Source organism: Nicotiana tabacum, chromosome 18 (genome assembly GCF_000715075.1).
Source record: "Nicotiana tabacum cultivar K326 chromosome 18, ASM71507v2, whole genome shotgun sequence".
Lineage (NCBI taxonomy): Eukaryota > Viridiplantae > Streptophyta > Magnoliopsida > Solanales > Solanaceae > Nicotiana > Nicotiana tabacum.
Genome location: NC_134097.1, coordinates 74,858,128 through 74,930,216, shown reverse-complemented (window position 1 = coordinate 74,930,216; position 72,089 = coordinate 74,858,128). Strand labels below are relative to the sequence as shown.

Here is a 72,089-nt window from a genome sequence, read left to right as displayed (position 1 = left end):
AGAAGTTCACATCTTATGAGGTTAAGTATACTCACCTTGAAAAGACATGTTGCGCCCTAACTTGGGTAGCACAGAAGTTGAAGCATTACTTGTCATCCTACACCACTTATCTCATCTCTTGCCTGGATCCTTTGAAGTATATCTTTCAGAAGCCCATGACCACAGGAAGGCTCTCCAAGTGGAAGATCTTGCTCACAGAGTTTGACATCGTATATGTGACTTGGACGACGATGAAGACCCAAGAATTAGCTGATCATTTGGCTGAGAACCCGATCGATGAAGAGTATGAACCATTGAGAACTTATTTCCCGATGAAGAAGTGATGCACATCGATGAATTGGAACAGGTTGAAAAGCCAGGTTGGAAACTTTTCTTTGATGGAGATGCTAACATGAAAGGCGTTGTGATAGGAGCTGTCTTATTTCTGAAACAGGGCATCACTACCCTGTTACGGTTCAGCTTCGTTTCTACTGTACCAATAGCATGGCTGAGTACGAGGCATGCATTTTAGGTTTGAGGTTAGCTATAGATATGGGTGTCCAGGAAGTCTTGGTCTTGGGAGACTCGGACCTTCTGGTGTACCAGATTCAAGGAGAATAGGAAACACGGGATTTAAATCTCATACTGTACCGACAATGTTTGTATGATCTTTGTCAACGTTTTCGACCAGAAGAATTCAGGAATATTCCAAGGATCCATAATGAGGCTGTCGATGCTTTGGCTACTCTGGCGTCAATGTTACATCATCCGGACAAAGCTTATGTCGACCCTCTGTATATTCAAGTCCGCGATCAGCACGCTTACTGTAACATATTGGAAGAAGAACTTGATTGTGATCCGTGGTTCCACGATATCAGGGAGTATATCAGGATGGGGGTGTATCCAGTATAGGCCACAAGTGATCAAAAGAGAACAATTTGTTGTTTGGCAAGTGGATTTTTCTTCAGTTGAGGAGTTTTGTACAAAAGAACTCCAGATCTTTGATTGTTAAGATGTATAGATGCTAGACAGGCCACGGCTACCATGACCGAAGTACATTCTGCAGTCTGCGGACCGCATATGAGTGGGTATGTTCTGGCAAAGAAAATTCTTCGAGCGGGTTATTACTGGCTCACCATGGAGCGAGATTGTATCAGTTTTGTGCGCAAGTGTCATCAATGCCAAGTACACGGATATTTGATTCATTCTCTACCATCTGAATTGCACACAATGTCTGCACCATGGCCCTTCATTGCTTGGGGCATGGATGTCATTGGACCAATTGAGCAAGTAGCATCCAATGGGCACAGGTTCATTCTGGTAGCCATTGATTAATTCACCAAGTGGGTTGAGGCTAAAACTTTCAAGTCTGTGACCAAGAAAGCGGTGGTCGATTTTGTTCACTCAAATATCATTTGTTGGTTCAGGATCCCAAAGGTAATCATCACAGATAATGGTGCAAATCTCAACAGTCATTTGATGAAAGAGGTATGTCAACAGGTTAAGATTACGCATCGCAATTCCACCCCATATCTCCCCAAGGCGAATGGAGCAGTCGAAGCAGCCAACAAGAACATAAAGAAGATACTTCAGAAAATGGTGCAGGGATCCAAGCAATGCCATGAGATGTTGCCCTTTGCATTGTTGGGTTATCGCAGTACTGTTCGTACTTTAGTAGGCGCAACTCCTTATTGTTGGTATATGGCACAGAAGCAGTGACACCCACGAAAGTTGAAATTACATCCCTCCGGATTGTCGCTGAAGCCGAAATTGATGATGATGAGTGGGTCAAAACCTGTCTGTAGCAATTGAGTTTGATTGATGAAAAAAGGTTGGCAGCGGTATGTCATGGCCAGTTGTATCAAAAGAGAATGGCAAGAGCGTACAACAAGAAGGTGCGTCTCCAGAAATTTGAAGTGGATCAGCAAGAATTAAAACGCATTTTGCCACATCATGCCGAAGCAAAAGGCAATTTCGTCCCAAATTGGTAGGAGCCGTTCATTGTAACAAGAGTGTTGTCCAATGGTGCATTGTATTTAACAGATATAGAAGGCAAATGTGTAGACATGGCTATCAATTCTGATGCAGTCAAAAGATATTATGTATGATTTCTTTGGTTTAAATTGTATTTGTTTGTACTTGGCATATTTTGAAGATTGGAATGACGAAGGCATTTTGTTCTTCTATCTAAACACTGTATCCTTTATTACCCCTTTAAGCCTTATTTATTTCCTTTCATACCCCTCTTTTCGAATCAGTAGCAAAAGTTCAGAAACGCGAGCGCAAAAGGTGAGTTAAAAAAAAAGTAGAAGAGAAAATAGAAAGAAAAGAATGGAAAAGAGCAACAAAAAAAAAAGAAAGGAAAAAAAAGAGAAAAGAAAAGAAAAAAAAGAAGAAAAGAGAAAAATCACAACAACAGAGTAATTTCTATGACATGAACTACGTTCGATCTGATTCCTTTTAAGGATACATAATTTTTGTAAGAAATCTGATTCCAAAAGTTGTAATTTTTGAACCTAGTTGCGTTGTTTTGAGCCTTTTGGATATCGTTTTCCTTCTAACCCCATCCAAAGCCCACATTACGGTCCAAAGAAAAACCTTCCGATCAATCTTCGAGAGATGCCAAGTCAAGCAAATAGAGGTGATTCATATCAAAGGCAACACTCCGGTTTAAGCAGGAAAAATGAAAAATGAGAGAGTCTTATTGGCGAAAACCCTTGCGGGCACCGTAAGGCGACGAAAGATGAGAGAAATTAAAATGAGAGAGTCTTATTGGTGAAAATCCTCACGGGCACCGTAAGGCGACAGTGAGTTGAGAGATGAAGAAATGAGAGAGGCTTGCTAGTGAAAACCCTTCAGGGCACCGCAGGCCGAACATGGTCAATGATTTGTTGAAGAAACTGGGTTTTGAAGATCTCGGGGCATAAAGTATGACAACTGAAAGTCGATTGGTTGGACAGACTGGGCTGATTAATCCGAAATGTATGTCATGATCATTGGTACCAGCTTCTCCACTCAAATAAGTCTCTTTTCTTTTAAACCTTCAAACAATCATCCAGTTTTGGATTTTTCTTATTCGTAACTCTCAAAGTCATTGCATTTCATTTCTTTTGGGTTCATTTCTCTAAGATGTTTCCAATGTCAGTTTTTTTAAGCAAATAAGAAAGGATTTCAAAGCTCACTACCAACTTCCAATATTGCGCAAAGCACAGTGTGGCCATAGCATACCAGAGATAGCATGATGTAAAGTGGGAAATAAGGTGTCAGTTGAAAATTCCATTAGTCGAGGGGATTTAGTAATCTGGTGAAGGATACAGAGGTTCAGGTGGAAAGGTCAGAAATGTAAAATAATGGTTTGGGTGTAGAACATTCAGGTCCTACGGTTGAGGATCAGTTAGAACGTCAAATCCGGGCCAGTTCGGGTCAACCAGTCAAAGCAAAGCACGGCAGTGAAGAGGCCACTTTCAGCAAGAATGCCACAAACTAACCACCACATTTTAAACTGACAAGATTTTTCTTTGATTTGAAACAGGGGCAGAAAATTTCGTTTGCTTTAGGGAAACCCTTCGTAATTGAGAGCAAGTACTCTGCCATAGGGAAATATAATTTAGCCTTAAAGTTGTCACTCTTAAGATAAGACTTGATTTTGATTTTCAGGACCCTCCTGGATAATGGAATTTAGTTTTAAGACCTTCATAGATAACGAGATTTAGCGAAAGTCATACCTTTAGAAAACATAATTCAGCTTTAAAACTATCATTTAACTAGGAGTTTTCAGGACCCTCCTGGATAATGGGATTTAGTTTTCAAATTCTTATAAATATTTGGTAACATGATTCAATTAATAATCACAAATGCGGCCAGCTTCAAATTGGGGCAGAAAATTTTCTTTGTTTTGTCTATTTTGTTGAAATCAGGCACCCACCTGGAGAGCAAGGGAGAACAACATGAGTTTTAAGGATAGAAAGCAGTTTAAGGTCAAGAAGTTAGGCACCCATTTGGGAAACAAGGAAAGATAATTCAAAGGAAAGCAGTCCAAGTGTTAGTAATCAGGAGCCCACCTAAAGAACGAAGGGAAAGCAGCAAGGTTCAAAGGAGTTCAGCAATCAGGAGCCCACCTGAAGAACGAAGAGAAGCAGTTCAAGTTTCGAGGAAAAGCACTGCAAGTGTTGGTAATCAGAAGCCCACCTGAAGAACGAAGGGAAGTAGCCTAAGTATTGGTAATCAGGAGCCCACCTGAAGAATGAAGGGAAGCAGCAATTCAAGTATTGGTAGTCAGGAGCCCACCTGAAGAACGAAGAGAGAAGTAGTTAAGTATTGGTAATCAGGAGCCTACCTGGAGAACGAAGGGAAGCAGCAAGGCTCAAAGGAGTTCAGCAATCAGGAGCCCACCTGAAGAACGAAGGGAAGCAGTTCAAGTTTCGAGGAAAAGCAGCACAAGTGTTGGTAATCAGGAGCCCACCTGGAGAATGAAGGGAAGCGACAAGGTTTAAAGGAAGACAGCAATCAGGATCCCACCAGAAGAATGAAGGGAAGCAGCAATTCAAGCGTTGGTAATCAGGCACCCACTTGGAAGAACAAAAGAAAAGCAACAATGTTCGAAGGAAGACGGTTTAAGTTCAGCAATTAGGCGCCCACCTGGAGAAAAGGGAAGGCATCTCAGACTGTGATTCAAGTCAGCAACAAAGGAATGTCACCTGGAGAGTATGAATCAACAAAGCAACAGGAACTGCAAGATCAAGTCTGAAGATATAGCTAGGATTCTTGTAATGCATAGATCGTAGTTTAGTCTAGCTTCTTTCATTTTGGCTTGGTGTAATAAGGAGTTCAGTAAGCAGTAGCAGCAACAGTGAAATCACAGCCTCCTAGTAGTCCCAGCTACCGAAACTTCCCGAACTACACTGACCTGATTCCTTTATAGACAAGGATATGCAGGCAACCTCGAAGCAGAGTGCGGTCAAATCTTTCAAAAATGTTTCCCACAGAGTATTCAAGCGGAAAAAAATAGCTCGTATCCGCTCACTTTATATTTGCACGAAAACTCTCCGTATTTTCGAGCAAAGAGGATCAGCTATGAGCACGTGATTTTTGCCCTACATGAATTATTCCTATAAATTCAAACAAAATAAATTTTTCCCATTGTTTGCAATTTCGTGGATTTTTGTAGCATTTTTTGTTAATTATTTGCATTTGTCTGTACACGTTTATTTTATTTAATTCATGAAAAATACAAAAAAAGGCTGCGTTTGCATTTAGGATTTAATTTGACATTTTGGAATTAGTTAGTAATTTAGTTGTATTATAAAAAATAGAAAAATCACAAAAAATGACTCATTTTTGCATTTTTATTTAGCTTTGAATTTTGTAATCTTCTTTTAATTTGGGAATTAATTAGCTGTGGTAAATATTATTTTGAGTAATTAACTTGATTTGTTAAAGTATTTAGTTTAAGAGTAATTTAGGATTTAATTTAATTTGAAAAGGAAAAAGAAAAATTGATTAAAAGAAATGAAAATGGTCAAATAAAGAAAGAGCTGTAATTTGGGCTAATTTGGTAGGCCCAAACGAATTCCCCCCCACCCGTTCAGGCCAGCCCACGACCCGCCCCAAAACCCGGTCCAGTCCCCATGCCTAGCTGAATGACCCCATTTGAATTCTCCCATCTCAACCGTTGGATCAACAAGATCCAACGGACTGGAACTGAAGCCCTCTACGTATATAACTGTCTGAAAAGCCCCACCCTCTCAGAACCCCCCTTAATCTCCTTCGTCTCCCAAACCTCTAACCCCAGAGAACCCGTCGCCCTAAAAAACCGACCATTATATCCGGTGGCGGCGCAACCTTACACCGTTTTAACCCACCCAAAATTAACACCCCAAAGCCCTCTCACCTTCCTCTTTTCAAATCTCCGACCAGCTACCCTCGAATCCTTGTAGTTTGGCTCGAATTCTAGATCGCAAAACTCGATCAAAAAGCCTAATTTCCCTAAATCGCTCAAAATCAAATCCCGTCATCCTTAGCCCTCCCTCATTGTGATGTCATTGTCGATTTTCCAAAAACCTGCCATTAACCCTAAGTCCTGAATATACAATAAGTTAGAAGTCTTCAATTTGTTTTCAAGCTTCGAACTACCCGGAAATATAGGCTGGTTAGTTGTTCTTGGCAAGAACAACTAACTAGTCTCAATTTCCGGTCATTTCGAGATAGTTCTGGCCCATGGCATCAATCCATTGGGATTTGACCCCCTTGATTCTGTTCTCAGGTAAAGCTTTATCCTCTTACTGTTCTGAGAGTTTCATTCTTCTTCTCTTTCTTTAGGTTTTTTTCCCCCACATGCTTAGGTTACTCCCATATTCTTCCGAAACCTTGATGCGTATAGTTCTAGGTCATTTCTGTGCTTCTTTTTTCCCCTTAGTTAAGTTGTTTTGTCTTTTAGGTTTTATTCTTGTTAGTGTTAATTACTGGTTTCAGTCTTTATTAGTGTTAAATCTTTATTGTTAATCACTGGTTCAACGAGATATCAGTCAGTCATCTCGATTAATCTTGTGTGTTTAGAACAGGTAAATCATGATTGGTTTAAGTTGAAGATTGACTTGCCATTGATTCCATTGTTAATTTGCTTAGGCGTAGGCTTAATGAATTGCATTCATGCTGGAGGTTTGGTTCATGCGAATTAAGTTCATTTTTTGTTTAATCTGCTCAAATGGCCTTCTCTTTGATTCTTTTGTGTATTGTGATTTTGACCTTAGGATGTTAGTCTTAATTTGTCCATAACTAAGAACCCTAGGGACCTAAGTGCACAGGGAAAATTTAGGCAGGGGATGTAATAAACAGGCTTTGGAAGGGTAATTTGGGGATTGTTTAATTTGGGGGAATCTTTAGTAACTGATCGGGAAGCTTCCTAAATGGACAGCCGCCCAAAATTATTAGAGAAAATAGGCTGCAAATTAAAAATATCTGAAAGAAAAGGACAGTTGTACAAAAGTCAGTTTTAAAAGATACCTTGGGAGGGTATTTTGGAAAAATCACGTTACCTTGCCTTGGAAGGCACACAACAGACCCCTAGCCTTATAAATGAAGTCTTTCCTTCACTCAAGACACCGTTTTGACACCCAAAGAAAAGAGACTGAAAAGATAAGAAAAAAATACTGAATTTCAGAAGCAACTAATTTCTTTTTGAAAAATTCCGAGAAATGTTGAAAATTGTTTGAACTGGTTTTGGTTTCTTGGTTTTGGTTCTCTGAATCTTTTGTTAATTTAGAACTTCTGAAAAAATTCCAAAATTGTGCATCTGGGTGAAAAAATGGCTCGATTTTGGGTTTAGAAGTTCGATTTGAGTTGCTGGGAGTTGGTTTTTTTGGAAGTCTGGTTTGGTTTCGGTTATGTTAACATTGTTATGTTGTTGATGATACTGTTCTGCTGCTGCTGATCCTTTATTTTTCCTACTTTCTTTGCTTTTCTAAGTATCTTTTGGAACCATAGACAACATGTGAATGTGAATCTGCACTTTGAATGTGAAACACTTTTGGATACAAGTTGTACTTCAAGTTTATTTCTTCTTTTTCATACATTTCAGTATTATTATTTATGTAATCCTATATTATGCATGTTAGTCTAGCCCTTTCTCATGTTGCCAAATATTGTAAAGTGAATCTATGTTTATTTGTTGGTCTGATTCTAAGAGGGTATGAGCATGAGGTTTGGACTCAAATGAACTGAAGTTCTGATCACATAGGTTTAAAAGTATTGAAATAGTTATTTGGGCATATATGTGTCATGAGAGTCATGTAATAGAAGTTCAGGTTTAAGCATGTGATTCGTACTAGTTTGTTCATGTGTTAATAGTTAGCTACCGTTTATTGTGACTATTGGGGTTTTTTTTTTCAAAAGATTGTTGGAGGTGTACTCATGAGGAGCTACTGTTGAGCATGTTGATGGGTTTAGATATAGTTGAATATATTAGCAGTCTGCATCATCCTGTCCTTTTAAGGATTGTACAAATGGCAGTGTTGTTTCTTTTCTTCTGCATATTTGCTCTTTTATAACCAGTTTGAGATTGGTTATTGAACTAGTATAATTTGGGTTATTCTAGCTATGCATTCCCATAGTATCCTGTTGGTGTGAGGTTTTGGTACTTTTAATTGAGAATTCCAAATTCAGTTTAGTGTCTTGTTTAACAGCAGCAGGTTTTTTGAATCATGATAGTCTTAGACGTTTTTGGTTGATGCCATACATTCCATGTTGTCAATTTGGGGTTTAACAGGGGCATACAACAGACAGTACGTCGAAATGGGCCTCTTGGGCCTGTTCTGCTACGTTGCCGTCTCTTTTGGCACACTCCTAGGCCCCTAACGTATTGCTTATCTAATTGGCCCAGGCCTGTTTGAGGCTATGACGCCTGCTGCTGGCCTTAGTCTCACCAAACAATCAAGTGATCAGTATTAATTTAATATCAGCCCACTAAGTATTGAGTTCAGTGAACCTTAGCTTCGAAAATAAAAGATACGAATTCCCTTAAGTCTTCTAGTTAATTAATCAGCCATCTTTTCGAATTTAGACTTAAGGTGTGCCATACACAAAAATATATAACCCATGGCCCTCAGATAATTAATTTGAATCCTTCAGAAATCGAGGTGTGCCATTAGCGAACTTTCCATGACCCTCGCAAATTTGAAAGTACGTAGTTGCTTTAGGCGCGCTATTTAAAAAATTACTTTCCTAAACTCGGGTGTGCATTTCATGTCTTCGGGCAAAGAGGAGCAGCTGTAAGCACGTGATTTTTGCCCTATATGAGAATTACTCCCAAAAAAATTCAAAATAAAATGATTTTCCTTGGTGTGCAATTTTGAGAATTTTTGTGACATTTTGGATAATTATTTGTATTTGTCTGTGCATGTTTATTTGTTAAATTAATAAAAATACAAAAAAATGTCGCATTTTGCATGTAGGATTTAATTCTACAATTGTTAGTAATTAAGTTTGTTTTACAAAAAAATGAAAATTACAAAAATAGGCATCTTTTGCATTTTTAGCATTTAATGTCCAAATATACAATTTTATGCTTAATTATTACTTAATTGTGCGTTAATTGTTATTAGGAGTTAATTTGCACTTTTATAACTTACTTTAGTTCTTAATAATAATTTAAGTATTTTTATAATTTAGTTTTAGAAAAATAAAAGAAGAAAAGAGAGCAAAAATACAAAGAAAAATCGGAATTGGGCCTCTTCTTCAAATTCAAGCCACAGGCCCAAAAATTGCCCAACCTTCCCCATGACCCGGTCCATTTTAAACCGGATCGACCCAGTCCATAACCCAAAGACCCAACACCCCTATTATCTTACATTTTTACAAAACAAACAAAAAGAAAACCCTAAAAATGCTAAGCTATCCCCCCCTTCTTTCTCTTCATCTTCCCCAAAGCTCCAAACCTTCCAGCCATGGCTGCCCAACGTCGACCACCCTCCAATCCACCAGTCTCCGCCTCACGGCCAGCTCCTCCGCCGCTGCTTCGTCTTCTTCTCCGCCGGAAAACCCTCAAAAAAAGAAAAAAAAACAAACGACACCCTCCTGCTGCGTAGCTGCTGCTTCCCTTCCTCCTTCCAGCTGCCTCGTCGAGCTGTTGTTGCTGCTGCATCCTCCAGTTCCGCCATTGTTGCTGCTGCCTGCTTCTGCTTCTGCTTTTTCTGCTACGTCCAGCCATGGACGAGCTTCATCGAGCTCCCATGGCTGCCCGCGTCGCCACTACTGTTGCGTTTTTCTTCCAGCTGTCTGCTGCTTCACTTCATCGTCCTCGTTGCTGCTACTGCCTTTGCTGCTACTGTTCCGTCGCTGCTGCGTCTTCTTCATCTTTCACCTCGACTGATGCTTGTTGCTTCGTCGTCTTCAAGTCCGTTTATGTCCAAGTTCCGTTGGTTTCGTTTAGAGTTCATTCGATGTTCGTCGTTGGTCATTTACGGTTAGTTGTTCTAAGTTTTATTTCGTCCATAATTTGTTTGATATTTTCAGATTTTGAATTAGCATAAGTTTGCTTTATTTTTCTTATTTATTTTTAGATAAAAATTGTTAGTTTAATTATATTGTTGTTAGATTTAAGTTGAAGATTCAATTTAATTATTTTTCAGTTTGTTTTATTAATTTTAAGAGGATTTAGTTTTAATATAGAAAGGTGTTAGTTTAAATCGTTTAAATCCGTTGTTTGTTGTTAATATAGATTTAATTCGTATTCATTTTTTGAAGTTCGTTTTTAATTCAGTGATTTAATGTGAAGTTATGTTTTGGTTTTAATTTTTGGATCATGTATCTTTGTTATAATTTTTGTTGGATTTAATTAAGAAAGATTAATTGATTATTTGAAGATTAGTGATTTGAATATGTTTATTTGTTTTGTTTAAGTTTAATTCGAAGTTTGAATAAAGTTTGTTTGTTATTGTTGTTGAATCTTTTCATTTATGTTCATACTTTGTTTGGTTGATCTGGAATCCGAAATTTGTATAGTTTGATTTTCTTGTTTATTGTTTATCATTTATGATTATTTCTTGAGTTTGTCTCATAATCTTGTTTAAGTTTAATATAGGAATTGTTGGTTGTAATGTTGTTAGAGTTGATTTTAAGTTCAAATGATTATTGAATTTAGAAATCTGAATATACTTGTTTGTTGTTGTTGTTGTTGAATCTGAAAATAGGTTTGTTTGTTGCTAAAAATATTGTTCAATCAAAATTTTAGTTGTTCTTTGTTGTTCAATTTGTGTTCATGTGATTTGTTGTTGAAATGGTTCAGAAATCATGTTCATGTGATTTGTTGTTTGAATTTGTGTAGAAATTGGTCATATTGTCTATATTTTGGTTGAGTTTGATTAATTGATTGGTTATAGCTGATGGGGGTAGTTTGGTAATTTGCAGTACGTTCAGGGGTAAAATGGCAATTGCAATAAGGTTGGAGGGGTAGTTTGGTAATTGAACATTTTTGAATAATTCTTTATGTTAAGCATGGGGGACAAAGTGTAATGGGGTGTGGGTGATATAGTTATTTAATATAAATGGGGGACAAGACAAAATGTAGTGGAGGGGAATATGGTAATTGTTTATGGTAGGCATGGGGAACAAGATGTAATGGGGTGAGGTTGATATATTTGTTTAATTTAGTGGGATTAAAATGGGGATGAGTGGGAAGATAATGGGTTTGGTAGGAGAAAATGGTTGTTTTATTAATTAATTAAAGGGTTTGGGGATGTGATATATATAGGAGGCTTGATCAGATTTTAGGAGACAGACAGATAGACATATAGAGAAAAAAAAGAGCTGAATATTTAAGAGAGAAAGAAAATTTCGAAAAAATATTAAAACTTTCAAGAAAAAAAATACAAATAAAAAAGGAGCTGGAAATTAGAAGAGAGAGTAGTACACACCTGATAAATATTCTGATATACGGGTTTAGAAAAGAAGGGTTAAACATTATATAGCCTTTCAAAATCTGAAAATTCCCTTGGATTCTGCCCGTTGTTTGTTGTTGGTGTTTCTGGATTTTATTTTGATTTTCAAATCTGTCACTGGGATTTCTGTTGACTGGATTGCTGGTTATTGTTGTTGTTGCTGTGTTACGTACTACGTGGCTGACTTTCTTCTTCTTATATTGACAATACCAGGTACACAACTGTAATTTTGGCCTTTCTGTAAGCTGAAAATGAAGAATGGAAGTTTAAATTTTTTATTTAGTTTTTTTTATTAATTGCATTTAGGTTATTTCATGTATTATTATTCTGTAAATCGCCGTTGTTTTGCATAATTAGGCATATTGTAGCGATGTATTAAATAATGCTTTGCTTTAACCTGATTATTAGGTAGTATATATTTAAGCATGTTCATTACTGTTTAAACTGTCAAATAATTAAAATAAAAAAAAATAACGTAAAAATGGCTTTATTAAATCAGTTTGGCAAAATTGATTAAGTTCCTTATTCATAAGAGTTTTAGTATCGCCAACGTTAAGTTAATCGGAATCATGTAGCTAAATTCAGTTAAAACATGAATTAATTTTGCGAATCAAATATTAGGACAGGATTTGAATTAAAACAAGGTTAGTTAAGGTTAAATTATTTAATTTTTAGAAATACAGTTTAGTAATCAAGAATATTTCTAATTTTCAGTATTTGTAAATAATTGATTCAATAGCTCAAGTCATCTAACAATATGATTTTTAATCCGACTATGGGATAATTAGTTTTAAAAAATAAAAATATTTGACAATTCCATGTTGTATTTATAATTATAATTTTTATTACTTTCTGTTAATATTTGTTTTCTCTTCTATTTAATATGTTGTTTTAAGAATGTAGAGATTGATTTTATATTTATAGACAAACTTAGTAATAATAAAAATGTAGTCATTAAAAGATATTCTTAAAGTAAGGAAGGATTTTGCTAAAAATAAATAGATGTAAACAATACAAAATTTGCAGGATTCTCCAATCTCATTTATTTATTTAATTATTAAAAAAAATACTTAGAATTTGGGATGGACTGTTTAGTGAATTTCACTTCCTTCCCCAAAGATAATAACGCGCTAGACTCTTTAGGCGCGATTTAATTAATTTTACCTTCTTAAACTCGGATGTGCATTTCATGCGACCCAAATCTAAATCCTAAAACATTGAATAAAAATGTGTTCCGGATTGCGGGTGCATTTCATGTGACGTAATCCAAAGACATGTTTTAAACAATGTTCACGTTTTTAAAAAAAATATATATAATAATAAAAGCGGTAAAGAGTTAAATTTTGCACATAGGTTCAACATGTATTAAATTAGATAATCAAGCCAAATATGACAGTTCTGGCGACTCTGCTGGGGATCGAACCCAAAATCTCTGGTTCGGGGTACAGAATTCGAGCTTGGAATAATTGTTGTATTTGGCTTCGTTTGATTTTGTTACATGATCTGTGCTTAACGTGCTAATTGACTGCTTTTACCGCTTTGATCTTATGTGAACTGTATATAAGCTGTGCCGAAACCCATCTCCTCTCTGAGTCTTCTGAATCATGAAGAAGGGTGCACTTCGTGTGACTTCTTTTCTGTATAGTGTCTAAATTCCCAATTTAGAACGAGGTTGGATAAGTTGCAAAGCCGGTGAAGCTTCTGTATTCCCGGTACGCTGCCTCCCCCTCGGCTCGAGCTGTCCGCTCGTGTAAGCCAGGTCTAGAACAAACACCCAGGTTCTGAACCTAGAATAACTCAGCTTCATGTCGGATCCCTAATAGGAACGCTTATTTGCATCATGTGCATTTTGACTTAGGGGACTCAACACAGGGGTTGGGTCCGTCTAGGACTAGCAACCTGAAATAAAGACCATCCTGATGCATCTTATTTGTTTTATGTGCATTTATTTGCTCGGTCTTGCATGTTGACCGGCTTCTGAATCTCGGGAATGTAAAAAAAAGGAAAAAAAATTTAAAAAAAATAAAATAAAATAAAAATAGCAAGTGGAGAGTTAGATGATTAATTTAGAAAAAATCAGTGTCCAAGTACTGTCGGAACGCTGCCGAAATTTTGATATATTTTTACTTTTAGAACTGTTTGTTTGCCTAGAAAGCAGAAAGTGTTTAGGAATGAGTCTTTTATTTTAATTTGCTTTATTTTCAAAAAAAAAACGAAAAAGAATTTTTTTTTTTTGCTATAAAAGAAAAAGAAAAATTTTGTTTGTTTTCAAAAATTAGTTAGTTTATAGCCCGAACTACGCGGGTCTGATTCTCACCGGATGTGAGATCAGAGGCAAACCTCTCTGGTTTCGGCCCACCGTATTCAAAAAAAATCCAAAAATATTTAACATTACTCGCTTCTTTAGAAAGTCTTTCTTTTAGACCTCAATTTTTATTTTAAAAAAATAATAATAATATTTCCTTTTAATCTCAAATCCAAATTATTTGTTTAAAAATATTCAAAAGAAAATTCAAAAATATTTTTTTTGTAGTATTTCTTTCATAAATTCAGAATAATAGTTCAAAAATATTTCCTTTCTCTTTAAAAGTTTTTCAAAATTTCAAAAAAAAAAAAAATTAAAATCCAAAAAATATTTCTTTAGAATATAGATAGTTTTTAAGTCAAATAAAAGTTTTTCCTTCTTTAATCACTATAATAAATGTGCAGGATGAGCACAAGTCAAAGTGAACCGTTCTCAGTCTGTAGCGAGGTCCCTTTGCAACTCCACATGTGGTGGAATGATATGGAAAATGATAGTAAAAAGATAGTGGAAAGAGTTTTGGGAGGTTTTGTCGATCTATTGAATATCAAGCCAAGGACAGATATCATCGAGGCTCTAATACCGTTCTGGGACCCAACCCGCAACGTATTCCATTTTGCTGACTTTGAACTTTCACCTACACTAGAGGAAGTCGCCGGATATGTGGGATTGAATGGGAAACTAAGAGGGCAGTATTTACTTTCACCAAGACCAGTATCTCCGCACGCGTTCTTGGATTTGCTAAGCATTAGTCGGAAGGTGCAGAATGATGATTTGTCGAAGGGATGTTGTACTCTCCAATTCTTGTATCAACGGTACGGAATTCCTCAGGGTTTGGAATAACCAAACCTCGGATTAATTCACACTGGGAACAGAATCAAGTGGGAAGCAAGACGTACTTTGGCATTTATCACAGCATTTCTGGGAGTTGTGGTCTGTCCCCGCAAAGATAAAAAAAATAGAGATAGGCCTTGTAGGGATGGCCGATGTTGCAATCAAAAGAACCGACAGTACTGTGGTTCCTTTGATTTTGTTAGAAATCTACCAAGCTCTAACTATATGCCGAGAAGGAGGCAAGTTCTTTCAGAGATGCAATCTGTTACTCCAACTGTGGATGCAAGAACACCTCCATCACCGAGTGGGATACATGAACCACGGGTTGACTGAGAGAAACTGCATTAGCGGCTTTGAGAAACGAATGACAGGCGTCATATTTCCTGAAGGCGTCGAAGCATGGCTTACACAATTGAGGTCAACAACAGCCGACCAAGTTGAATGGGCATTTGGGTGGCTGAATGATACTGAGGTAATATACATGGCGGCCGAGGAATGTCATGTTCTTTTGATGGGACTTCGCAGCATCCAGCCATATGCTCCTCATCGGGTACTGCGCCAACTAGGAAGATTTCAGGTAATTCCCACTGATGAGGATCTAAGCAAACACGCCATTGAGTTGAGTCCAGGAGTCGTGTTCCCCGAAGGAAAAATTAGAAAGTTGTGGCACGAATGTAGATTCCTCGAGCCCAAGACTATGGTTCGAGAACTGGCTAAGGGTGAGGTAGACCCAAAGTACGATGTTTGGTTCGGGAAAAGGTTCCAGATTCGTCAGAGACCTGCTAAAAGAGCTCACGTCCAACAATTTACGGATGATTCGCAGGAACAGTGGGGCTGGTTAGTGAGAGAGGAAGGCTACCGGGCTGAAATCGGAAAGCTGAAGCGACAAATTGAAAGGCTTATGTTTGAAAACAACGTGCAAGTAGCCTCGGAGCAGGGTGAAAAGAACAAATTAGCCAAAGAAAACCAGGCACTGAAAGCCCGAATTCGCCAAGTCAGTAAGAGTGATAGCGACCGACAGAAACGTCGCTCTGATGAAAGGTTGATAGCGGAATTGAGAAATCAAGTCAGCAAAAGCCGAGAAAACTTGGAGAGATCCAAGGCTTGTATAACAAGAATGTGGGTCAGGTGGGCCAAAGTTACAGCATCACGGAGAGAGCACCTATGGCAAGTAAAAAGGGACTACGAAATGAGCGTTGCAACATTGAGAGAGATAAACTCCATTCTCAATAATCGGGTCCTCAAACAAGCCCGGGATGCTAGAACGGATAGAGAACGCTGCTATGAGTCGATAGCCCAGATGGAAGAACAAATGGAGAGGTTCCAAGATCAGCTCATTGACAATACTCGAATATTGGGACTAAAGAATCAACGGATAGAACAACTGTGCATAGAGAGGGATAGAATCAGGGGTAGGATCAATGAGATAGGGCGCTATATCACCACGAAGTGCCTAACATGTGAAGAGATGCCTCGTGATATCCTTTTTGCCTCAGTCATGGATTATGTCCACCGGATCATGGAGGAACTAAAAAGCTTGCAAAGAAGCCTGGCCCCCAAGCCCGCGGAAAGGCCGAACGATGCCTCGCGGGCACCAAAATTCAAAGCTTTAATGTATCCCTAGTTCAATCTTGCACTTGTTTGTTTTTCGAGTCTGTTGTCTACCCATATGTTCTTTTCAAACATTCTCAAAAAAAAAAATATGAAGTCTGTATTTTCGTTTGTTTTTTTTTGTGATGGCTTGTAATAGCATTATTTTGAGTGATGGCTTGTAATAGCATTATTTTGAGTAAAAAAAAAAATAAAAATTGGGTCTTTATTTTACTTATGGCACGAACTACGCTTGGTCTGATTCGTGCGGGGTCACGATACGTAGGCAATCTCCATAGGATTCGACCGTAATTATGAAAAAAGAAAAAAATAAATATATATATATATATATATATATATATATATATATATATATATATATATATCTGTCAGAACAAAAATAAGCCGGGATGATGCATGCGGTCAGAGTAAAAACATGTTAGAACTGGCTCACTGCCTAAGAGCATTGCATCCCCCCAACGTGCAATTACAATATCTGTTAAGACTTTAACACTGACAAGTTTGTTGTTTTTCCAATATACCAGTTAGTTTGTTAGAGCGTACTGGCACCATACCATTATCAAACAAGATCGAAAGGTCTTATACCAGAAAGCATGAATGGGTCAGACAACAGCGTTGAGTCGGAAAAGACAGCCAATCAGATGCTGAAGGAAGCCCTGGAAAAAATGGAAAAAATGAGGCTGGAAATGAATGAAATGCAGATAGCCTTAGCTAGAGCCCAAAAGGGGCAGGAACTACCCGTTACTCCTACCCTCCAACCAGTACACACGCCGGAATACCCCTCTCCCGGTCCTTCAACAAGTTTCCCAAGCCATCACTATTATCAGGGAAGAGAGGCTTATGATTCCCAAGCTCCACCACCCGCTCAAAACCCTCCTCCACCAAATGTTCCCGTCTTTGTGGAACCTTCCCCAGCCCCATTGCACAGATTATCCAGTGAGCCATTGTTTCAGGCTCACGACACACAATATCACCCCCCCTGAACTCACATTCAAAGCACCCGAGCCACATACCTATAATCCCCACTTTGAGGTCCCGGCGGAGATTGAAAAGCCGGCTAAGAGCCCAGAGCAGGACGAGGTGATGCGGAAATTTAAAAGCCTGGAGCAGTCCTTCAGGAACATACACGGGTTAGGCAACCAGGTCAGCGTGGCTTACAAGGATCTATGCCCTTTCCCTAACGTTCAATTACCAGCAGGGTTCAAGATGCCCAAGTTCGATTTATACGAAGGGCATGGCGATCCTATGGCACATCTACGGGGTTTTTGTAGCAAAATGAGGGGAGCAGGGGGCAAAGATGAGCTATTGATAGCTTACTTTGGCCAGAGTTTGAGCGGGTCGGCATTAGAGTGGTATACAAGACAAGATCCGAGCAGGTGGTACACCTGGGATGACTTGGCACAGGCTTTCGCAGGACATTTCCAATACAACCTTGAGATAGTCCCAGACCGTCTCACATTGCTAAAGCTTGAGAAGAAACCCGGAGAGAGCTTCCGGGAATTTGGGTTCCGATGGAGAGAACAGGCAGCCAGAGTTGATCCCCCAATGAGAGAGGGAGAAATGGTGGATTACTTTCTACAAACTCTCGAGCCAACTTACTTTGGTCACTTGGTGACGTCAGTTGGCAAATCATTCAATGAAGTGGTGAAAATGGGAGGTATGATAGAAGAGGGACTTAAGTCCAATAAGATCCTGAGTTACTCGGCAATTAAGGCAACAACTCAGGCCATTCAGAGCGGCACGGGAGGTGCGCTCGGAAAGAAAAGGAGAGAGGAGGTCACGACAATAGAGGCCGACAATTGGTCCAGATCTAGAGGCCCTTCCCCTCATTACCAACCCAAACCCCATCATCTAAACTACCCACACAATCCATACAACCCTCCACAACCCTACTACCCACCACAAGAACAACATTTCACCGTCCATCAAGCCCAGACATACACCCAACCTCTGGTTCGCCTACAATGGTGCGCGCCGGCTCCCCACAATACATACCCACCTCCACATAACACCTACCCACCACCACATAACACCTATCCACCGCCAAGAGCCTACAGGAACCCTCCAGGGATGGGTTTCAGGGGAAATCCGGCCTCCAGAAATGAAAGATTGCAGAGGCAAAGAACTTTTACTGAGTTGGGGGAAACCTATATTGCCTTGTTCCACAAATTGAGGCAGTTGGGTTTATTAAATCCTGTTGAGCCTAGATTGCCAAATCCCTTACCCCAAAATATGGATCACTCGGTAAGATGTGAATATTGTTCGGGAGCTCCTGGACATGATACCGAGAAATGTTAGAGGCTGAAACATGCGATACAAGATCTTATTGATACCAACAAGATCGAGGTACAGGCCCCGGAGGCACCCAACATTAACAAGAACTCATTGCCAAAGCACCCAGAAGCCCACATGATCGAGCTTGTGCACGAAGGAGAGGAGCCGAAGAAACCCTCACAGACAGTGATGATGATCCGTGCCACTCCGAAAGAAAAATCGATCGATGAGGAAGCAGGGGTACAGTTGAAGGGGGAAGATGTCAAGCCAGTGGTGATATTGGGGAAGAATCCATCTGCCGCTACAAGGAAACCAGAACCAGCCAAGTTGGTAATAACGGGAGCATCATCTGCACCCGTGGTTGTTGTAAAGGGGGTCTGTAGGCAACCGGTCATCATAAAGCCAGTAGTCCAAACACTAGTGATTGATAGCAAGGTCGTGCCTTGGAAGTACGAGAAGGCAGTGGTGATGTACAAGGGACAACAAGTGGAGGAGAATAGTTGTGAGGCGCAGGGACTGACTCGATCAGGACGGTGTTTTGCTCCGGCGGAGTTGAGAAGACCCAATCCAGCTGCAACAAAGAAACCTGTGTCAGAAGAAGAAGCTGAGGAATTCTTAAAGAAGATGAAAGTGCAGGATTACTCCGTGGTCGAACAGTTGAAGAAAACACCGGCCCAGATCTCGCTGCTATCATTACTAATCCATTCGGATGAACATCGTCGGGCCCTGATGAAGATACTGAATGAAGCTCATGTGCCCAACGAGATTTCTGTAAATCACCTGGAAACGATTGCCAACAAAATTTTCGAGGTGAACAGGGTAACATTTTCAGATGATGATCTACCAGTGGAGGGCATAGAGCATAATAAAGCTCTCTACCTAATTGTCAAATGTGAAGATTCGGCAGTTACTCGGGCACTGGTGGATAATGGCTCAAGCGCCAATATTTGTCCATTATCCACCCTGAACCAGTTGAAGATCGACCACAGAAGAATCCACAAGAATAGCATTTGCGTCCGAGGATTTGACGGAAATGGAACAGCCACCGTGGGGGATATTGTACTTGAGTTGACCATCGGTCCAGTCCAGTTTACCATGGAATTCCAGGTATTAGATGTCGCGGTATCTTATAACCTTCTGTTGGGACGACCGTGGATCCATGCAGCCAAAGCAGTGCCATCCACCTTGCATCAGATGGTCAAGTTCGAGTGGGATAGACAAGAGGTCGTGTTGCATGGCGAGGACACTGCGTGCACCATAGGAGGCACCACTGTACCCTTCATAGAGACCAATGATGACAAAGGTCCCTGGGTCTACCAGATTTTTGATGCAGTGTCGGCAAACAAGATCCCCGAGGGTGAAATCATTCAGCACCCTAGGGTAGCTTCCGCAACGGTCATGATGGTTTCAGAAATGCTGGGTAATGGGTTTGTGTCAGGAAAAGGCTTGGGAGCTGAGCTTCTGGGAATTGTTCAACCTATTTCCTTGCCCAAGAATTTGGAGACCTTTGGGTTGGGGTTCAAACCGACTGCGGCAGATGTAAAGCGAGCCCGGAAAATGAAGAAGAAAGTTTGGTTTCTTCCCAAACCTGTGCCACATCTCTCAAGATCTTTTGTTAGAGCAAACGCCAAGGGGTCACCGGTCCCGAAAATTCTCGGGCCTTTGATTGGGATTGACGGGGATCTGAATCAGAGCTTCGAAAGATTGTTCACTGATGTTAATATGGTAGAAGTCGGAGAGGGTTCCAGCGGAACAGACATACAGTTTATGGGGCCTGAGGCCAAAACCAACAATTGGACGGTTACTCCTCTTCCTACTCGGGGAGAGTCCTGGTAGTAGGCTTTGATTTTTGCTTTCTTGTTTTTTAGATTATTCAGGGTGTAATCCAAATCTCATTTTGTCTTGTAAAAGTGTGAACCCTGTTATCCCGCATTTTTAGTAAAATTCTTTTTCTTGTCTCATTTTAATTTCGTTTTATTCTTTTCTCTTTCTGAACAGTTCTCTTTTTACTGGTTCTAATGACATGGCATGCACGACGGATCTTCGACCTAGTCTAATAAATCAATCTGACTCTGATTTAATGATACAAGAGATCGATTATGACGATGAGTCTGAATATGATGAGGATAAAGCCCTCGAAGAAATAAACCGAGAACTATGCCAATTTAAAGAGAAACCCAAGCCTAATCTGAATGACACCGAGGCTGTAAATCTAGGGGATGAGGATAATGTCTGAGAAACCAAAATCAGCATCCACATTGAGCCTGGCATCAGGGAAGAATTAATCAAAGCACTCATTGAGTTTAAAGATGTTTTTGCATGGTCGTATGATGACATGCCGGGTTTAAGCACCAAGCTAGTGGTTCACAAATTGCCCACTGACCCGGCATGCCTTCCCGTCAAACAGAAACTGAGGAAGTTCAAGACAGATATGAGTGTGAAGATTAAAGAAGAAGTAACCAAGTAGTTGCAAGCAAAGGTTATTCGGGTCACTCGATATCCTGATTGGTTGGCTAATGTGGTGCCAGTACCAAAGAAAGATGGGAAGATCAGGGTATGCGTCGACTACCGTAATCTGAACAGGGCAAGCCCAAAAGATAACTTTCCATTGCCCAATATCCATATCTTGATCGACAATTGCGCCGGACGAGAAATCGGCTCCTTTGTAGATTGCTACATCGGGTATCATCAGATTCTAATGGATGAAGAAGATGCAGAGAAAACAGATTTCATTACGCCATGGGGGACTTATTGCTATCGGGTAATGCCATTCGGTTTGAAGAACGCTGGGGCAACGTACATGAGAGCAATGACTATTGTGTTCCATGATATGATACACAAAGAGATCGAAGTGTATGTAGATGATGTGATCAACAAATCAAAGCGTCAGAAAGACCACGTAGCAGACCTTAGGAAGTTTTTCCAAAGACTTTGAAGGTACGACATTAAGCTCAACCCAGCCAAATGTGCATTTAGTGTTCCATTTGGAAAGCTGTTGGGATTTATCGTCAGTCGGCGAGGCATTGAGTTGGATCCGTCAAAGATCAAATCCATCCAGGAATTGCCGCCACCGAGGAACAAAACGGAAGTAATGAGTCTGTTGGGAAGGTTGAACTATATCAGCAGATTCATCACTCAGCTCACAACGACTTGTGAACCCATCTTTCGATTGCTGAGGAAAGATGTCGCGATAGAATGGACGGCAGAATGTCAGGAGGCATTTGACCAGATCAAAGGATATTTATCCAATCCACCTGTGTTGGTTCCACCTGAGTCGGGGAGGCCATTAATCCTTTATCTAACGGTCCTGGATCATTCGTTTGGTTGCGTGTTGGGTCAACACGACATCATAGGAAGAAAAGAGCAAGTCATCTATTATCTCAGCAAGAAGTTTACAGTCTATGAGAATAAGTACACTCAACTTGAGAAGACATGTTGTGCTCTAAATTGGGTAGCACAGAAGTTTAAGCATTATCTGTCGTCACATACTACTTACCTTATTTCACGTCTGGACCCATTAAAGTATATTTTCCTGAAGACTATGCCCACAGGAAGATTGGCAAAATGGCAGATATTACTCACAGAGTTCGACATTGTCTATGTGACGAGGACGGCCTTGAAAGCCCAAGCATTGGCCGATCACTTGGCTGAGAATCCTATTGATGAAGAATACGAGCCTTTGAGGACGTATTTTCCAGATGAAGAAGTGATACATATAGAGGAGTTAGAACTGAATGAGGAACCAGGGTGGAAGCTTTTCTTCGACGGGGCTGCGAATGAAAAAGGAGTTGGAGTAGGAGCAGTACTTATTTCAGAAACAGGATATCACTATCCTGTTACAGCTCAGCTACGTTTCTATTGTACCAACAACATGGCTGAATATGAGGCATGCATTTTGGGCCTACGATTGGCTGCAGACATGGATGTTCAAGACGTCTTGGTCTTGGGAGACTCGGACCTCCTAGTACATCAGATCCTGGGTGAATGGGAAACACGGGATTTGAAGCTTATACCATATCGACAATGTTTGCACGATCTGAGCAAGCGATTTCGATCAGTGGAGTTCAGACACATCAGTTCACAATGAGGTTGCCGATGCTTTGGCCACTTTAGCATCGATGTTGCACCATCCAGACAAAATCCATGTTGACCCGTTGTATATTCAGGTTCGTGATCAGCATGCCTACTGCAACATAATAGAAGAAGAAATGGATGGCGAGCCATGGTTTTATGATGTCAAGGAATACCTCAGGATGGGGATATACCCGGAGCAGGCAACCGGAGATCAAAAGAGAGCCATTCGACGACTGGCAAATAGATTTTTCCTCAGTGGAGGAATGTTGTACAAAAGAACCCCAGATCTGGGATTGCTGAGATGTATTGATGCAGGTCAAGCCATGATAGTGATGACATAGGTACATGCTGCAGTCTGTGGGCCCCATATGAGCGGATATGTGTTGGCAAAGAAGATTCTGCGAGCGGGATATTATTGGCTCACTATGGAGCATGATTGTATCAGTTTCGTACGAAAATGCCATCAATGTCAGATACACGGAGTTCTGATTCATTCTCCGCCAACGGAATTGCACACAATGTCAGCACCATGGCCATTTGTGGCATGGGGCATGGATGTCATTGGGCCTATCGAGCCGGCAGCTTCGAACGGTCACAGGTTCATTCTGGTAGCCATCAATTATTTCACTAAGTGGGTTGAAGCCAAAACTTTCAAGTCTGTAACCAAGAAGGCAATGGTGGATTTTGTCCATTCCCATATCATCTGTAGATTTGGGATTCCAAAAATAATAATCACGGACAATGGTGCTAATCTTAACAGCAACTTGATGAAAGAAGTATGTGAACAGTTTAAGATTACACACCGTAATTCCACCCCGTATCGGCCCAAGGCGAATGGAGCGGTTGAGGCAGCCAACAAAAACATAAAGAAGATATTGAGGAAAATGGTCGAAGGATCCAGACAATGGCATGAAAAGCTACCATTTGCATTGTTGGGATACCGCACTACTGTTCGTACTTCAATAGGAGCGACTCCTTATTTATTGGTATACGGAACTGAAGCAGTAATACCAGCAGAAGTTGAAATTCCATCCCTTTGAATTGTCGATGAGGCCGGGATTGATGATGATAAATGGGTCAAAGACCGACTGGAGAAGTTGAGTTTAATTGATGAAAAAAGATTGGCAGCAGTATGCCATGGCCATTTATATCAGAAGAGAATGGCAAGAGCACACAATAAGAAGGTGCGCCCCAGGAAATTTGAAGTAGGGCAGCAAGTATTGAAACGGATCTTCCCACATCAGATTGAGGCAAAAGGCAAGTTCGCCCCTAATTGGCAAGGGCCGTATATTGTGACCAGAGTATTATCCAACGGCGCTTTACGTCTGACAGATGTCGAAGGAAGATGCGTCGACATGGCTATCAATTCTGATGCAGTCAAAAGATATTATGTGTAATTTCTTTTGTTGTTTATTTGATTGTTTGTACTTAGTGTTTATCGGATAATGAAATGACGGAGGCAATTCTTTCTTCTATCCAAACACTTTTAACATTTGTTTTACCCCTTTGTGCCTTACTTATTCTTTCATACCCCTCTCTTGGAATCGTTAATGAAAACGAAAAGTGAAAAAAAAGGAAAATAATAACAAAAACAAAAAGGGAAGGTCGCAAGAAAAACAAAGGAATCGAGTGAACTACGTTCGACCTGATTCCTCAAAGAGGATACGTAGGCGCCTCACGGCTCGGTCATAAGGTAACAAAAAAAAATCAAAAAAAATTCCCCAAGCAAGAAAACTGAGGCAGAAGTTATGTTTTTAAATTTTAAAAAAAAAAGAGAGTTTGATTCCAAGAGTTGTAATACTTTACCCATCAAAGTTATTTTGAATTTTATATCCTTTTCTTCTAAAACCTGTATTGATGTCTAAAAAAGACCTCCTGATCAGTATCCGAGGGGTGTTAAGACAGGAAAATGAAAACCGAGAATAAAACGCCAGTCCCCGACTGAATAAGGATCATGAGCTGAAAGAATTGATAGCCATAAGAATTCCCAACAGAGAAAATCTTATCGGCAACACTCCAATCCCCAGTTGAAAAAAAAAATAAAAAAAAAATGAGAGAGTCTTATCGGTGAAAACCTTCACAGGCACTATAAGGCGACGGGAGCTGTGAGAAATGAGAGAGTCTTATTAGTGAAAACCCCTCAAAGGGCACTATGAGGCGACAAGATAGATTGGCGGAAAGGATCCGCATTTTTGCAAAGAGTTGGGCACCTATTTATCCCCAGCAAGTGAAGACATCAGAAAGATTGATCGACACAAATAGACAGGGTTGATTAATCCGGAATGCACAACATGATCGTTGGAATCGGTTATCTCACCCAGATAAGTTCATTTCTTTTCTTTTCCCCATCATTTGTTCAGAAAGATTTTCTCTTTTTCTATCTTTTCATTTCTTTGTTTAAAAGACTTTTTCCAGAAATTTATGTTTTAAGAAAGGTCTTTCAAAGCTTACTACCAGTTGCCAAAATGGTACAACATAAAATGAGAAGAGGGAAGGCCAGAGACAAAGCAATAAGACAAAAGACGTTGGTTGCCAGACCGAATAATATTGTCCTAAAATGGCAAAGAAAGTACGGGGAAGAACCGAAAAAAAAACACATGTGGAGGAAATTGTGGGCCAAGTTCCAAGAGGATCCCCAACAGGACTCCTACCGAATATCGACCAAGTCCCGAGGTGGTCGGACAACACAGAATGGGAAAGGAAGAAAGGAAAATCCATCTATAGCAAAATAACCCCCAACAAGTTTTGAGATACAGAACGGGGAAGGGATAAATGGAAAAGCCATCCCCAGCAGAATGTTATCCCCAGCGAATAACATCATCCCCAACAAGTTTTGGGAACGCCAAACAGGAATAAAGGGAAGGGAACAATCATCCCCATCAGGAGTGACATGACCACTCTCCATAAAAAAAAAAAAAAAAAACTAACTAAATTTTCTTTGATTTGAATAGGAAAATAAGGTGTTGATGATGGCCAAAAGACACGCCATAAGAAAGATCGCCAGAACTGGGGCAGAAAACTTTCTACCACAAGTGAAATTTTCTCGGAGAATCGAGGAGACAAATACAAGTTATTTTTTACCAATTAGGCGCCCACCTGTATAACAAGGGAATACATTTCATGTCTTTACCATTAGGCGCCCACCTGTATAACAAGGGAATACATTTCTGTTTTTCATTTCATTTCTAGGTCGCCCACCAGTATAATGCGGGTATACATTTCTGTTTTTTTTTTCATGTTCTAGGTCGCCCACCAGTATAATGCGGGTATACTTTTCTGTTTTTATTTCATGTTCTAGGTCACCCACCAGTATAATGCGGGTATATATTTCTATTTTTATTTCATGTTCTCGGTCGCCCACCAGTATAATGCGGGTATACATTTCAGTTTTTCATTTTTAGGCGCCCACCAGTATAATGCGGGAATCCATTTCTGTATTTTCATTTCATGTCCTCGGTCGCCCACCAGTATAATGCGGGAATACATTTCTGTCTTTTCATTTCATGTCCTCGGTCGCCCACCAGTATAATGCGGTCATACCTTTCAGTTTTTCATTTCATGTCCTAGGCGCCCACCAGTATAATGCGGGAATACATTTTTGTTCTAGGTCGCCCACCAGTATAATGCGGGAATACATTTCTGTTTTTCATTTCTAGGTCGCCCACCAGTATAATGCAGGTATACATTTTCATTTCATGTCCAGGCGCCCACCTGTATAACGAGAGGAATACTTTTCAGTCTTATACTGCAGATCTTGAAATCAGTAACCCACCGGAAGGTAGAAGGTTACAACAGGGATTCCCAGCAAGAAACAATAAAAAATCCTCAGCACCGGAAAACAGAAGGTTGCAACAAGAGGTCCCAGCATAAACTCAAGCGCATGAGTCAAAAGGAAGAAAAGACGCGTCTTGAATGAAGTGGCATGTGAACATTGAATTATGCGCAGCATAACAAAGCTTAATGAAGAAAGCCATATCCCCAGCAGACAGAACGGAATAATGAAAACTAGTATTCAGAAAGGCAAAAGGCCAGTGTCATCCCCAAAGTCTCGGAAGAAAAGCACCGGAAGAAACGCAAGCCGACAAGAAAGCAAGGCAACAGGAACAAGTTGCAGATAAATGAGATCTTATGATTCGTAATCTAGCCTAGCTTCTTGTTTTCTTTTAAGCATGGTGTAATAAGGAGGTCAGCAAACAAGTAAAAGTAGCATACAACAACAGTAACATTGCAGTCCCATAGTAGTCCCAGCTACCAAAACTTTCCGAACTACATTGACCTGATTCCTGTTTAGCCCAGGATATGTAGGAAACCTCTGAAGCAAAGGTTCGGTAAAATCTTTCAAAAAATGCTTCAGACGGAGTACTCGAACGGGCAAAAAATCGCTCACTTTATCTTTGCACGAAAACCCTTCGTGTCTTCGGGCAAATAGGGGCAGCTGTAAGCACGTGATTTTTGCCTTATATGAGAATTACTCCCAAAAAAAATTCAAAATAAAATAATTTTCCTTGGTGTGCAATTTTGAGAATTTTTGTGACATTTTGGATAATTATTTGTATTTGTCTGTGCATGTTTATTTGTTAAATTAATAAAAATACAAAAAAAAATGTCGCATTTTGCATGTAGGATTTAATTCTACAATTGTTAGTAATTAAGTTTGTTTTACAAAAAAATAAAAATTACAAAAATAGGCATCTTTTGCATTTTTAGCATTTAATGTCCAAATATACAATTTTATGCTTAATTATTACTTAATTGTGCGTTAATTGTTATTAGGAGTTAATTTGCGCTTTTATAATTTACTTTGGTTCTTAATAATAATTTAAGTATTTTTATAATTTAGTTTTAGAAAAATAAAAGAAGAAAAGAGAGCAAAAATACAAAGAAAAATCGGAATTGGGCCTCTTCTTCAAATTCAAGCCACAGGCCCAAAAATTGCCCAACCTTCCCCATGACCCGGTCCATTTTAAACCGGGTCGACCCAGTCCATAACCCAAAGACCCAACACCCCTATTAACTTACATTTTTACAAAACAAACAAAAAGAAAACCCTAAAAATGCTAAGCTATCCCCCCCCCTTCTTTCTCTTCATCTTCCCCAAAGCTCCAAACCTTCCAGCCATGGCTGCCCAACGTTGACCACCCTCCAGTCCACCAGTCTCTGCCTCACGACCAGCTCCTCCGCCGCTGCTTCGTCTTCTTCTCCGCCGGAAAACCCTAAAAAAAAAAGAAAAAAAAACAAACGACACCCTCCTGCTGCATAGCTGCTGCTTCCCTTCCTCCTTCCAGCTGCCTCATCGAGCTGTTGTTGCTGCTGCATCCTCCAGTTCCGCCATTGTTGCTGCTGCCTGCTTCTGCTTCTGCTCTTTCTGCTACGTCCAGCCATGGACGAGCTTCATCGAGCTCCCATGGCTGCCCGCGTCGCCACTGTTGCTGCGTTTTTCTTCCAGTTGTCTGCTGCTTCACTTCATCGTCCTCGTTGCTGCTACTGCGTTGCTGCTACTGCCTTTGCTTCTACTGTTCCGTTGCTACTGCGTCTTCTTCATCTTTCACCTCGACTGATGCTTGTTGCTTCGTCGTCTTCAAGTCCGTTTATGTCCAAGTTCCATTGGTTTCGTTTAGAGTTCATTCGATGTTCGTCGTTGGTCATTTACGGTTAGTTGTTCTAAGTTTTATTTCGTCCATAATTTGTTTGATATTTTCAGATTTTGAATTAGCATAAGTTTGCTTTATTTTTCTTATTTATTTTTAGATAAAAATTGTTAGTTTAATTATATTGTTGTTAGATTTAAGTTGAAGATTCAATTTAATTATTTTTCAGTTTGTTTTATTAATTTTAAGAGGATTTAGTTTTAATATAGAAAGGTGTTAGTTTAAATCGTTTAAATTCGTTGTTTGTTGTTAATATAGATTTAATTCGTATTCATTTTTTGAAGTTCGTTTTTAATTCAGTGATTTAATGTGAAGTTATGTTTTGGTTTTAATTTTTGGATCATGTATCTTTGTTATAATTTTTATTGGATTTAATTAAGAAAGATTAATTGATTATTTGAAGATTAGTGATTTGAATATGTTTATTTGTTTTGTTTAAGTTTAATTCGAAGTTTGAATAAAGTTTGTTTGTTATTGTTGTTGAATCTTTTCATTTATGTTCATACTTTGTTTGGTTGATCTGGAATCCGAAATTTGTATAGTTTGATTTTCTTGTTTATTGTTTATCATTTATGATTATTTCTTGAGTTTGTCTCATAATCTTGTTTAAGTTTAATATAGGAATTGTTGGTTGTAATGTTGTTAGAGTTGATTTTAAGTTCAAATGATTATTGAATTTAGAAATCTGAATATACTTGTTTGTTGTTGTTGTTGTTGAATCTGAAAATAGGTTTGTTTGTTGCTAAAAATATTGTTCAATCAAAATTTTAGTTGTTCTTTGTTGTTCAATTTGTGTTCATGTGATTTGTTGTTGAAATGGTTCAGAAATCATGTTCATGTGATTTGTTGTTTGAATTTGTGTAGAAATTGGTCATATTGGCTATATTTTGGTTGAGTTTGATTAATTGATTGGTTATAGCTGATGGGGGTAGTTTGGTAATTTGCAGTACGTTCAGGGGTAAAATGGTAATTGCAATAAGGTCGGAGGGGTAGTTTGGTAATTGAACATTTTTGAATAATTCTTTATGTTAAGCATGGGGACAAAGTGTAATGGGGTGTGGGTGATATAGTTGTTTAATATAAATGGGGGACAAGACAAAATGTAGAATATGATAATTGTTTATGGTAGGCATGGGGAACAAGATGTAATGGGGTGGGGTTGATATATTTGTTTAATTTAGTGGGATTAAAATGGGGATGAGTGGGAAGATAATGGGTTTGGTAGGAGAAAATGGTTGTTTTATTAATTAATTAAAGGGTTTGGGGATGTGATATATATAGGAGGCTTGATCAGATTTTAGGAGACAGACAGATAGACATATAGAGAAAAAAAAGAGCTGAATATTTAAGAGAGAAAGAAAATTTCGAAAAAATATTAAAACTTGCAAGAAAAAAATACAAATAAAAAAGGAGCTGGAAATTAGAAGAGAGAGTAGTACACATCTGATAAATATTCTGATATACGGGTTTAGAAAAGAAGGGTTAAACATTAATTAGCCTTTCAAAATCTGAAAATTCCCTTGGATTCTGCCCGTTGTTTGTTGTTGGTGTTTCTGGATTTTATTTTGATTTTCAAATCTGTCACTGGGATTTCTGTTGACTGGATTGCTGGTTATTATTGTTGTTGTTGTGTTACGTACTACGTGGCTGACTTTCTTATTCTTATATTGACAATACCAGGTACACAACTGTAATTTTGGCCTTTCTGTAAGCTGAAAATGAAGAATGGAAGTTTAAATTTTTTATTTAGTTTTTTTTTTATTAATTGCATTTAGGTTATTTCATGTATTATTATTCTGTAAATCGCCGTTGTTTTGCATAATTAGGCATATTGTAGCGATGTATTAAATAATGTTTTGCTTTAACCTGATTATTAGGTAGTATATATTTAAGCATGTTCATTACTGTTTAAACTGTCAAATAATTAAAATAAAAAAAAATAACGTAAAAATGGCTTTATTAAATCAGTTTGGCAAAATTGATTAAGTTCCTTATTCATAAGGGTTTTAGTATCGCCAACGTTAAGTTAATCGGAATCATGTAGCTAAATTCAGTTAAAACATGAATTAATTTTGCGAATCAAATATTAGGACAGGATTTGAATTAAAACAAGGTTAGTTAAGGTTAAATTATTTAATTTTTAGAAATACGGTTTATTAATCAAGATTATTTCTAATTTTCAGTATTTGTAAATAATTGATTCAATAGCTCAAGTCATCTAACAATATGATTTTTAATCCGACTATGGGATAATTAGTTTTTTTTTTAAAAAATAAAAATATTTGACAATTCCATGTTGTATTTATAATTATAATTTTTATTACTTTCTGTTAATATTTGTTTTCTCTTCTATTTAATATGTTGTTTTAAGAATGTAGAGATTGATTTTATATTTATAGACAAACTTAGTAATAATAAAAATGTAGTCATTAAAGGATATTCTTAAAGTAATGAAGGATTTTGCTAAAAATAAATAGATGTAAACAATACAAAATTTGCAGGATTCTCCAATCTCATTTATTTATTTAATTATTAAAAAAAATACTTAGAATTTGGGATGGACTGTTTAGTGAATTTCACTTCCTTCCCCAAAGATAATAACGCGCTAGACTCTTTAGGCGCGATTTAATTAATTTTACCTTCTTAAACTCGGATGCGCATTTCATGCGACCCAAATCTAAATCCTAAAACATTGAATAAAAATGTGTTCCGGATTGCGGGTGCATTTCATGTGACGTAATCCAAAGACATGTTTTAAACGATGTTTACAATTTTTTTTAAAATAATAATATAAATATATATATAATAATAAAAGCGGTAAAGAGTTAAATTTTGCACATAGGTTCAACATGTATTAAATCAGATAATCAAGCCAAATATGACAGAGCCCTAGGTATTTCGGACCCTTTGAGATTCTTCAGAGAGTGGGTGAGGTGGCCTACAAGCTCGCATTGCCACCTAGTTTGTCAGAAGTCCATCCGGTGTTACATGTGTCCATGCTACGGAAGTATCACAGTGATCCGTCCCATGTGTTAGATTTCATCTTAGTCCAGTTGGACAAGGATTTGACTTATGAGGAGGAGCCGGTGGCTATTCTAGCCCGGCAGGTACGACAGTTGAGGTCTAAGAGTTATCCTTCAGTTCGAGTATAGTGGAGAGGTCAGCCGGTCGAGGTAGCTACTTGGGAGTCCGAGTCGGACATGTGGAGTAGGTATCCATACCTTTTCACCAGTCCAGGTACTTTTCTATGTTCGTTCGAGGACGAACGAAGGTGGGGAATGTGATGACCGATAGGTCATCTAGAGTTTTAAACCTTAATTCTGCATTTCAAAACCTCAAATATCTCACTTTAGCCTTTCTCAATTTGCGTGCGTGGTTCGTGTCTTTTTTTCGGAAGGCTTTTATTTTAAAAATTAATAAAATATGAAATTATGCCTTAAAACTCTATTTGAGTTGACTTCGGTCAACGTTTTGAGCAAACAGACCCGGATTCGTATATTGACGGTCCCGGTGGATCCATGTCATGATTTGGGACCTGAGCATTTGCCCGAAATCGAATATGGAGGTCCCTAGCCCGAGTTATCACTTTTGTTGAAAATTTAAAGTTGAAAGATATAATGAATTTAAAGGTTTGACCAATGTTTGACTTTCTTAATACCGGATCCGTATTTTGGTTCCAGAATTTTGTATAGGTCCATTACTATATTTATGACTTGTCTGCCAAATTTGGTGAGAAACGGAGTTGGTTTGACGTGATTCAGATGTCCGGTTGTTAAAACAGAAGATTTTAAGTTTTATTAAAAATTTCATTTGAATTGGTGTTCGATTCATAATTCTAGGTGTTATTTTACTGTTTTGATCGCGCGAGCGGGTTCGTATGAGGTTGTTGGACTTGTGTCCATATTTGGTTTGGAGCCCCGAGAGATCGTGTGAGTTTCGGATAGGCTACGGAAGGTTTGAACTTAGAAATTTCTGATTTCTTTAACTGTTGGTGTCATCTGATATTTCCTTCTTTGCGATGAGAGTAAAAGCACGAAGGGTGATGTCGTGCAGTTTTTATTCATTATGTTATCTGTTTCATTGGCTGAAGGTTTAGTTACTGTTTCATGTGCCATTTCATGTTGTAGTACCATACCGTGTACCCTTTTTTGCATGTCCCCTCCCAGTAGTACATGTTTAATCTTTATTTGTTGTTATGTTGTTCGTATATTTTTCGTCTGTATAGGTTTAATTACGTAGGTGTCCTGTCATAGCCTCGTCACTACCTCGTCGAGGTTAGGCTCGACACTTACGGATTACATTAGACCGGTTGTACTCATACTATATGATGCACTTCTTGTGCAGATTTTTGTACTGGTCCTAGCTGTACGTGAGGTGCATCAGCTCGGATTAGCATTTGGAGACTTGAGGTAGATCTGCTGGCGTCCGTAGACCTTGAAGTCCCCTTCCACTTTCCCTATTTACTCTTCTTTTCATTCGAGAAAGTTGTGCTTATTTCAAACCCTATTGTAGAGACTCTAGAAGCTTGTGTACTTGTGACTCCAGATCCGGGTTTTACTTAGATTTTATTGGTTATTATGTCACTCCGTACTTTGTTTTAGTTTCATTTCGGTTTAATTGGTTTTACTTATTGAATTGATTAAAATTGGCTTCAAGATTCTCTAATATTGACTTGCCTAGCAAGTGAAATGTTAAGCGTCATCACGGCTCCGAAGGTGGGAATTCCGGATCGTGACAATAGGACGTGGATAATGTTTGGATGGAGGTATAGATTGGTTGCTAGAATTAGTAGAGAATAAGATGGATCAAATGTTGGCACGCACGCTTTCTCTTGCAACCAATCGAACTCCTATCTGTTGCAGCTTTAATTGGTGCTATTGAGCTGGAGACCTAGAGCTCTCTCTATATTTCCCCAACATGTCAGACTCAGAGTATTGTTCAAATGGCAAAAAGAAGAAACTGAAGAGAGTACCAAGGGATCGAGTTGGTACAAATAACTGTAATTTCATCATGTTTCCGTTCCTTTGTTGTTTGAAATCACAGTTTCAGTGATACTGATATATGACATTTGCTTCAATGAACAATGAAAGTTGAATTAGTCAATCTTCTCTTACAGCTAAATTCTGAGATAGTCTGAGTTATGCGCCATGCATATCACAATTTGCAGTCATTCAGTGTTCTGTTGAGTATGGGCCCAAAGATTACGACGTTATCTACACTTTGTATGGTCAGTCAATTTTCTCTTGGAATTGTATTTGACGAACGCTGAATATCTCTTAAAACTCCACATACTCATTTTTGGAATCGACTATGCATGCTCCTCTTCTTTGTATCTTTCTTCAAAGAAATTATAATCCACAGAAATGAAAATGACAAAGAAATGTTAGAACCGTAAAAATCAGGTGTCATACGGAAGCTAGCAAAACAAACCTTGAGCGACGATAAATCATACAACAAAGGAGAAATATACCAAAAGAAACACAAACATTTAACGTGGTTCGGTCAACTGACCTACATCCATCGCCGAGATGAGCAATCCACTATATAAAAAGAGAGTACAAAATATCGATAGAACAACCTCACGAAGAGGCAAACACAAGTGACACACTAACACTTGTCCCGTAAAGTTCTCCCCCTAAACACTACTCTCAAGCCCCTATGGCTACATTGTGGATGCTGCTGAATGAGAAGGAAGGACCCTCAATTTATAGAAGTCCAAACATTTTCCTACAAGAAAAAGAACTAGCCAAGTATAGGAGAATTATAATTTCCTTCTATGAAAAGAAAAACTCAATTAAGGTAATTATATTGCCCTTTCCTTCAACAAATAGGAAAATCAAATATGATAAAAAAATTATGACAAACACCTAACAAGAAAGACTATGCATAAGTAAGGGAGGACTTCAGATAAATGAAATTTCCTAACAACTTATTATAATTTCAATTTATCCTATAGTATTGCACATGCAGAGAGCGACACATACACATATATAAAAGAGAGCATTCAGAGCTAAAAAGTTTAAGATTGACCGATACTGATAATTTTCTTAAACCAAGTTGGAAGAAGAAGAAATATGACAGGAGTTGGTATTAATAAGTTATATTGTGTTTCACATCAGCTACAACAACATTCCTCCCATAGTGTCTCATTCCATTTATAGCATATCTTTTCCAGCTTGAACTATGTTAATACAAATCGCAAAAGGGAAAAGCTTGAACTATGTTAATACAAATCGCAAAAGGGGCTCCGGGGTAATAAGCTTCAGGTACGCACGGGTTCTAAAAAAGGGCCAGACCCATATTTAATCTAGGAATTTTATGCAGCCTTACCTTGTATATCTCCCCTGACCTCCTTGTCACCCAACGACAACTCTTACTGTTGCACCAAGGCTGTCGTTCCTTGTGGTATAAAATGTACAAAAAATATGAAAGTATCTTCTAATCCAATGCTGACATTTCTTGTGACAAGGTTTCAGAATCCTCTACTTTCTTAGAGTGTCCGAGTAGGCTAAGAGATGCCTCATCAGCAACAACCTGATCAAGTTCAGTAGCTGCTGATTGGTCCTCAAGAATATCGTTAGAATGTCCTAATGGTTCATCTGTACTAATAAAATGGCACCAGTTTTTCTCCTTTGCATGAACTATGGCAGGATACAAGAATAATCCCAGAATAATGACCGAGCCACTTACTATATACGTCTGTAATGAAGCCAGATACATGACAAAAATAAGCAACAAAGCAGGTGGAAGGCAAATCGCCGTTGCTCCAAATATTTGAAATGGGACCTTATAAGGTCTGCGAAGATCAGGCTTCACTATCCTTAATTTTATGAAGGCTGCAAACTCGAGAAGCATTCCTACTGAATAGAGGAAGTTAAGAAATTCCAATATTTCTTGAAAACTCATCCATGACAGAATGATCACGCCCGTTGCAGAGCATAAGATGCTGATAGTGGGTGTCCCATATTTTGATCTGCAAGATTTGAAGTATAGTGACTTGTCTTATGATAATACACTCAGAATGCCAAAAAGACCAATCTGTAAATTTGTCTTCTCCCTCTTTTGGATGATACTCAAATGTCCGGTTTAATTTATAAAAACCATAAATAACAAGTTAAGAGTTGTTTTCATCTTTTATCATACTGCATATTTCCTAACTGTTTGGAGAAGAATCAACAGAATAGCTAATAGCATAAAAACTGATCCAAGTAAAGTATAAAGGAACAACTGATATGCTGCCTTGATCTTTCTTTGTGACGAACCCCATACCCCTATAATAATGGTAGAGTTAGCGGTGGCCCCAAAGCGGAATTGACCGGTGGTGCTTGGTCGAAGCTCCAGTAGGTAGCCACTCCCTTCTCAGACTTGAATTCCATCAACAGGGACACACTAAGATTCCCTACTTTTAATCATCTCAGTTAAATAAATATCCAAGAGCCTAAGATGAAGGTAGTTTTACTTTATATTTCCTCTTTTGGTGGAGCATTTGAAGCTCTAATATCAATAAGTCATGCAAGGAAAAGCTCAACCTTGTAGTAATTTACAAATGCTTACTATTAGAAACATCATAAAAGAATCAAGGGGGAAATTGCTCAAACCTTGACGCAAATATAGAAGGAAGCATTCCCATTTCGCTCATCCCAAGAAGTTGGAAGGCATCACTACTCATTTCAGCTTCAAACAGCCCCATATTAGACATTGCAGCTGCAGCCTGGATCCACCATTTCAGCCAAACGCCACCAATCAACATTCCAGCTTCTGCAAAATAACCATCACTCCACTCACTAGGGTCAGACTTTAAAGCTCCTGTTGCAGCCAGTAATGGAATAATATAAAAAGAAACCACCAAAACTACACCCGCGAGCAACGCGTTTCGAAACGTTCTACTAGGGTCTTCAACCTCTCCTGCTAAAGTACTGACCTTATCCCAGTAATTAAGATTCCAAAACATGGTATTAAAGTACCCTCTCCATTCAACCTTGTTGAAATCCACAACAATCCACTGTCGTGGTCTGATCCTAGGAATCGAGAGAATCGCCATTACAACAAACGGAAAAAGAGAAAAACTTGCAAGCAAAACAGCTGAAGAACCAACAATATGGAGGCCTCTATAATTCAAGTATGTCAAAGAGACAGTAATTCCTAACAGGGCTGGAATTCTCGCAACCAAGTGATTAAAAACGGGCAACGAATGCTTCAAGTAATCAAGGAACAATACAGGGTAAAGAGCATTATCCATGACACCACTAAACCATTTCCAAAAGCCTTCTTGAAATCCCCAGAAAGGGCCAAAAGCTGAAGATATCCAAATGACATAGCCACCATTTTCAGGGAAACTTGTGGCTAACTCAGCTGTGATTAGTGCTTCAGGTATGCTCCAAATTAAAGCGAAAATCACGAAACCAAGCAAAGCTAACAAAGGGCCTCCCCCTGCTTTAACTGAATCTTCTACACCAAAAGGGCCCCCTGATACTTCATAGAAAATCAAAGCAATAAGAGGTAATAAAGTTAGTTTTGGATTTTTCTTGTTAGTTGAAGTACTGTTCTTGACATCATTCACCATTCCCTCAGAATGATTAACATAAGATGGGAAGGAGAAAACAAGGGAGAGAAAAAGTCAACCCCAAGATTGCAGATCCTAATTCTATGGAAAGTATTAGGGTGCTACATAGCATATGTAAAGAGTTAATTCCTTAAGTATTATTATGGTCATCCAAGTATTTGTGAATTACCTACTAAAGTTACTTTTATTTATTTTAGGACAATAAAATCACTCATATTTGATTTTGTGAGAGACGTCACTTTTCCGGTGGCGGCTAAAACGCTTTGTAGGATAACTCTCTATTGAGTTATTTTGTTGTTCTAAAATAAATAAAAGTAACCTTAGTAGATAATTTTCAATACTCATAAAATGAATTATGCAGTAAAGAATGCAGATTTCGTTGATATTATGTATTTATGTTAGGAATAAGAGAGCTTTAGTTAAAGTTCAAGATCGTAAGTTTGCTGTTAATAAATATTTTCCTATATCATACTGGTACATGTTTTACTTCATTTCTTTGAGGTTTGTCCTAAATTCTAACAAGACTAAGCAATGTTGTTTATAGGAATATTTACATGTTATAATTACTTGCATATTTTGTCTAATGGCAGGTGAAGATGTACATTTTATTTTGGTGTCTTCTGTTTGTTACATTTCATGGACAATCCGTTAGGACTCGGGATAATTTTTAAAAGTTTGTAAATGATAGAGGTAAACCAAGTTGGATAGTATAATAATAAGAATAAATTTGACCGAATATTATACTAGAAGTTAAATATAAATAATATCTGAGAGTAAAGGATTAAATTTGGCCCTTTTCCCTTTATAACACATCCTCTCTATTTTTTTTCTTCTTGAATTCACTGCCAGGAAGAAGTGGACAGAGTTGACAAATTGAGAATTGTGTCATGCATGCACGTGCTTTGCAGAAAGGAACGGGTCTTTGTCTTTGTTTGGTGAGCCACAAGTTGCTTCTGGTCTTGACTTGCTTGCAGACACAACAGACTATGATATTTAAAGCCAAATTTCTACTTTGACTTTTAAATTGCAAATTTAGACTCCACAATGTATCTCCTTTCCCTTGTCTTTCTACAGACAGCGACAGGAAAATGAACGAATGATATTCCAATATCTCCGTTGTTTTAGAATTTTTATTTTTATTTTTATATTTTTCAATCATTAATGCCATTGAAGTTTTGGAAAAGTTGTACATCTCCTTGGGAGAAGTGCACAATTTCTCGTTTGTCAACAATTTCATTATTTTTGTTGTTAATAAAGTTATTAGTAATAGCTCTAACATGTAAGATTTTGCACCTTTGATCATTTTGTAATTTCTTTCCCTGCATCATCCATGTTGACAGATATGAGTAAACGCTCTTACATTTTATAAAATACATTGGCTTAGAATTTGGAATCCTTTGTCTTCAGACGTATCTTACATTGTTCCCATTCTTAATCCAACTTGTGCTTCCCTCTTTTTACTGGATATCTTTTTTTTTTTTTTGGGCACTTTTGGCTGTTTGAGACAGCCTACAGTTTCCTTGTGATCAATGCGTCATGGGGTAAAACACATTGAATCACACTCTTCCAAGATGAAAGCCTCCATTTGGCAGAAGAATGTATATAACCGCTGGCTAGCTACTCGTGTTATTGTATGAACTTTGAAAGCCCTCGGACAATTTATCCAGCTATACTTTCTAAAACTAGCTTTTCCAATAGCCTTCTTCTACTACCTGTCATGTCAATAATAATTTGGTTCGGATGCTAACCTTAGGTTAGGGGAACTTATTTGTCCTTAGTTTTACGCTCACAGCAGCTTTTGCTGTAATAGATTTTAAAACGTGATACCATTTATTGATTTAACTGATAATAATTCAATGAAGCAAAAAGGTATTCAGATGCTCCTGAATCTCATCGGCATGCATACAACGGGTGGTTCCTACTTCCTCGCAATTCCAGAAACTGCATTACTGACCTGGCAGGCTATGAAGATCAAGAAAGTACACAGACAGATACGATGAACTAATTCCTGATGCATTTTTCTGGTCTTGGTGTTTAAAAAGGAATCAAAGATGTTTTGAAGGGAAAGCAACACCCATCACTTTTGTAAAGTTCAGATGTATCAACTGAAACTTTTGCTTACTGACACTAACTTCTTGGTGCTCCGTCTATTCAGCAAACTATTTCGCTTACATATCAAAACGTCCATATCTAAGATAAAGATGCCATGATCCCAAAATTAATTCTCTCTTAACCCATTTTCCTATAAGAGAAATCAGTAAGAAAATCTTTGAACAACCTAACATCACAAGCATTAAAGAGGAGGGAATGATTAGTTCCCAGAAGTAGAACCCTCTGCTCTGTTATCTGTAATTTCTATACAATCCGCTGCTCGTAAAGGTGGAGGTTCATTAAACTTTAGTACGTAGGCAGTGAAATGAACAGACTGCAACGGCATTATTGCTTGAGCATCTAAATATGCATTGCAGGAGAAACACCATACTGATAGATCACTGCTCCAGAAAAGGAAAAGGAAATTCCAGTAAAAACATACCTCTATAGCTCAAACATGTGCTTATTCAATGAATCGACAAAAAGTAGTGTTGTGTTGTCAGAGAAGTTACCTAAAGCTGAGTGCAATAGAGTGATTGCTCTGCTTGTAATGATCGAGCATGTGCTTATTAACAAATCGACTGCAAAGAACCTCCTTGCAGCACAAACATAGCCAGTTCTCTGCTGGGTGTTGACACCTTACAAAAAAAAAAAAAAATCACACTATGTCACCAAATTCCTTTGCTTCTAAAAACAATATCCATTTAGCTAACTCAAGCCAGCATAGAAGGTTTAATAGTAAAGTCAGCCGTAGAAAATAAAAACTAGTCTTTTCCGAGATTGGAATAACTATACGTGATTATCATACAGATAGATGGAAGTCTATAAATACATGCAACTACACCTCTATGAACTATCAGAAAAGCCAAGCAATTGTATGGGCTATTAATTCCAATATATAGAGTTAAAAACAACAGAATTGAGAGTGACTAGCCACTACTTTCCTTAATAAGCCAGTGAATATGAAATAATACACAAAATGGAAAAATTACCTTTTAAGGATATTAATCTAACAACTTTAGAGGAGCAAAAATGTTATTTTTTCTAAAACAAGATAAAGTCACATATCCTTCATCAACCTTGAAACAAGTCCAAACTTCTTCTCTGTCCACGTCTTTGGGCCTCTCAAATAGAGAAATGGTCTAAGATTCTAGGAGAAAAGGAAGACTGTTGCAGCACCTATTATCTATGTTGTTCGGACTCTTCAAAAATGATGACAGGTGCGTGTCAGATCCTCCAAAAGTAGTACAATTTTAAAGGATCCGACATTGGTGCGGCAATGTTTTTGGAGAGTCTGAGCAACATAGCCTATTATGGGGTACTTGAAACGGTGAAATGTAGCAACATTTTTAGACATGACATTTCAATTCGTGATACTTTAATCTGGATATGAATTTTGAGTAGCTAAACATTGAAAAACTAATAGCCTTAAAATTGTTTATTACTATTACTTACAGCATAGAGCAATTAGAACATACATTAACCTCATTAAAAACTCAAAATAGAATTAAAAAGAGACAAATGATCGGAAGAAACATAATGAAATTATGGTATGACATGTACTGGATTCTATAAGTTCAAAAGAGATTAGGGCTGTAGGAAGATGAACCTGTTGCAAGGAGTGTCTGGAGTTGGAATGTGAATGAGATCGGAGGATAAAGAAGTCAGGTGATCACAGTGACTTAGGGGATCAACCCAACCAGATTCAGACCCATACAGCATCAGTATCTCATCTTCTTCATCAACGGTAAGTGAAGTCGACGAAGAAGCTTCATTAGCCATGGATCAACTGTGGACAAATAATGCTGTGTTAGCCACATTTCTGAAAGGAACCACACAAAGTTGAAATATCCTTTCGCATCAGATATGCTATATGAAAGAGGATTTTGAAAATCAAGGATGTGAAACGATTGGCATGTAAAATCTTGTCGGAGTAGAATGATTATTAGTTGGCAAAGATTAAGATACCAATCAATTGAATGAAACAGTTTGAACATACAGTTTTTGAATCTATTTTTCTTCCTTTTTTTATATACAACCAAATGGAAGAATATCCTATTTAATAGTTGAACGACATAAGCGAATAAAGATTTAGTAATTAAAAAGAAGAGAAAACAAAAGAGTAGAAAAACATTGAGACAACAGCACCACGACATGACAAAGTTAAGTTAAGCCCTCCAAAGCAACTACACTTACAAGCCCAAACGTAATACCAAAAGATATACCAACAACAACAACAGCAACCCAGTAAAATTCCACTAGTGGGGTCTGGGGAGGGTAGTGTGTACGCAGAACTTACCCCTACCCCGAAGGAGTAGAGAGGCTGTTTCCGAAAGACCCTCGGCTCAAGAAAACAAAAAGACAAAAGGAGACAAAAATTGAATGCACAGTGCGAAAATATATACCAATAAGAACTTATGAATGCACAGTGCTAAAATATAAAAGAGTAAATGCAACAAAAATTGAACACAGATAAACAAACATAAGTTCAGAAGGAGTTCGATCCCATGACCCCCCGAATACACAAAAGGTTACAAAGTGTTTAATTTGGTGCTATCAAATTAAGAAAGATGCAAACTCAGAGCAGCCTTTCAAACAGATTCACTGAGCTGAACCATCTAAATTTTTCAATAGAATGTCACTCATGTCCTCAGAATCAAGTAAATATCCTTTTAATCATCTATTCATAAATGATAATAGAGTAATACTTATGTGATAGGACAATTCATTCACTAATTCATTCCTCTTGATAGCACATTTACGCGGATTCCCCTTTTACAATCAATCATCAGTAGCTTAATCCCAAACCAACTGGGATCAGCCGTATGAGTTATTTTATAACAATTCTGCACTATTTCTATTTGGGCCTATTCATTCCAATACCAAAATAATTTGCCTCAAATCAGGAGTGTTCTAAAAGAAAAGGTTTTTTTTTTTTTTTACTAACTTTAAGTTTAACAATACCCAAATAAATAAAAATTCAGTAGAGCTTGACGTGCAAAAATCAATTGAAAAGGGTTAAGGATATTGATTCACAAGAGATGGGAAGATGGACAGATACCTGAGACGAACTATTTCGCTGTGGTGTCAAGGGAGTAGCGATGAAGTTGAAACTAGCCAAAATCACCTTGCGTTTTGGGCCCAGATACTGTGTATACCGCTCTAAAAAATAATCAAAAAATATATTTTTGTATATTATTATATAATATATATATTTTATATATAGATGCACACTTTTTGTATATTTGACTAGCTCACACAAAAAACTATTTATATTTGATAGCCGAAAAAGTGTATAAAATTTGTATAATTTTTATATATAACATACAGAATAAATATATATACAAAAAATACACTTTTTCGGCTATTATTTTAAGAGCGGCTATAAAATGTCATTTTTGCAAAATAGGTCTTCTTTTAAAGATTTTATTACATGTATGCCTCCACCTTTCCTATGTCCAAACTTCATCTCAGGCCCTGCCTCTTTTTTTCTTTCTTTTCCTTATTTTTTTTTAATGTTTTCTCACTTTTTTTTTTAATTTTTCACTTTTCCCCAATTTTGCTGTTATTTTTGCACTTTATTTTTCTTTCTAATACAATATTGCACTATTTTTCAGTTTCTTTTTAAATTACCTTTTCTTTTTTTTTTGTTTTTGCTAGCACTGACCTCTCATTCTTTTTCACTTTATTTTTTTCGTCTTAATTTTTTTTATAATTTTTTGATTTAGTCTTTTATTTTTTTTAGCTTTATTTTTTTAGTAAAATCTCTTCGTCTAGAATACTTGTTACTTTTTTCACTTTATTTTATTTTTCCTGTTTTATTTTTATTTTTTCTTTGTATTAAAATTCTACACTCTTTTTATTTTTCTTTCACTTTTTTTAATTATCTTTTCTATTATTTTTTATTTGTTCTTACTAACAATCTCTCACTCTGTCACTTCTTTCTCTTTTTATTATTATTTTATCGCCTTAATTTTTTATGTTATTTTTCAATAAAATTCCTCTGCTAAAATTTTTATCGTTTTCTTCCACTTTATTTTTCTTCTTTTCTTTCTAGATATATAATCGAGTCCTAAAATAGTATTGAGATACTTTTCATAATTATTAATCATTATAATTATCGAGAGTTATCATATCATTCTTTTTTATTTTATTTTATTTGAATTTTATATTATATTTATAGATGACTTTTTTCCATTTTATAAAACAAATTAGGTTTTTTATAGTAAAGAATTTATCACTCTTCACCTTTCTTTGTTATTTATAATTAAATCAGAGGATCCTACAATTTGGTATAGAACACTAATCATGCTATACCAATGTATAATATACAAAGAATATAAGAATACTATAATTTAATTGTAATTATGGTATACCAATGTGTAGTATATCAATAATATTAGGTATACCATTTAACATATTCAAACAAAGTGTATCATGATTCAACACTATATTGTATAGTATAATATACCAAAAATATTGGGTATAACATTTAATACTCAAACAAAGTATACCATGATTCAACATTAATTGTGATATACTAATAGTATACTGAGAATATTGGGTATACTATTTAATATGCTCAAAGTATATCATAATTCAACTCTAGTCATGATATACAAACGTAGAGAGGTGGTTGGTAGGTGTACTATTTAACATACTCAAAGTATATCATAATTCAACATTACTCATGGTATACCAATGTAGAGAGGTGGTTGGGTAGTGGAAGAATGAATTAGGGTTAGGGGTGTTTGATGTGTTAAAAACGGGAGATTAGATCTGAGCCATTGGATCACTTGATCAACGGCTCCGATTTTTAGAAGATAAGAATTGATAAAAAATGATTATTAGAGAAAAAACGAAATCTGTTGGATCCGTGTGATCGAACGGTTGAGATAAGGTCTGACAAAAGATTTATATTAAAGGAAAAATAGGAATTAATACAGATCGTTGATGATTTAGATCAATGGTCTAGATCTGTTGTGTTTGTATTATGAGTGGGAAAGATAGACGATGTGGCACGATGCCATTGATTGAAATGTAATAGGATGGATTGGCAATATGGGATGGAAGAGGTGGGTCGGGACCAGGTCAAGGGTTCGGGCTCGTGTGTTTTGGGTCAAATGGACTTAAACACATAGCTACAGTGGATTTAAATGGTTAATTGCAATTATTGCCTTTTGAGTTTTTAATTCCTTTTGAAATCAACTTAATCATGCTTAATTAATCGTGATTAAATATAATAAAATATTATCATCAAATATATTGTTATTGTTATAATTAATTATTTATTTATTAAAACATTTAATTTTATGAAACTAATTTTGATTAATTTAAAGTAATAAAGGTAGTATAGTTATAAATTAAAGATTAATTCAATGAATTAATTGTAAAACTTGTTTACTAAAATACAAAGATTATTTTAATTGTCACGATCCAATTTCTCCTATAAGCAGTGATGGCACCCAACGCTACCGCTAGGCAAGCCAACAGTGAACTAACCACATGATTGTTTATTTAATATTTTTAAAATGCTTAAATCCTGCATTAAATTGAGGTTCTGCCTTCTGCGATTTTCGCATCTGCGGAGGTTTGGCCGCTTCTGCAGCTCCGCATCTGCGAAAAAGGCCCCGTCGATGCGGTCCTCTCCTCAGCTGGCCCCATCGCTTCTGCGACCAGTGGCTCTCTTCTGCGAGATCGCTTATGCGGCACGTGCGCCGCAAGTCAACCCAAACTCTTTTAAATCCCGAACCAACCATTCCCGCAAGTTATAAATCAGTTAAAGCAAGTACGAGAAGTCTTATTCAGGGAAATGGGGAACTAAACCGATAAAAATTCGACTAGGTTTGGTTTGATTTGGTTTGGTATTGAGTAAAAAAATCCGAACCAAACTGACGTATAAATATATAATTTTTATATATACTTTTAAGATTTTATATAGAATTTTCTTTAAAAAATGTCTAGAAATATTTGGGATTATCTTGCGGGATATAATATTTAATAGTATATGAAGTGTTCCATATTTATTAACCTTAAATAATAAGTTGTATGATCACTTTTCTCATTAAGTGTTATAGTTGATTTGATTTGGTTTTGTTAAAAACCGAACCAACCCAATTTATGTACACCCCTAGGACAAACTTAATGACCATGCTTTGAAGAGTCGTCTCATTGTCGCATGGACAGCTAATTTTGGACCAGAGAATATATATACACGTCAAAGTTCTGTTTTTCTTTTGGCCCATAGAGACATTTCTTCCACTAGACCTTGTGTAATTATATGCTTCATTTTGGTAAAAATAGCACGGGCTAGTCAGTTTTTGGACTGGTCATTCAAAAATAGTTAGCGTTTACAAAGTAATTGAAAAATAACCACTATTTTGCTGCAATACGGAAAGTTCCAACAAAATATACTAGAGATCGGTGCACCTGTGTATGAACTTCAAGCATATTATGCTGGAACTCCAACGGTGCTCCAATCTCCAGTATATTATGCTAGACCGGTATATTATACTGGAACTCCAGTATATTATACTAGAGTATTTTTTCGGATTTTGAACAGTATTTTCGTTCAGATTTATCTTTACATGAAAAGTGGCTAAATTTCGATACTTTTGTGGCTATTTTTGAATTTCTCCCTTCATTTTGCAAGAGATTTCAGAGTAATTAAGAAAAGTAGTTTTTGACATGCTGAGGTCATTTAATGAAACCCCCAAAAGAATCCAAGACTAGTGACTACATGCATTTTCTAGTTAGGACTAAGAAACTGAATGTCTTCCTTTTCTTGAAGGTGTGTACTTTGCTTCTTCTAAGCTGGCAGAACCAAGACTCTCCGATGAATCTGACCCACTATTTTCCCCTTGCCCGCCTTTACTTGACCAGATTCTGGAAAAGATTCTCTTCGATGAAAGCAAGCCTTTCATTCTACTAGTGGCAGCACGTTTGGTATCTCCATTAACTTTGTCAATTAGTCCTCCATTTTGCAACTTTAAGGCTGCCAGCTCTTCTTTCAATGCCCTCAGTTCTTCAGCAGAGGCTGTAACCTCCGAGTCTTCTGTATTTGTTGTCGCTGATCTTGAGCTCTCATATGAAACACCAGCAGTAAGGTCCCTAATAGCTTTGGGCAGATCCGGGGTGCTGCAACCCGATGATGCATTGGCCCTGACTTGCTCAAAAAAGAGAACTTGTACGACAACACGTGACGGAAGTCTCTCATTTTGCACGGCATGTGTACATGCATTAACAGAGAGCTTCTTGCAGTCCATCAGCCCGCAAATTCTCTTTCTGTCACTCTTGCTGATCCCAGGGTGCTCCTACAACATCACAAGAACACCCATAAGTATATTCATTAGTTGAGAGTAGGAATTTTTTATACTACACATTTCCTTTTACAGCAGTAGTTGTGGCAAGTGTTCTTCACTAGAGATGACTTAAAAGTTAAAACACTGAATACCCAACAAAGCACCAACATTGCAGATAGAAATGTAGCCCCCATGTCTGAGAAATACTACATTTTCATATAATTTATTCAAAACTAGACCGAGTTTTTGATTCCTAGTTCCAGATAAAACTGAAAAGAAGTCAAGAAGATTAGTTTTAACAAAGGGCTTTCCTAGTAGCTAAAATCGACCTTAGATTTTCCAGGAAAAGTTCACTGGTAAGCATAAATCAAGTTTCTGCTACCACTGTATATGAGATGGGAAATGCTAGACTATTGCACAACAAATCACACCCTGGAAATATTACTTCAGTGGTGTTAGTGTTATCAAATGCAAAGTCTTTCTTTAACTAAAGAAAACAAAGAAATAAGTTTAACAACGTGATCGTTACAGGTTTCTTTTTCTTTTTTTTTTGGGTCCAAACGATCTTAAGATATGTTTACCAGACACCATCTATTATCACTAGCACTTGCCTAAGTATGAGATGCAGAAATTATGCCTACCTGTGGTTCACAAAACATGTAAGGGTAGAAGGGGAAGAATGCACTCTTTTTGTAATTGAACAAGTTTGATAGAGATGTTTCAACAGATTCTCACCTTGAGGTACATATCAATTGCGCGATAAAGGCTGTCATGACGAGGGCGAGGGAAATTTGTGACCATCTCTGCCAGACCAACAAATGTTGACAAAGGGAGATTAGGATCCTTGGCAATTTCTGTAAGGTATCCATCTACTAGCTTCGCCACCATGAGCTTTGAAGCTTCTGAGTCAAGCCCTGGCTTTCTGACCTCTGGAATTTCATCATTACCATCTTCCAACTCAGTTTTAGAATCTTCATCACGCAACACAAAACCTTCTAGTATTTTGTGGACGACATGGACATCATACATTGTCGCTTCCCCATCTATAGCTCGAATCAAAAGATCATCGACAGAAGCCTCCTCCAGTTGCTGCCCTATTCTTTTTACTAGTTCTGCCTTTACCATTTCTCCAGAATCCACTGAAACGGATGCTTTTAGCAATCTCAACAAGAAACTACAAGAGACGCTACCTTTTTCAGCAGGTAATAACCTTACAATTGTATCCAATATAGAGCGTGATCTGGAGACATCACCCTTGCTAAAGCCTGGCAACCTTCTCGAAGCATAAGCTTGAATAGCTTCTCCAATCACTTCCGGGGAAACAATCCCTTTATTCTTTATGTTGACAATAACCCGTTTATAAAGATCTATTTCAAGCTCACTTAAGTCATCAACCCACCAATCATTTGGCACCACACGGCTTCTAATTCCATTCGAATTTCCATTTTCCTCTGGTATCTTTGTCCGGTTATAGGTGTAAGACCAATCAACCTTGCGAACATCAATACATGTCTTGGATGCTATAGCATCAATACAGTAGCTGATCAACTTCACTTCCTCACACATATGTAACCGAGATGACTTAGTGGTCTGAAGAAGTATTATTGAATCTTTCCAGCTTCGGAAGATGCTCGAGTGAAGGAAAACATCAACCTTGTAAATAAGGTTTCCTTTCTCAACAGTCTCATGCATTTCAAGATACTCTGCAGCACACCTTGCTGCTATGACATTATAAGCATTCAGTGTAACGGTCATACTGTAACAAAACTTGGCACATATTTCAAAGGCACTAGGCCCTCCAGGAATGTCATGGATATAAACTTCATCACCATTTCCTTCACTAGTGCTCGCTACCAGCTTTTGCAAACAAGCACTCTTGGACATAAGAGGAAACTGCAGTTTTCACCAATTAGGAGTTATCAGAAAATGAACATGGGCAATCCAACAAGCAGTTTATAAATAGGTATTTTGAGAAGCTTACTTTCTTGATAGTTTTTACCATCGTTAAATTTATTAACACCTACATTGCAATGACTATAAAAATGCAGTGGAGATGCTTTAACAGTTCTATAAATACCACAAAGTTGAGCTGAACTGACTTCAAAAATAGATGGGGCAATGTCTTTGAGCCATTAGCAACACCAGTTCTATAAATACCACAAACTTAATGAAAGAATTATCCATGCTAGGAAGCAACTAGCACTAATGCAGATATTAGCAGTCTGAAGCATGCCTAGGAACAGATCTAGCACTCTGTACTTCTTAACCTGCTTTAATTAGGAGGAGAATCAATTTAACTTCCTTCAGGCAGGGGTTCTAGTGCCATTTCATGTAGTACTACCACCCCATTCGCTAATTAAACAAATACAAAAGTGTTCTCAGTTATTTCATTTCTCAAGAACCAGCAGGCAGATCATCTAATAAAATCTTGAGCAGAGGAAGATCACATATATTAATTGTCAGATAGGTTTACCTTATGCAGATAAAACTTCACATCTCCTATATTAACAACGATGTCAGAAGCCAACTCTGAAGCAACATATCTGCATCAAAGGAAATTTTAATGTTGAAAACTCGTTTAAACACTATGAGTTATGAATGCAGATAGATAGCTAGAGTTCACAGATAAGATTAAAACATACTGAGAATAGATATAAAAACTGCGTTAAATGCTGGTACTCTTGGTTCCTGCAAGCTGAATTTCAGTAATTTAAAGAGAATGGAATCTATTTCATTCGAAGTAGCTGACAGGCTTTGTTCTCCACACTGTCCTTCGAAATGAAATGGCATCATTCTTCTCTTCAAAAAAAAAAAAAACTTTGTAGCATATTTTCTTTTTTTCAGTGTTCGAAATAGGTGCCATCTGACCTTTATGTTAGAACCAACAGACATTCAACAGAAAGTACCTATTTGACCTTATTAATCATCCTTTTGACAAAGGTTCAAGATTAATCAGAGGACCAAGACGTTATATGACTGTTGACGTCGTTATTTTCAATTTCCAATAGCAGATGAATTAAGAAGACAACAGCCTCGTAAGATTTAATAATATAATCTTTCCCAATAATCAAAACCTTTTAAATTCCCCCTAATACCTCATAACCTCCCCGGTAATCATACTACTCCCGTCCCCACTATACGATAGTAATGCTTATACTGATATACAAAACTTGCTCTATTGATTTTTGGGGCAGCTATACATAAGAAAACGACAGTACAGTGACTAATATAAAGAAACTCCGTAGGCACTATATAGTAAGCACTGAAATTTCAATCAGTTGATGAGCATTTGAAGCACCTGATCCACTATCCTTAGAGCAATAGAAAAGATAAAGATAAGCCTGAAGATTATACTATGCTTCAAATCTCTAAGTTATTAAATGACCAAGCTCTAAAAAGGTATGTCATATGTATAAAAAAACAAAAAACAAAAAGACAGTTATGCAATTGGAGGTGGAGAAGTGAACAAAAGTACATAAATGTCCCCTCATTTGGTTTTCTGGTTTTGTTAGGGCGTACAACATTAGAGTTCAATCTGTATAAATCCTTTCCTCAGAAAGACATACAAAGCCTTCAATGCCAAAAGGGGATAACATTAGACAAATAAGCCAAAACAATTGCAGTGAATCTCAAGTCTGACCTGATATTTTTCCCATCTGATTGAAAGGTATCAGGTTTGGATCCAAGTTTCATGAACTTCATTTTCCTAGCAACTCAACTGATTACTGTACTACCTTTGTGTTCATAACCCAATGAATCGAGAATTTGCAAGAGTTATTTGAGAGAGAGAAGAAGAAGAAATGGTGAAGTGAAGTTGTTGTTAACTTTAAAAGAAATGGGAAGAGAGGTGCATTGTTTCCTTGGTTGGCGGCAAAGGCCACAGACCCCGGGGGGCACCCAGTAGACATTACCAACAGAGTTTCCACACTTAATTATTCTCAAAAACCAGACATACACATGCATCAACTCTCACTCCACCCCGCCCCCCACTCTTTTACTATACTACTTTTTTCAACTCTCTCTCATTTGCAATTTTCCTTATACTCACTAGGCGTTTGGACATAAAAATTAAGGAAAAGTACCCGATATACCTATGTACTATTAAAAATTATCCATATATGTTCTCCGTTATACTATGGATTTAAATTTATCCCTCCTGTTATCAAAGTAATTAACCTCTTTCATCACTTTGGTTAAGGTCGGAATAAGCCCACAACCTCACCCAAATGTTAGACCATGTAGGATTTGGATTGTCATGGTGGAGCACCGTTAGAAATAAGGGTATTTTTGATTACTTTGCTAACATAAGGGGTAAATTAGACCGATAGTATAACGAAGGACATATTTGGATAATTTTAATAGTACAAGGGTATATGTGACCCTTTTCGCTAAAAATTACTTATATAATTTTTGAAAAAAGTAATTTTTAGAATTAAGTTGAAAATTTAAAATTATGTTTGAATATGCATTTTATTTAAAAAAAATATTGCAGTAGTACAAGGGGAAATGAATTTATACTTGAAAAGGTGATAAAAGAAGTTTCAAACAGTCCAATTTATAACCGAACAATATTTTGAAGATAAGTATAGAAGAATAGGAAAAAAATGAACAAACGAGTCTTAATTCTGCTCTTTTCCAATATAAGCTATAGTAAAAGTTCAATGGATCTTTAAAGAGCTCCAGACTTTTTTGCACCGGATAAAGAAAGCAAATCTAAATTTAAAAATGTCTACCACCAAATGGTGTAACTAAAGGTTTGAATTCGAGCTTTGAGCATCAAATTGCCTGTGATAGGTCGGGCCCAAAGTGGATAGTGGTCACCGGTATGGAAATAGTTTTTAAACAATGTAAAACGGTCAAATTTGGATTATTTTTTCCAACTAAAGTTAGGAGCTTTGCAATACCTGCAATGGAAAAAACCATGTTGGTATCAGTTGAAAGGTAGACAGCAAGGATCTATCTCTATAGTTTTATTACATTGCAGTTAAAAAATTCTTTTTTAATGAGAAGATGAAAGAATAAATAAAGTAACTTGTTAGTATTATTCAATAGGAAAATGAAAGATCCGCTAGCAGAGCAGAATCTCAGAGAACAGATATCTGGCCAGTTAAAAATTACTATATATGAAGAAGAGTAAAAACTCATGATGCTCAAAGGGTATCCAATGTAACTCAAAAGATGCACTCATCGATCATCTTTAGCTTGCATTTGAAGACTAATTAATATGAGTGACAAGTATGATTATCCCATTCAACAGCTACGTGTAAAAATATTTCACACAATGATGACTATGACCCAAAAAACAAATACGTGTAGCTTATTTCTCATTACGTATTTCCTGACCTTAAAGTTTAAGTTCTATGCACGGTATATAAAGTATTTACAAATTAAAAATTACTTATAAATAATTATAAATAAATAAGTAATTGCTAATTTTACAAAATGTGAACTAACTTGTTATTACAAGTTAAACATATACTGATAGTATAACATAACGTAAATCCAAACATAATGAGTGTATATCTTTAATTTTAAGGGTTGATTGTGTGACTTATGTTGTGTAGGTATATAACAAAGTTCGACGATTCAAAGATATCAAATCTACCGATTGATCGAGTATATCTGATATACGTTCATTACGGAAAGTTCAAAGGGAAACCTACTTATCCAGATGCAATTAATTCTTGCATGTAAATCACACATTCATCCGTGCATTCCTTTGTCTTATAGCCATTCCCCATTGATGTGGGGGATTGTTGGGATTAAAAGATTGGTGATGGAAAATGGAGAGAAGAAAGTGAAGGGAAAGTGAGCTCCCTTTTGCTTTGGAAAAAGCAAGTGTCCCTTATTGGTGGTGGAAAGAAAAGTGAAGTGCTTATATTGAGAAAACACTTCCCTTGGTGTCAAATGAGTTGGAAAGAAAGTAAACCTCGCGCCGCTGTCTTCATCGCTCGGCTCGGCTTCGGCTTTGGATTCGGATTTGGTCAAAGATCGATTGATTAATTAATTTTTTTGGACAAAATTTCTTTCAATTAATAAATTAAATTAATTAACGAAAAGTCAACCCAGAATAACCCAGTGCCCGCAATGCAACCTAGTCAAAATGGCTATAAATATACCTTAATCCCAGAATTTTTCTGATCTTCTTCTTTTTCTTCTTCTTCTGCACGAAATTTTTCAGTGTGTTTTATAATCATTAAGTGGTTCGAAGTTCATCAGAGTTTTTGGTACCAATACACTGGTGAGTTAAGTCGTTCTATCCTGAGAGGATAATATTCCAAAACCTCGGGTACATGAGGGGAATAATTTTCTTAAAGACACAATGTACATTCAGTGGACTCGATTTTATTCCGAAATATATTATCAGATTCTGTTTTTGATTATTTAAATTTCTGCTATACTAGTATTTTTCTGTTTCTGTTTTTTGTTTCAGAAAACTTGTTGTTTCATATATTTTATAGTATTATAGTTTGACTAACAAAAATCACATTCATATATGGTGTAATGATAACTTTACATTAGTAGTGTAATTGTCACGTGTCTTGTTTTTCAGGTTATTAATTATCTCGACTGATTATTTATGAACAATACTAATTATTTATAAGGATCTTTTAAACAACCTAATATAAAGAAGTTTACTATGTTAATATATATAAAAGTTAAACTCTATAAAATATTATGCGTGTTATAAAATAAAGACTGTAAAGTAAAGACAAGTATAGAGAGAAACTGTTATATTATTCGAATTCAAATTGATGTACATAATGAACTGAAATCTCTTCTATTTATAGAAGAAAGGAAGCTACTACTATACTAGATATGAATAATCTTCTACTGAGAGCAATGTTTATCCATAACGGAGTACTGAAAGGATAAGCTTATTATACCCGATATGGATAATCTTCTACCGGGGGTAATGTTTATCCATAACTGGGTACTGAAAGGATAAGCTTATTATACCCGGTATGAATAATCTTCTACCGGAGGTAATGTTTATCCATAACTGGGTACTGAAAGGATAAGCTTATTATACCCGGTATGGATAATCTTCTACCGGGGATAATATTTATCCATAACCGGGTACCGAAGTGATAAGCTTCTTCAGGAAGCTTATTTCCAATAGAGTACTAAATAGATAAACATATTTACGGTGGAGTCCCATATGGATAAGCTTCTTCAGGAAGCTTATTTACAACGGAGTACTAAATGAACATTCATAATATAATATATTTATAACACTCCCCCTTGGATGTTCATTAAAAGATAATGTGTCTCATTAAAACCTTACTAGGAAAAACCGCGTGGAAAAAATCCCAGTGAAGGAAAAAGAGTACACATATTTAGTAAGACGCATTGCTAGGTGCCTCATTAAAAACCTTATAAGGAAAACCCCATGGGAAAAAACCTTAGTAAGGGAAAAAGAGTGCATCGCGTATTTTACTCCCCCTGATGAAAACCTTGTTTCAAATATTTGAGTCTCCGCATTCCAATCTTGTATACCATCTTCTCAAAAGTTGAAGTTGGCAAAGATTTAGTGAATAAATCTGTTGGATTATCACTTGAACGGATTTGTTGCACATCAATGTCACCACTTTTCTGAAGGTCATGTGTGTAGACTAATTTTGGTGAAATGTGCTTCGTTCTATCTCCTTTTATAAATCCTCCCTTCAATTGGGCTATGCATGCAGCGTTGTCTTCGTATAAAATTGTGGGTCTTTTCTCACATTCCAAACCACATTTTTCTCGAATAAAATGAATTATTGATCTCAACCATACGCATTCCCTACTTGCTTCATGAATAGCTATTATCTTAGCGTGATTTGAAGAAGTAGCAACAATAGATTGCTTTGTGGAGCGCCATGATATGACAGTACCTCCATATGTAAATACATAGCCGGTTTGAGATCGAACTTTATGTGGATCAGATAAATAACCTGCATCTGCATAACCGACAAGGTCTACACTATCTTTGTTAGCATAAAACAAACCTATATCAAGAGTTCCCTTTAAATATCGCAATATATGCTTAATCCCGTTCCAATGTCTCCGTATAGGAGAAGAACTATATCTTGCTAGTAAATTAACAGAAAATGCTATGTCAGACCTTGTAGCATTAGCAAGATACATTAGTGCCCCAATTGCACTGAGATGGGGTACTTCGGGACCAAGAAGTTCCTCGTCCTCTTCTGGAGGTCGGAACAAATCCTTATTCACTTCAAGTGATCGAACAACCATTGGTGTACTCAATGGGTGCGCTTTGTCCATGTAAAAGCGTTTTAAGACCCTTTCTGTATAGGCAGATTGATGGATAAAGATCCCGTCTGCTAAATGTTCAATTTGCAGACCAAGACAAAGTTTTGTCTTTCCAAGATCTTTCATCTCAAATTCTTTCTTAAGATATTCAATTGCCTTTTGGAGCTCTTCTGGAGTTCCAACAAGATTTATGTCATCAACATAAACAGCAAGTATAACAAATTCTGATGCCATTTTCTTTATAAAAATACATGGACAAATAACATCATTTATGTAACCTTCTTTCAGCAAATATTCACTAAGGCGATTATACCACATGCGCCCAGATTGCTTTAAACCGTACAAAGATCTTTGTAATCTGATTGAATACATTTCCTGAGATTTTGCTTCAGGCATTTTAAATCCTTCAGAGATTTTCATATAAATTTCATTATCAAGTGAATTGTACAGATAAGCGGTAACTACATCCATTAGATGTATTTCAAGCTTTTCATATAGTGCTAAACTGATGAGATATCGAAATGTTATGGCATCCATAACAGGTGAATATGTTTCATCAAAATCGACTTCAGGTCGTTGTGAGAATCCTTGTGCAACAAGGCGAGCTTTGTATCTTTCAACTTCATTTTTATCATTCCTTTTTCGCACAAAAACCCATTTATGACCAACTGGTTTTATACCAGCAGGTGTTTGGACTACTGGTCCAAAGACCTCTCTTTTAGCAAGTGACTTCAATTCCGATTGAATTGCCTCTTGCCATTTTGGTCAATCAGATCTTTGTCGACATTCTTCGACAGATCGAGGTTCAAGATCCTCACTATCTTGCATAATATTAAGTGCAACATTATATGCAAAAATATTATCCACCACTATTTCAGATCGATTTAAATTAATCCCATCACCGATCGAACTTATTAAAAGTTCCTCACTCACATGAGCTTCGGGTTCATTGATTTCTTCAGGAATCTCAGAACTAATCAGATTTTGGGTCTCTTTAGGAGATCCCTTCATAGTATCGTTTTGATCATTTGTCGATTTTCTTTTTCGAGGATTTCGATCCTTAGAACCCAAAGGCCTACCACACTTCAGGCGTGCTTTAGGTTCACTATCTCTCATGCTAGTAGATGGTCCTACTGGGACATCAATTCGGATAGGCACATTCTCTGCTGGGATATGTGACTTAGTTATCCTTTTCAAACCAGTAAATGCGTCTGGCATTTGATTTGCTATATTTTGTAAATGGATGATCTTCTGGACCTCCTAATTACATATAGGGGTACGAGGATCAAAGTGAGATAATGATGAAATTTTCCATACAATTTCTCTTTTGATTTCCTTTTTCTCTCCCCCTAATTATGGAAAATTTGTTTCATCAAACCGACAATCTGCAAATCGAGCAGTAAATAAATCTCCTGTCAATGGTTCAAGATAGCGAATAATAGAGGGTGATTCAAACCCAACATATATTCCTATCCTTCTTTGTGGTCCCATCTTACTACGTTGTGGTGGTGCTACTGGCACATATACAGCACATCCGAAAATTCGTAGATGGGCAATATTTGGTTCATGACCAAAAACTAATTGTGACGGAGAATATTTATTATAATGTGTCGGTCTGAGACGGATAAGTGATGTTGCATGCAAGATAGCATGGCCCCAAGCAGTAGTGGGCAATTTTGTTTTCATAAGTAGTGGTCTTGCTATCAAAGTTGCTCTGATGGTAAGCAACCCCCACTTCCAACCGAGAGGTTGTGAGTTCGAGTCTCCCCAAGAGCAAGGTGGGAAGTTCTTGGAGGGAAGAATGTCGGGGGTCTATTTGGAAACAGTCTCTCTACCCTAGGGTAGGGGTAAGGTCTGCGTACACACTACCCTCCCCAGACCCCATTAAGTGGGATTATACTGGGTTGTTGTTGTTGTTGTTGGTGGTTTTGCTATCAATTGCAGGCGTTTAATAAATGACTTTGCAAGGCCATTTTGAGTATGAACATAAGCTACAGGATGTTCAAATTTTATTCCAACGGATAGACAATAATCATCAAAAGCTTGAGATGAGAATTCTCCAGCATTATCAAGGCGAATAGCCTTTATAGGATAATCTGGGAATTGTGCCCTTAATCGAATTATTTGGGCTAATAGCTTTGCAAACGCCAGGTTGCGAGATGATAGTAGGCACACATGAGACCATCTTGAAGATGCATCTATTAGGACCATAAAATATCTAAACAACCCACTTGGTGGGTGAATAGGTCCACATATATCCCCATGTATACGCTCTAAAAAGGCAGGGGATTCAATACCAACCTTCATTGGTGATGGTCTAGTGATCATTTTTCCTTGATAACAAGCATCACAAGAAAATTCGTCATTTGTAAGAATCTTCAAGTTCTTTAATGGATGCCCACTCGAATTTTCAGTAATTCGACTCATCATTATTGATTCGGGATGGCCCAAACGGCCATGCCAAAGCACAAAAGTATTTGAATCCGTAAACTTCTAGTTTACGATAGAGTGTGCTTCAATTGTACTAATTTTTGAATAGTATAAACTAGAAGATAAAGTTAGTAACTTTTCTACAATGCATTTCTGGCCAGAAATATTCTTTGTAATACAAAGATATTCCTTGTTCATTTCATCTATTATCTCAACATGATACCCATTTCGGCGGATATCTATAAAACTCAACAAGTTTCTTCGGGACTTGGAGGAGAATAATGCATTGTCTATAGTAAGTTTTGTTCCCTTAGACATAAATATTATGGCTCTTCCGGAGCCTTCAATCAAACTTATATTACCAGAAATTGTTGAAACATTTGCTTTTTTCTTATGCAAATAAGAAAAGTATTTCTGATCGTTGAATATGGCATGAGTTGTTCCACTATCAATAACACAAATATCTTCATGATTTGTCTTTGATCCAAACATAATTTGAGGGTTATCCATATTCTTCAAAATAACATAAATAAAATATATTATAGTAAACATCATTATCAAAGCATAACTTTTATTTATGTACAACAATTACATAACCATACTATCTATTACAAACAACAAAAATTAAAATATTTACATTTCTACAGATTCACTACCGATTACATGACTTGTTTCTCCTTCTGGGAATGCAAAGTAATCAGCTACATCCAAATGCATGAAGTCTAAATTATCTTCAGAAATAAAATTTGCTTCAGCATTTTTCTCTGTCTTCTTCAGGGAGGCTTGATAAAGCTCAACCAGGTGCTTTGGCGTACGACAGGTACGTGACCAGCGCCCTTTTCCTCCATATCTATTGCATGCATTTTCTGCATTTGGCGCTTGCACCGCTTCATGCTTTTGTTCCTTCCTTTTCCACTGCTGGTGGTGAGGAGGCTTCTTTGGTGCATTATTATTACCATGATTGGGGTTTCTTCCCCGACCACGGCCATGACCACGACTGGGGCCACGACCTCTTCCACGTTTAGCTTGGTAGAAGTTCGTCTCATTCACTTCAGGGAATGGACAAGAACCAATAGGTCGGCTTTCATGATTTTTCATTAATAGCCCATTATGTTGCTCTGCTATAAGAAGATGTGAGATAAGTTCAGAATACTTTTTAAATCCCATCTCTCGATATTGCTGCTGCAGGAGCATATTCGAGGCATGAAAAGTGGTGAAAGTTTTCTCCAACATATCATGATCAGTAATATTATCACCACATAATTTCAATTGGGAAATAATTCTGAACATAGCAGAATTATACTCACTGATAGATTTAAAATCTTGTAGCCTTAGATGAGTCCAATCATAACGTGCCTGTGGAAGAACGACCATCTTCAGGTGGTCATATCTATCTTTCAAATTATTCCACAGTATGACTGGATCTTTAATAGTGAGATATTCCATTTTCAGGCCATCATCAAGGTGATGGCGTAGGAATATCATTGCTTTGGCACGGTCTTGGTTTGATGCCTGATTTTTATCCTTGATGGTGTCTGCCAGACCCATCGCATCAAGATGAATTTCAGCATCAAGCACCCAAGACATATAGCTTTTGCCCGATATATCCAGGGCTACAAATTCAAGTTTAGAAAGATTTGACATTATTTAGGAAAAGAAAGTTCTTACCTCTAATACTTTCAAAATATTTGCTCGAGATGTCAGAGTCTCGTGCTGATAACGTGTTATAAAATATAGACTGTAAAGTAAAGACAAGTATAGAGAGAAACTGTTATATTATTCGAATTCAAACTAATGTACATAATGAACTGAAATCTCTTCTATTTATAGAAGAAAGGAAGCTACTACTATACTAGATATGAATAATCTTCTACTGAGAGCAATGTTTATCCATAACGGAGTACTGAAAGGATAAGCTTATTATACCCGATATGGATAATCTTCTACCGGGGGTAATGTTTATCCATAACTGGGTACTGAAAGGATAAGCTTATTATACCCGGTATGAATAATCTTCTACCGGGGGTAATGTTTATCCATAACTGGGTACTGAAAGGATAAGCTTATTATACTCGGTATGGATAATCTTTTACCGGGGGTAATATTTATCCATAACCGGGTACCGAAGTGATAAGCTTCTTCAGGAAGCTTATTTCCAATAGAGTACTAAATAGATAAATATATTTACGGTGGAGTCCCATATGGATAAACTTCTTCAGGAAGCTTATTTACAACGGAGTACTAAATGAACATCCATAATATAATATATTTATAACAATGCGACGTATATATATTTTGTGTTTCTCCACGTTTTAAGCCCCAAGTTATCTCTTAAGCCTATTTGCATGTAAAAGGATCTTAATATCAACGACTCACTTGATGCTGGCTGTTCCAGTAAAATTACAGGTTAGCTAGAAAATCTATGCAAATAATGTGAACGTTAAGTAAACACTTTTGCTACGCAATAACAGGGGACATCTAGTGATTACAGATTATGACTACCTAATATTTGTCAAAACTTATTATTCTATTCTCCGTGGCATTTTGACCCAAAATTGGCTTCAAATATTAATTCAGATTATTCTCTTGATGGAATATATACATATAAAACACTTGTCTTTGTGATAAAGAAGGGGCCAGCCAGTTTGACACCCACATGCATTTGCTCTTTCTTTTTTTTTTTTTTTTGCATGGAATCCCTAATTTTGAGGAGAATACTCTTTAGTCTTTACAAAACCTCTCCACCTCCAAAAGAAAGGAGATGATATTCCAAAAAAGAAAGTATATTTCCCCTGATTAGAGGGGACACCAGATAGGAGGGATTCTCTCTGCCTAAATTCAAGATTCCGCTGCTAGCTAGCTACACAAATGATAAATACTAAATTAATAAATTTAGTATTTAGCGGGGTATATACTTATAAATAGAATCTTTTTCTTATGACTACAAATAAATAATAATTTCACATATACTTATTATTTACTGACTTAAAATTCTAAATCTGTCAATACTAGCAATATAGTAAAGCAAAGCGGGGATTGAATTATATGTCTTGGTCACGGATGGACAATGCAATTAATAGATAAGACGAATCCCAAGTCAGGATTTAATAGTTCTCATATTTACAACTCACTAACGGTACTAAGAGCTAAAAAGAAAATAAGACAAAGTACAATATCACTTAATGGACGAGCACATGCTCATACTCATTTACAGATTCTACGTAACTGCAAACATAACAAGGATCTGATTCTAGCATAACCATAAATGTCATTTGGGGACAATCATCACATGTTGCTAAGAAAAAATTCACTCACAATCGACGTTTACACAAAAATTTAATAAATCCATGGCAGATTTTGTGTAAATAAGTCTTTTTTTCTTTTGTGGCTAATCTATCCATCACATGGAAATTCGACAACCTCAATGAGAAATAAGAGGATCCATTCAACACCAATAACACTGGTATTATTTTCTTGATTTCCCCCCCTTCCTTTTGGTTAAAGAAAGCAAAATCCTGACACGTTAAAAGGATAGACTCGTTGCCATTATTTTGCAAGTTACAATTAAGGGTGTAGATCGATTTGGTTCGAATTTTCTAATTACCAAACCAATCTAATTATATCGGGTTATTATATTTAAATATCAAACCAAACCAATAAAAATTAGATTTTTTAATCTCGATTTTTCTCGGATTTTCGGGGTTTTTCGGATTTTTTTTTCTCATAAAATCTTCATAGCACAAAACGTAAAATTTGTGCTCCAAATATTGCTTTAATCCTAGTAAGACAAAATTATATAAGGTGTTTTTTAATAAAATAACATAAATATAAGATGAGTCATGCCATTATACTAAAATATTCAACAATAAAGATAATAAAATTGTATAAAATAAATATTTTTAATAAGCCATAATGAAAACAAATATAATTTAAAATTACGACTAATAATTACTATTATTTACATGACTAACCATTAAAAGGAAAATAAGTCATACATTTTATCTAAATCATGGAAAAACTAAAAAAAATAGATACCCAACACCATTTCTTCATAGTACAATTGAATTGAATATTTTCACAGTATTAGTATTGACTTGATTTTGATTTAGGATTTAGAGTATTATGGACTATAAAATTTATTGGAGGATCCTAAAATTATTAGTCCAAGCTTGAAATAATACGTTAAAAGATAAAACTATGAAAAAGCTTAAGAAATATTTATAAACTACAGTACAATAAATATTTTTATGTATTAAATATATTTAAAACTTTTATACATATAACATCGGGTTAGTTTGGTTTCGGTTTGACTTTTTTAGTTAAAATCAAACCAAACCAAAAATGGTTGGTTTTTTTTTCCAACACCAAACCAAATTATAATCGAATTTTTTTTCTCTCGATTTGATTCGAATTATCGGGTTGGTGCAGTTTGTTGGTTTCATTTGTACATTCCTATCTACAATGATCGTCAAAACAATTTACGGTTGTCAAATTCTTACCAATCACCGGAAATTTTCGCATTGTAGCTGAAAATTCTGACGATCGGGAGGATTCCTAGTGCTTTAAAATCTAGCTAACGTGCTTTAAAATTCTGACCAATGAGCTTTAAAATTCTGAGACGGGACTATTTTCCAAAAAAATTCTTAATGGGGTAGTAGTTTAAACGCCCATTCAGCATCATTTAAAGAATTTTAGACTGGGTAATGGGCCGTGCTTGTAAAATTGGGCTTATTGGACCTTTTGGGGACATGTAGTGGAACATTATGGGTTGGTCTAAGGATAGGCTTTCTCTCTTGTTCAGGTACTTGCCACTTAGGGATCTTTACTAAAACTAGCTGACCAAATTTGTTGTTTTCTTTTTCTAGCTAATATACATAAATTACAGACGTACTTATTTATAATAGCATCCCTATATAATAATACTTTACTATAAAAGTTAAGGTTTTTTCGGAATCAATTTTCATGTTATGTTATAATATATGTGATGAATTATTATATGCAGCGAAAGCAATCCCAATAGGTCGAGAGAAGAGACTTGAGATTAGCCACTAGGTGAAGTACCAAGGAGAGGATCGGCTTCAGCCATAACCAAAAAATCGAGAAGTAGTCTAAGTAGAGCTAAGGTAAAAAACATCAAAATCACATGTAATCTAGACGAGTGTATACAGGGTTTCACGGGTTACCTCTTGAAGTGTGAACATATCTCTTCTATCACGTGAGCCTTCAGTTCCATAACTTCTCAATGGAATCTCCATCACCCGCACAATCGTGATCCTCAAATGTTCCACTGTCTTCTACTCTGTTACCCAAATAATACCCGAAAATAGCAATTTCGTGTGGGCGAAATTTCTAGAAAAAAGGCTGAAAAATTCGGCCATTCTCTTGTACTCCCTCTAGGTGGAAAACCTTATGTATTTATAACACAAGTTTTAAAGGTTAAAACCTTTTTCCAAAACCTGTTGGGTTTTCTTTCCACCAGAAAAGGATTCCTTTATTTCCTATTATTTAGGCACAGTAGGGACCACATAAATTAATTAACAAGGCTCCAATTATGGAATTAATTTCTAATTTTTGAAATTAATATTTTTTATAATTAATTTTGAATTATTCCACTAAAAATCCGTAATTGCACTCCTTATTAAATTTCGAAATTCATCCATTAAATCTTATTTAACTCCCCATGTTAAGATTCAGATACTAATCAATTAAATTACTGACGATTTAATTTATTGATTATTTCCTTTAGACTTTCGCTTAACTTATTTCATATGTCGGATACAAAATCCACCGGCCGGGTTTATACATGAAAACATATAAGCTTTCATAAAGGTGTATCATCATTCTCTAAACCGAGACATGGATTCCATCAACTAACTATTACTTCGCCAATGTATATTATTATTATCCAATTTACCAGGCATATTGTCCCACAAAAGAATCTCGCCTTTTAATAAATCAAAATAATAATAATAATAATGTACACATCTAATAATAATTATATCAAGATTAAGAGTATAAGTATATTTAATGGTTAGAGAGTTTATTTTATTAAGTGAGTATAAAATACTTATCTCTACTTGGTTCGTTCAATACATACAAAATGTACTAGCACAAGAAGTTGGAATTAAATCATTCCCATAATCAAGATAAATTATATTTAATCTTGTGCTACAATCATACTTGATGGTTTGTCCAATTCCATCATTACATTGTGAACTCAAACTTTATACTTATAAGAACCGATGATTTAATCTTCCGTATATAAGCTAAACTCTATACACTAAATCATCTACTATATAAGCAAATGACGCAGACTAATATATGATCTATTTAAAACTTTATTAAAATTGAACAAATAATTATTCCATAATAAATACTATATCTAAACCAAACCCATGGTTAATAGTATATATCCCAACAATCTCCCACTTAGACTTTTAACCATGACAATTATTAGAATATACTATATCCAAATGCATGGTTAATAGTATATGCCCCAAAAATCTCTCACTTAGACTCATAACCATGCATCTACAACTTTCTCAGGCATTCTTTTACATGACTATTAAAAGTTATTTCTGATACAATATTTGTCCATTAGTGCTTTGTCTTAACCACCTTGTTTGGTATTAAACTCTTCAGGGATCCTGTTACTGAAACTATCCCAAGAGTGTACACCGAACTATGATTTTTTTTAGAATTCTCTCATTACGACGAAGTACTACTAATATTACCTTCATTACCTTAAGGCATTGAAATATTAGTGACTTCTTACTATAGTGTTCACTGTTCAAACATCACTCCCACTCGATAAAGGCATATCATGTCTATTAACGTTCTCCCACTACTTAAATGCAATGGAACGTCAATTCCGACGTGTGGGTTTTGATGTTCTTGAACATCTAATTATTTCTTTGCCCAGTTCCTGTAAAAATAGTTTACTTCTAGGTACATGGTTTTTTAAACCGTCCTTATCTGGAAAAATGCATTTGTTTTAACAATTGCCTTATTTTTTTAGGACAATAAAATAAAACTCCATTCGTTTTCTTGGATATTCAATAAACATACACCTATCCATTCTTAGTTCCAACTTACATATCCGCTTTCCCTTTCAGCACATATGCAGGACAATCTTATATCTAAACATGCCACAGACTGAGCTTACATTTAGTCTACTGTTCTATAGATGTCCCAGGTACTAACTTAGAAAGAACTAAATTCAGAATGTAATTTGCAGTTTTCAAGAAATATTAAAAAAACAAATAAAGCAAATCTGAATTACACGTCATTAATCTATCTATGTCCAAAAGAGACTGTCACGACCCGGATTTCCCACCCTCGAGAGTCGTGATGGCTCCTACTTGAAGAAGCTAGGCAAGCCACGAAATACAAAAATTCTATCTCTTTCATTTTAAACCTTTTAACAACTTGAATTAACAAGAAATCAACAATTTAAAGATTAATGATAACAGAATAAGCGGAAGACTTAAACAGCTAAAAAAGATCAAAATCAGTACTACAATGCCAATATACTCCTCTACTCGGAATCTGGTGTCACAATATTCACGAACTGTCTATGAATACTACATACAAAAGTCTGAAAAAGGAAATACAGTTTGTCTCGGATACAAGTGAAAACAGAACATATAAATAGATAGAAGAGAACGCCGAGCCTGCGGATGCCTGCAGGACTACCTCAGGATCTCTGGGTGGACTGAAGGCTGGCTCCCCAAGTGCTACTGTCCAAATGCTGCTCTGGTATCTACACATAGTGCAGAGTGTAGCATCAGCACAACCGACCCAATGTGCTGGTAAGTGCCTGGCCTAACCCCGGCGAGGTAGTGACGAGGCTAGGACCAGACTCCAGATAAACCTGTGCAATTATATATTGTACGACAGAAAATAAACAAGAATAAGCAGTTTAAATGGGAGGGGGGTACATGCTTCGGGGAACACATCAAGTCCAACAGGAATAAAGAGAAATATGAGAGAAATAATTCAAAATCTACGTCAAAGCAATAATAACACTGTTGCGGAGCGCAACCCGATCTATTTATAACATTGTTGCGGCGTGCAACCCGATCAAATATAATATTGTTGCGGCGTGCCACCCGATCCAATGTACATATCATTGTTGCGGCGTGCAACCCGATCCAATATAATATTGTTGCGGCATGCAACCCGATCCAATATATTTATATACCTTAAACTCAACTATACCACGAGTCCCGGTAAGGGATCAACAATAAACTACACTATCCCGGCAAAGGAATTCAACAATAAAAGTATATACGTCCCGGCAAGGGAGAGTCAGCTATAACCAATCTTAACTCAACTCCTACTCGTCTCAGCTAACATCAATACTCAATCATAAGTAATTTCCACGAAAATAAAGAAATCCTTGTTCAATATCGAGAATCACCAATTAAAGAATCTATAGTATCATTTAAGAACACAACAATTATCAATTTAAGACTCACGGTCATGCTCGACACCAACGTATAGATACTCGTCACCATGCCTATACGTCGTACTCAACAAGAAGCAAATAGCAAATAGGACACAACTCCTAATCCCTCAAGCTAAGGTTAGACCGAACACTTACCTCGAACTTCCACGGCCAACTCAAGCCTCAAACACCGCCTTTCCTTTCGAATTCGGCTCCAAATCAATTGTATCTAGACATAATCGACTTAACAACATCAATAAACGCTAAACAATCCAATTCCAATGTTTAATTATAGCTTTCTAATCATTCTTCCCAAAAAGTCAAAAATCGACCCCAGGCCCGCTTGGTCAAAACACGAGGTTCGGACCAAAACCCGATCGCCCATTCACCCACGAGCCCGAATATATAATTTGTTTTAAGATCGGACCTCAAATCGAGGTCCAAATCCCCAATTTTTTGAAAAACCTAGGTTCTACCCAAAACACCCAATTTTCCCCATGAAAATCATTGATTTTGCGTTGAAATCATGTAAAAAGATGTTAATGATTGAAGAAAACGAGTTAGAAATCACTTATCAATATTTTGGAGAGGAAAGGTTATTTGAAAAATCGCCTCTTATGTTTTTGGAGTTTTAAAAAATGAAAAATAACTGAAAATTCCGTCTTAATATACCCCTCTAAGACCCCCTGTGCGGACCGCACAGAATTAATTGCGGCCGCACAGCTCCCATGAACCTCTATGGACCGCACAAAGTCAACCGCAATCGCACGGTCACCAGTGCGGACATCACAAAAACTAGTGCGGCCGCAAAGCCCCCACCGCGGTCCGCACGAAATCCAATGTGGCCGCACAGGCCCCTCCGCGGCAGCATTCCATTTTGTGGGGGCCGCACTGGTTCGTTCAGAGGCGTTCCACTTCTCTGAACTTGCAACAACTATGTTTTTAAGCCTACGACATCCCGGAACCTACCCGAAACTCACCCGAGCCCTCGGGACTCCATGCCAAATGTACATACTAACTCAAAAACATCATATGGACCTATTCGTGTACTCAAATCACCAAAATAACATCATGAACATCGAATTACACCTCAAGATCAATGACATTTCTCAAAGCTCCTTTAAACATCAAATTTGCATTTAAGGTCCGAATCACATCAAACAGATTCCGTTTCTTACCAAACTTCACAAAATTATCTTAAATAAAATATAAGACCTGTACCGGGCGCCGGAACCAAAATACGGGCCCGATACCAACATGTTCTAATCAAATTCATTTCCAAAACCTTTAAATAATTTTAGAAAACAATTTTCTTTAAAAATTTCGTTTCTCGGGCTTGGGACCTCGGAATTCGATTCCGGGCATACGCCCAAGTCCCATATTTTCCTACGGACCCTCCGAGACCATCAAATCACGGGTCTGAGTCCGTTTACCTAAAACATTGACCGAAGTCAAATTACTCCATTTTATAGTCAAAATTTATGATTTTTCATTTTTTACAGATTTTCACATTTAAGCTTTCCAGCTATGCGCCCGAACTGTGCACGCAAATCGAGGTGATGCTAAGAGAGGTTTTTAAGGCCTTAGAACACAAAATTCAATTTAAAAGTAAGTGATGGCCTTTTGGGTCATCATATTCTCCACCTCTAAAACAATCGTTCGTCCTCGAACGGACAAAAGAAGTAAGTACCTAAGTCAGGGAAAAGATGAGGATAACGGCTCCACATATTGGACTCGAACTCCTAGGTCGATGCCTCAGGAGGCTGACCTCTCCACTGAACACGAACAGAAGGAAAACTCTTCGATCTCAACTGACGAACCTGCCAGTCTAGAATAGCTACCGGTTCCTCCTCATAAGACAAGTCCTTGTCCAACTGGACAGTGCTGAAATCTAACACGTCGCCGTGATACTTCCGAAGCGTGAACACATGAAACACTGGATGCACGACTGATAAGCTCGATGGCAACGCAAGTATATAAGCCACCTCTCCCACTCTATCAAGAATCTCAAACGGGCCAATGAACCTAGGGCTAAGCTTGCCCTTCTTCCCAAATCTCATCACGCTCTTCATAGGCGACGCTCGAAGCAATACTCGTTTACCGACCATGAATGCCAAATCATGAATCTTGCGGTCGGCATAACTCTTTTGCCTGAACTGAGCTGTACGAAGCCTATCCTGAATAATCCCGACCTTGTCCAAGGCATCCTGAACCATATCCGTACCCAACAACCGAGCGTCTCCCGGCTCAAACCATCCAACCGAAGACCGGCACCGCCTACCATATAAAGCCTCATACAGAGCCATCTGAATACTCGACTGGTAGATATTGTTGTAGGTAAAGTCTGCTAAGGGCAAAAACTGATCCCATGAGCCTCCAAAGTCAATGACACAAGCTCGGAGCATATCCTCCAAAATCTAAATAGTCTGCTCGGACTGCCCGTCCGTCTAAGGATGAAACGCTGTGCTCAACTCAACCCGCGTGCCCAACTCTCGCTGAACTGCTCTCCAGAAATGGGAGGTAAATTGCGTACCTCGATCCGAGATGATAGACTCGGGCACACCATGAAGACGAACGATCTCCTAGATATAGATCTCAACTAACCTCTCGGAAGAGTAGGATACTGCCACAGGAATAAAATGCGCTGACTTGGTCAGCCTATCAACAATAACCCACACTGCTCCTTTGAGTCTGTGGGAGACTAACAATGAAGTCCATAATGATACGCTCCCATTTCCACTCAGGAATCTCAATCTTTTGAAATAAACCATGGGGCCTCTGATGCTCGTACTTAACCTGCTGACAATTCAAACACCGAGCCATATATGCAATGATATCCTTCTTCATTATCCGCCACTAGTAATGCTGCCGCAAATCCTGATACATCTTCGCGGCGCCCGGATGAACAGAGTACCAAGAACTATGGGCCTCCTCTAAAATCAACTCTCGAAGCCCGTCCACATCAGGCACACAAACTCGACCCTGCAATCTCAAAACTCCATCATCACCTAAGGTAACCTGCTTGGCACCTCCGTGCTGCACCGTGTCTCTAAGGACACACAAATGGGGATCATCATACTGCCGATCTCGGATACGCTCCCATAATAAAAAGCGAGTGACCGTGCAAGCTAACACACGACTAGTATCAGAAACATCCAACCTCACGAACTGATTGGCCAAAGCCTGAACATCCAAGGCAAGCGCTCTCTCACTGACCGGAATATAAGCAAGACTACCCATACTGGCGGACTTCCTACTCAAAGTATCGGCCACCACATTGGCCTTTCCCGGATGATATAAGATGGTGATATCATAGTCCTTTAATAGCTCCAACCACCTTCTCTGCCTCAAATTTAGCTCCTTCTACTTGAACAAATACTGCAGACTCTTGTGATCCGTGAACACCTCACATGACACGCCATACAGATAATGCCTCCAAATCTTCAATGCATGAATAATGGCTGCCAACTCCAAGTCATGAACCGGATAATTCTTCTCATGAACATTCAACTGCCGCGACGCATAAGCAATGACCTTGCCATCCTGCATCAACACCGCACCAAGTCTAATACGAGATGTATCACAATAAATTGTATAAGGCCCTGAACCTGTGGGCAAAACCAATACCGGTGCTGTAGTCAGAGCTGTCATGAGCTTCTGAAAGCTCGCCTCACACTCATCCGACCATCTGAACTGGGCACCCTTCTGGGTCAACCTGGTCATCGGGGCTGCGATAGACGAAAACCCCTCCACGAACCAATGATAGTAGCCTGCCAATCCCAAGAAACTCCGAATCTCTGTAGCTGATGCTGGTCTAGGCCCGTTCTTGACTGCCTCAGTCTTCTTCGGATCAACCTGAAAACCCTCTACTGATACAACATGACCCAGGAATGCAACTAAACTCAACCAAAACTCACACTTTGAGAACTTATCATATAATTGACTATCCCTCAAGGTCTGAAGAACCACTCTATGATGCTGCTCGTGCTCCTCCTAGCTGTGGGAATATATCAAAATATTATCAATGAAGACTATCACGAACGAATCCAAGTAAGGCCTGAACACTTGGTTCATCAAATCCATAAAAGCTATTGGGGCATTCATCAACCCAAATGACATCACCAAGAACTCCTAATGCCCATACCGAATGTGAAAAGTTATCTTAGGGACATCGAATGCCCTAATCCTCAACGGATGGTAGCCAGATCTCAAGTCAATCTTCGAAAATACCTTGGCACCCTGAAGCCGATCAAACAAATCATCAATCCTCGGCAATGGATACTTATTCTTGATTGTATTCTTATTCAACTATCGATAATTAATACACATTCTCATCGATCCGTCCTTCTTCTTAACAAACTATGCTGGCGCACCCCAAGGCGAAACACTCGGCCTAATGAAACCCTTCTCAAGCAAGTCTTGCAACTGCTCCTTCAACTTTTTCAACTCAGGCAGGGCCATACGATACGGCGAGATAGAAATGGGCTGCGTGCCCGGTGTAAAATCAATGCAAAAGTCAATATCCTGTCGGGTGGCATACCCTACAGGTCTGAAGGAAATACCTCAGGAAACTCGCGAACAATGGGCACAGAATCAATAGGAGGAACCTCAGCACTATAATCACGAACATATGCCAAATAGGCCAAACACCCCTTCTCGACCATACGCCGAGCCTTCACATAAGAGATAACACTGCGGGTAGAAGGACCAGGAGTCCCTCTCCACTCTAAACGAGGCAAATCCGGTAAGGCTAAGGTCACAGTCTTGGCATGATAGTCCAAGATAGCGTGGTAAGGTGATAACCAGTCCATCCCCAATATAACATCGAAATCGACCATGTCTAGAAGCAACAAATCCACACAAGTCTCAAGACCCCCAGTCACCACAATACATAAATAGGAATACTCAATGAATCACTAGGTATGACCAGATACGGTGCAAACAACGAATCACTAGGCATGACCAAATACGATGCAAAATAAGATGACACATACGCGTATGTAGACCCTGTATCAAATAACACTAAAGCATCTCTATCACAAACTAGAATAGTACTTATGATAACCGCATCTGAAGCCTCAGCCTCGGGCCTGGCTGGGAGAGCATAACATCGGGGTTGGGCCCCACCACCCTGGACTACCTCTTTGGGATGGCTTCAGCTGGCTAGACTTCACCTCTATCGGTCTGAGATCCACCTCTAAAACCTCTACCTCCACTTCTAGCGCCTACACCCCCACCTCTAGCTGGCTGGGTGGGCTGTGGAACACCTGGTGCCTGAACTATAACACGGGAACCCTGCTGCTGCGACTGAGTACCCACCAACCTCGGACAAGCCCTCCGGATATGACCATACTCACCACACTCATAACATCCACATTAATGCTGCAACTGAGTAAACTGAGACTGAACCTGGCGATCTGAATGACCACCCCAAAAACTCTGGAGCGGCGATACACTAATAGGAGCTGGTGGTGCATCGTAGGGCTGCTGATCAGAATACTGCATATGAGAACCACGACCACCTAAAGCACCGTGAGAATCCTGAAGTGCTGACTGAAACGTCCTAGGAGGATGACCTCTACCATATAAATCCCTACCTCCAGATGGGATACTACTGAATCAGCCTGAATGACGGGGCCTCTTGTCCGACCCATGACCACCTTCCTGTGACAGAACCATCTGAAATCTCCGGGCCACATTGGCCGCCTCCTAGAAAGAGATCTCACTCCCAGCCTCCCTAGCCATCTGAAGACGAATCAACTAAATAAGTCCATCAATGAGCCTCTTCACCCTCTCTCTCTCGGTGGGAAGTATGATAAGGGCATGAAGATCCAAGTCGATGAATCTGGTCTCATACTGGGTAACAGTCATGGAACCCTACTAGAGGCGCTCAAACTGCCTCCGATAGGCCTCTCTCTGAGTTATGGGGAGAAACTTCTCTAGAAATAGCTGATTGAACTGCTCCCCATTCAAAGCTAGCGATTCAGCTGGTCTAGCCAAACAGTAATCCCACTAAGTCTTGGAATATCTAGACAAGCAAAAAGTGGCAAAATCGACCCCATTGGTCTCAACTATCCCCATGTTCCTGAGAATCTCGTGACAACTATCTAGATAATCCTAGGGATCCTCAGTAGATGCACCGCTGAAAGTAGTGTAAGCACGTGATTTTTGACCCTCCCCGGGAATTTTTACGTCCTTAAGCTTAAATATCTAATTTAGGACTAGTATAGCCATTTTAACTATTTTTACTTTATTTCGTTGCAAAAAGAAATTTCAAAAAATATATATATAAATTTTAGTTTATGTATCTCTCATAAACTTGAAAAATACAAAAAATTATACTTTATTTTTGTACTTTATAATTTCGAAAACAAAAAAAAAATAAGTAAAATATAGTTCTATTAAGGTTTTATAGTCATTTTAACTTTGAAAAATACAAAAATATTACCTCATATTTTATCTTAATATTTAAAACGAAAATTACAAAAAAAATAGTTTCATTAATATTTTGTAGCTATTTTAAATCTTGAAAAAATATTTAAAAAGATATAGTTTTGTTTAAATATTAGTCTTATTTTTGGTAGTTATTTTGCTTACGTAGGACTAGTTAAGCAACGTGTTCCTATTTCTCGGGTCCGGGCAAAAGAATAATATTCGGGTTCAAACTACCCGGTTTTAGGCCTAATTTTCGGACCTAGCCCGTAATAAACCGTGTCCAAGACACATGGGGAACCCCACCACGCGTGGGGGACATAAGTCTCGAACCCCACCACGCATGTGGCTCATTTTTCTTGACAAGCCCATGCTAAATACACGGACAAACACATTTTGAAGGAGGACTTTTTTTG

At 37.5% G+C, this 72,089-nt stretch overlaps 3 protein-coding genes across 4 annotated transcripts; all 3 read right to left on the bottom strand.

Moving 5' to 3' along the window:
- Nucleotides 1-33,225: 33,225 nt before the first annotated feature.
- LOC107803504 (putative polyamine transporter At3g19553) lies at nt 33,226-36,846 on the bottom strand. 2 transcript variants are annotated; one of them, XR_001652033.2, is made up of 3 exons: nt 35,753-36,846; nt 34,485-35,127; nt 33,226-33,491 (listed from the first exon to the last, which is right to left on the bottom strand). XR_001652033.2 is itself a non-coding variant. In XM_016627245.2 (2 exons), the coding sequence occupies exons 1-2, from the start codon at nt 36,715-36,717 to the stop codon at nt 34,593-34,595; spliced, it is 1,500 nt and encodes a 499-aa protein (XP_016482731.1). In that variant the 5' UTR covers nt 36,718-36,846; the 3' UTR covers nt 34,447-34,592. The 2 variants fall into 2 exon arrangements, 1 of the variants encoding a protein (XP_016482731.1); XM_016627245.2 differs by lacking the exon at nt 33,226-33,491 and having other exon boundaries at nt 34,447-35,127.
- A 1,965-nt stretch (nt 36,847-38,811) lies between these two features.
- Nucleotides 38,812-41,990, bottom strand: LOC107803505 (uncharacterized). Its single transcript, XM_016627246.2, has 4 exons — nt 41,870-41,990; nt 40,418-40,597; nt 39,321-39,446; nt 38,812-39,209 (listed from the first exon to the last, which is right to left on the bottom strand). The coding sequence occupies exons 2-4, from the start codon at nt 40,588-40,590 to the stop codon at nt 39,029-39,031; spliced, it is 480 nt and encodes a 159-aa protein (XP_016482732.1). The 5' UTR covers nt 40,591-40,597; nt 41,870-41,990; the 3' UTR covers nt 38,812-39,028.
- A 3,441-nt stretch (nt 41,991-45,431) lies between these two features.
- On the bottom strand, nt 45,432-50,016 carry LOC107803503 (phototropic-responsive NPH3 family protein NPY2). The gene is made up of 4 exons (XM_016627244.2): nt 49,750-50,016; nt 48,583-48,652; nt 46,845-48,002; nt 45,432-46,121 (listed from the first exon to the last, which is right to left on the bottom strand). Exons 1-4 carry the CDS (start codon nt 49,809-49,811, stop codon nt 45,567-45,569), a joined length of 1,845 nt encoding a protein of 614 aa, XP_016482730.1. The 5' UTR covers nt 49,812-50,016; the 3' UTR covers nt 45,432-45,566.
- Nucleotides 50,017-72,089: the final 22,073 nt, after the last annotated feature.

Bases quoted from the DNA above. Each gene is read 5' to 3' on its own strand.
- LOC107803504 (XM_016627245.2), bottom strand. From the start codon at position 36,717: ATGGTGAATGATGTCAAGAACAGTACTTCAACTAACAAGAAAAATCCA. The intron at 35,128-35,752 runs GTTTGAGCAATT...CAAATCTTGCAG, and splicing joins CCTTCTATATTTGCGTCAAG to ATCAAAATATGGGACACCCA.
- LOC107803505 (XM_016627246.2), bottom strand. From the start codon at position 40,590: ATGGCTAATGAAGCTTCTTCGTCGACTTCACTTACCGTTGATGAAGAA. The intron at 39,447-40,417 runs GTTCATCTTCCT...TTTTTTTGTAAG, and splicing joins CCAGACACTCCTTGCAACAG to GTGTCAACACCCAGCAGAGA. The intron at 39,210-39,320 runs GTAACTTCTCTG...TTTCTGGAGCAG, and splicing joins TCTATTGCACTCAGCTTTAG to TGATCTATCAGTATGGTGTT.
- LOC107803503 (XM_016627244.2), bottom strand. From the start codon at position 49,811: ATGAAGTTCATGAAACTTGGATCCAAACCTGATACCTTTCAATCAGAT. The intron at 48,653-49,749 runs GTCAGACTTGAG...CCTTTGATGCAG, and splicing joins TCAGATGGGAAAAATATCAG to ATATGTTGCTTCAGAGTTGG. The intron at 48,003-48,582 runs GTAAACCTATCT...TGAAAACTGCAG, and splicing joins TGAAGTTTTATCTGCATAAG to TTTCCTCTTATGTCCAAGAG.